We start from the raw sequence: 72,089 nt of genomic DNA, 5'->3' as shown, positions 1-72,089 counted from the left end.
CTCGGTCCTCTTCTGGATGTCTATCCGAGAGAGGAGCTGTTTCTTCCCGAGGTGCTGGAACCCTTCGCGTATGTGACGCGTGGATCCAGTTGGGCAGGCCTCCCACCTTCACAGCTGTGTTCGTGATCAGGATGACCTGGAAGGGCCCACGCCAACGAATATCCAAGCAGCTTCTTCTCACATGTTTTTTCACCAGGACCCAGTCCCCAGGGTACAGGTCATGGCACGGGCCCTGGCACGCTGGAACCTCGGCAGCCTGCACCTGAAGGGACACAGAACGCATGGCGTCAGACAGCCCCTTACAATAGTCCAGGATCATATCATCTGTGATATTTAACAGTGCAGTAGCTGGGACAGATGGCAGCCTCATTGCTCTCCCCATTAACACCTCATGTGGTGACAACCCTGTCCTTCTGTCTGGGGTACTACGAAGGCTCATGAGAACCAATGGCAGGGCATCAGGCCAACTCAGGGTCGTTGAGGAACAAACTTTTGCTATTCTGGCCTTGATAGTGCCATTGATCTGCTCCACAATTCCTGAGGCTTCTGGTCGGTAACTGCAATGCAACTTTTGATCAATATTTAGCGCTACACAAACCATCTTCACAAGCTCGCTGTTAAAATGTGTTCCCCTATCTGATTCCAAAAAGGCCGGCACCCCGAAGCGAGGAATGAGTTCCCTGAGCAGTAACTTGGCCACTGTGAGGGTGTCGCACCTACGTGTAGGGTATGCCTCAACCCATCTGGAGAACACACAAACAATCACCAGGACATAGCGGAGGCGGTTGCATCTTGGCATTTCAATGAAATCTATCTGCATTCGATTGAATGGACCTCCAGACCTTCCTATGTGACTTAGTGCAACTGGTGTTCTTTTCCCTACGTTCAGCTGCTGGCAGGTCACACAACGCTGGCACACTGCTTCTGCTGCTATTCTAAACTTAGGATTGTACCAAGTTTGCCTAAACACTCTCAGCATAGCATCTCTCCCTAAGTGTACGGGACCATGTATGAGTCTAGCCATTGGACTCACCATCTCATTGGGCAACACTGCTCTACCGTCTGCTGAGACCCAAAAATGGGTCTCACCCATTACACATCCTGCCTTTTCCCATGTTTCTTTTTCAGAATCAGGAGCATTTTCTTGCATGGTTGACAGTTCATCCCAAGTATCAACAGTTTCCAGTATCATGGCTAATTCAGTTCTTACATTTATTCCACCCACTTCCACCTCTGTGAAAGAGTAACCTTGTTCCGCGCAATACCGCGCAACTTCATCAGCATATCTATTGCCTTTCGAAACAAAGTCCTCATTTCTGGTATGTGCGGTGCACTTTACAACTGCGATACTTGCTGGGCATTGCAATGCCTCTAACAACAGGCGCACAAACTCTCCATTGCGAATGGGAGAGCCTGAAGAGGTCATGAACCCTCTTTGAGACCATAACTGCCCGTAATCATGAACTACCCCATACCCATATTGGCTGTCGGTGTATATGGTGACTCGAATTTGATTGCTTGCCAAGCAAGCACGTGTCAGGGCAATAATCTCGGCTACCTGAGCGGAGTGTACTCCTTCCAGGCACCCAGCTTCCACAACTCCAGTAATTGTACAAACAGCATAAGCTGCTCTCAACTGCCCAACTTCGTCTCTTACACATGAGCCATCGACAAAGAAAATTTCATCTGGGTCAGTCAGTGGCTCATCTACGATGTCGGGTCTGGGTTTGGTGCATAGTTCAGTCACATCGAGACAGTCATGGTCTGTATATTCATCATCATCCTCAATATCATTTGGAAGTGGCATCAAGGTAGCAGGGTTCAAAACAGAGCATCTCTTGAGGGTCACATTCTCTGCAGCAAGAATAACTTGCTCATAGCGCGTGAGCCTGCTATTGGTCAGATGCTGTGTTTTGGTCCTGGTCATCAACAGTTCAACAGAATGGGGCACGCACACCTCTAACGGGTGCCCCATGACGATATTTTCACATCTCTCAATGCTGACACCCGTTGCAGCAACGGATTTGAGACATCCGGGCAACGCTGCGGCTACTGGGTCTAAAGTAGCCGAGAAATAAGCAACTGGTCTACGGGCATTCCCATGGATTTGGACTAACACAGACAACGCGCACCCTTCTCTCTCACAACAGTAAAGAAAAAATTGTTTATTGTAATCAGGCATTCCCAATGCCGGAGCACGACACAGGTCCTCTCGCAGCTGTAAGAACGCCATCAAACAGTCTTTGTCCCATGGTACCGGATCACTCACCTCCTTGTGCGTCAGTTTTTGCAAGGGCTTTGCTTTCAGTGAAAAGTTCACAATCCACTGTCGGCAATAACCCACCATCCCTAGGAACATCCTGACCTCTCTCTGTGTCTTAGGCGCATTCATTTTCATGATCGCCTCTATCCTGTCTGGTGACACCTTTCGTTTGCCTTTCTCTATTCTGTGTCCCAAGTACTGCACTTCTGTCAGGCAGTACTGCAATTTTCCCGGGGACACCTTGTGCCCATTGGCAGCTAGATGATTTAACAAAGCAATGGAGTCTTCCCTGCAAGCTTCTTCTGTTTCTGACGCCACAAGGAGGTCGTCTATGTACTGGACCAGAACTGACTTCTGGGGCAGCACTAGACTTGCAAGATTTTTCTTCAAAAGCTGGTTAAAGATCGATGGGCTCTCTGTATACCCCTGAGGGATACGACACCATGTTAGGACGCGATTTTCCAGCTTAAATGCGAAAAGAAAATGGCTCTCTTCGTCCAGAGGGATCGAAAAGAAAGCCTGACAAAGATCGATCACAGTGAACCACTCAGCTTGGAATGGAATCTGAAACAGTATCACTGATGGATTCGGTACCACTGGACAACACGAAACGACTATGTTATTAATCTTTCGAAGGTCCTGCACTATCCGAAATTTCCCATTTGGTTTCTGGAGACCCATAATCGGGGAGTTGCATGGACTACCCACGATTTCTTTCAATATTCCCTGTTTAATCATGGACTCGATCACGGGTTTTATGCCTGCAATCGTTTCAGGAGTCAATTTATATTGGGGTGTTCTTGGGAACTCAGCATGCGGTTTCACTACAATTTTCACTGGGTCCACCCCTTTGACCAATCCAATCTCTTCCCCAGTGAAATCCCATACTTCTGGTGCCACTGTCTCTCTCAAGTCCCAGGGGAGCTCATCTACTGTTAAAGTAGGGTACAGCTCCACGCATATTCTTGAGTTTGCAACTTTGAAATCGGCGTCATCATCATTGGTCAATACCTCCACTCCCTGAGGTGTACAATATATAGTACAATTCAATTTACACAACAGGTCTCTCCCTAGCAGACACACAGGACTTGAATCGCAAACCACAAACTGGTGCTCATCGCTGTACTTCCCTATTTTCACCTGTACCGGTTCTGTCAATTGGCTGGTTATTCTCCTGTTTGCGACCCCTACCACCTGTATGGTCTCTCCAGACATGGGCAGGTCTGGAACTGCAGCTGATCTGATCGTGGACCTAGTGGCTCCTGTGTCCACCAGAAATGTCGTAGGGCACCCTGCTACTTCTGCTTCAACATAGGGTCCCCTCTGGTCCACCTCCAAGGCTGCCCCGAGGGTGCAGTCTTCTCTTTCCACTCTCTGTCCGGTTAATGGGTCCACATAATAGCACTCTTCCCCTTCCACAAACAGGGGCATTTGTCTATAGGTCTTACCCATACTCCCTACTCGAGGAGGTTGCGGGAACTGGGCTCGGGGAGGAGCCCCCCCCCCTTTGAGCACCTTTCCTTGGTATGGCGTCACCCCTCTTGTAGGTGCGCTTTGGACCTCTTCCTCCTCTTCCTCTTGCTCTCCTATCTCTACATTGTAGGGGCACTCGCGTTTCCAATGCCCCACCTCGTTACACTGGTGGCACCTAGTCGTTTTCTTCAAGGCAGCTATATCTATTCTGGGTCTAAAGGTGGAACTCTCCTCATTGCCCTTGTTCTGACTGTACTGCTTCTTTCCTCCTGTACCTGTTCCTTGCTGCTGTTGCTGTTGTCCCCCCTTTCCTGCTGCCTGCATCTGTACCACCATCAACTTTTCTTTTAGTTTCTTAGCCTTGGAATCTATCTCATCACAGCAGTACCTGGCATATCTCAGTATTTCGTCTAGAGGTTTAGTTTGCCAACAAATCGAGTGTTGCTGAATCATTAAACTAATATCCGGTCTCAGTCCCAAGACGAACTTGGACACAAATTGCCCTATGTCTTTTGGATCCATTACATCCAAGCCGCTATACTGTTTAAACGCCTTCAGCAATCTCTCGTAATATTCGTGAACTGTCTCTTTGGGTTCCTGTCTTGTTCGGTCTATTCTGACCCAATCTATGTCTTGCATTGGCACTTTCTCTTTCAGCCAAGTCATCACTCTCTCGAATTTTGCCATCACAATCTCGGACGGCCCATTAGTCTTGGCATCTCTCTCTGGCTCCGTTGTGGGCCACTCAGCGCTAACCTTGCATGCGGTCCACAGATCTCCTGGTACTACAATATCAAACAGCGTGTTCAGATCTATCCATAGGACCTTTGAGATTTTTACAAATCTCTCCACTTGCTTGTACCACTCCACTGGGCTTTCACGTAATTTGGGGAAAGAGGTGGTAAAAGCAGCTAAATCTCCCCTACTCCAAGGGACATGGACATAGTTCCCATTTGCAACTTCACGCAAAGGGTAAGCTTCTATTCCCTGCTGTCCTGGTGTCATACCAAGCGTGCTTCTCCTGCCGGTCCCTTTCTTGGACCACCTCTCTTCCCACTTATCTAGTGCCCTCCATGTCCTTATTCCAGCAATCAGTTCCCTTATGTGTGTTTTCAGCCCAATCGTTCTCCTCTCATCTAGATCTCGATCTGTATAATGTAGCCTGTGGTTACCCTGTAATGCTTTGGTTCTTGACAAGTCCACCATATATTTGCCTGCTAGTTCGACTAACTTCTCATGGACTGCTCTCGCTTTTCGAGTAATGTCCTTTGCCATATACAGTATTTCATCCTGTTCATACATTTCCATTCTTTCCAAAGGCAGGGTACCATCTACCATGTCATCCAGGTCTGACCTTAAACTGGTGACATCGAGTCTCTTGGCTTTTATCTCAGCTCGCAATATGTCTTTCGAAGGGGGCTCACTGGTCTCCCTACCATCCCAACTTCGAGCTCTACGTTTGGTCTCGGGAGAGTTAATGGGTGGTCTCCCTTGCTCCCATCTCTCCAGGTCCCATGCTCGGCCATCCGATCTTGGAAGGTGATGGAACACGGGCCTGTTACCCCTACTCTTGCTCTGCCCACTCTCTTCTTCTTCTCTCCTCTCACCGCACACCTCTCTGTTATCTTCCCTCTGGTCTCTACTCTCCCTTTGCCTAGTATCGCTTAGTATCCGATACGATCCTTCCTGGTTCCCCATATTCCCTGGGCTGCGCTCATTTCCGTCATCACAGGGACTATGGTGCGACCTCTCACAACTCCCATTCAGTTCTCTGGTGCCAGGTACACAGTGTGGACACTTAAAGCTGTTTCTGTACTCTTGCGCTCTCCTCTCCTCTTCACTGAGTATTGGGCGCGCCACCCCTCCACTCCCGGGGCCCCCGTTTTCCAGGTCTGTTCTATCTCCCCTCCGGGCCCAATGGGTGACTCCCCTACTCTCTCTCTCTCTACAGTCCCACTCCGGGCTGCTCTCCCCAGCCCCGCAGTGAGTCCGAGCTCGGCTGTCCTGACTTTCCCTTTCAGCTTCCGCAGCATTGATGCTCTTTTGAGCCTTCACTGCCTCATCCCACTGCTTCATGTACTCATTTAGCTCTTGAAAGGATTTTCGTCCAGATCCCCTCAGATCCATTGGCCATCTAGGGCCCCCAGGATCTCCTCCTGGGTCTCCTGCTGTGTGCATCGGGGTGCTCCACTCTCTCGGTATCGGCCTCTGACTTGTGGAATTGATCGTATCGTTCCTTCTTGCCTTCTCTGCTCTTTCTCTGTCCTTCCGTACCCGTTCTTCCCCTCTTGCTCTCTCTTGGTCATATATCGATATTATAGGACCTATGGTAACAGGTACCTGTAGTGCATCTGGTAATGGGTAGGATGTGGCGCTTTCCGTTTCCGGCGCTCTTTGTACCACAAACCTCCCGACTACCTGTTGCACCTGACTAGGCTGGGACAGCTCTTTCTTTGCCTCAGGATCCCACTCTGAACTGGGAAGCGGTCTATGCTCTCCTGCATTGCCCCCCTTATCTCCTTCACTATTCTCGACCTCTCCCCCTGCTCTATTATACGGGGGTGGCCTGTCTGTCAATAATCTGTTTATCAGGCTGTCCTCTGTTTCGCTCTCATCATCTTCTTCTAGGGGGCTTTTATTTACGGGCACCTCTAACACTGGGTACAGTTTATTTATTTCCATGTTATGCACTCTCCATCTTTTAGCATCCGCATCCCACCTGGCATCCTGCACTGCCCTTACCGATCGTTTCACCCTTTCTTGCCGTCTGTTCATATTCTTTTCATGCGCTGCCCTAATCCATGCTTCAAGAGCTTCAAACTGGGTCGGTCTAGGCAAGGGTCTCAGTGAGGTCATGACTGATTTTAATCGATGTAACACCTCTAATCTGAACGTCCCGTACTTCGGGAACGTCAGTTCCTCATTTCCTTCAGTAATCTTACTCCACTCTGATATCCAAAGGATCGTATGCAGCCCAACATTCACTGCCATATAACGAGCTGGCGTACCCTCCGGCGGGGCTTCTTCCCCTTCATACGATCCCCGCTTCTCTTTCTTAAACACCGCTTTCAGCCATTTAAAACACTTCATAATTATGCGCAAAATATCCAGCCTCGCTACTCTGTTTACTTCCTGATGACAATCTACCAATCCTGTCGCGGCTTTGCTAGCTTGGCCTATCGCAGCGCGGTCTTTCTCCGGTCGGCCAATCACGTCGCGACCCTGTCTGACGTTTTTGCTAGCTGGCCTATCACAGCGCGGTCTTTCTCCGGTCGGCCAATCTCGTCGCGACACTTTCTGACGTCACTTTTCTCCGCTTCGCAGCAGCACCCCTCCTTTCTCAACTCGTCTCCCGGTTATGCATGCGTCCCATTCATACACCGAAAAATGACTACTTCCGACCAAGCGGTCACTTCTCTCGACTGTACGTCCACAGTCTATCTGTAATTGTCAACAAAACTGACGAAATGTCTATCGTCTCTCTGATAGGTTGCTTACACACACAGTAACTTCCGACCAGCGTCCGTTACTCACGCACTCACTCTTACGGTCCCCCTATCTCGGTCTTTTCGGGTGATCAATGGTACCTCATGACCCCCTTCACACTAGTTGACAATTACTCTGGGTGTCCGATACACCCGAACCACTTAAGCTCTCCTTGAACTTAAGATTTCCACCGGTTGCGCGCGCTCACAACCTGTTCCACAGTCACTCTACAGACATTCAACTCCGCCAGACATTACAACATAGATACAATACAAAACACCGCAATCTAACACGCATAACCCTTTATACTCACTCTCAACCGATACTGCTGCTTTTTCTGTCTCACGTCATCCGGATCTTCTTCAGCGGGCTGTTCTTCCGATCATCGATCTCTAGGGGCCTTGGGGTAAGCTAACCTGGCCTAGGTCACCGTCCTCAAGAAGGCAACCATCCTCTATAGCTACCAACTGAAAGGGCGAGATTTTGATCGATACCTTATATCTATTGATCCAAACCTCGATCTGGTCGACTGAACCTTTGTTGCCTGTCTGTGAGGAAAGAAAGTGCACCTATTTCCAAATTAGTTCACCCAATAAAAGGACTCTGCTCCCAAAGATCACAAACAACTTCTAGCTTTCAAAAGTTTATTGTAAAGATATGATAAGCTGCAAATACAGGCATCTCAGAATGAGATTCACGAGATACACAGGTCCAATTACATACATGTGCTCTCGGAAAGCCCTCAGACGAGCAACAGAAATCACTAACACAAGTTCTAAGAATAATAAAGCTATCAGCATTGACGCATATCTCTCCTTCATTTAGGTTGGAGGAAAACGCACAGGTTAGGCTGTCCCTACCCTGCTCTAGATGGTATCCCTACTTAACCAAGCCCCAACCTAACAAAGGTGTCAGCAGTGAATGACCCCCAAGGGAAGTCACTCACTCTAAGTCTCTTGGTGAAAACCTATAGTTCTCCAGTCATGACCCCTCTCTGCCTACCCATCCGCTCTCTAAAGGGTCCTCAGGTATCTGCTCTAACTCCACCCAGGGGTGCTGTCCCTAATACAAAACAGTCAACAACATTTGAGACGCCCCTTGCGAGACGCCCCTCACGTGGTGTAGCTTCTGGCTTTTTCCATGATGCTTTGTATTGGGCCTCATACGTTAGAGTTGACCTTGCTTCTCAGACTCTTCTCCGGCCCGCTGATACCCCTCAAACATTCCGGAACCCTCCTCCATGTCTAGGCCGTCCACTGAACAGACCTCTATTCATTCATTTATAATTGGATCCCCCCTCTTCCTTTGCAGACAGATATCTGCAGCCAAGAACCCAACTCTCATAGACTTCTATAAAGAAAAAGCTTGCAACATTTCTCAGCCCAGACATGTACGTATAAATCAACGTTAAAACATTTCAGGCCTACAATATTTCTCATTATGACTATAGCATTCAACTTCTTCATTAATTAGCATGTTAATATTCTTATTCTATTATTCAGTAAACATTTCTATAAATCATGGCCCATTTAATGCAATGACCAAAACATTAATACAATCTGTGTCGTGAAAAGAAACATCTTCCCTTTTAGCTCTGGCCCTGAGGCCTACCACATTCTGCGTTTAACCACATACCATCTTATGTTTTAACAGCTACACGACATGGATTCAAAAATAATCACATCTACTAAATCATATAATGTCACACATTTCTGTATTAGTTCCACTTCTACTTAAATCTCTACATTAGCTATACATTTAAAATATAATTCCAGATACTATTAGCACTCATGGCATTTCTCCTCATGATTTGTGCTTACTACGGGTAAGTGTGATGTACTCATACATTTAAGTCAGTTTGCGCTCTCTCACAGTGAAATGAAATGGCAAATAAATGTATAAAGCGCAATATTTCAGTCAAGTCAGTCAAAATACACTTTATTCGATTTTTGTTAAAATCATAAAAGGCAAAATACAATACAAAGCAATTTTTTAAAAACATCAGTGAATTTGATTACCAATTATGACAATATTTCTTTATTTCTTTACCTAACTCCGATCAGCCATATGCCGGAGTTTACTCCCCACCCCCCTCTCCCGCCCTGCTTTACCACCTTGCAGCACTCCCTCCAGGAGCCGCTACTGAATGCGTTAGGCTGTCCACTGAAATTCCTCTGTGGGTGGGTTCAAAAGCAGTCCCCTAACTTCTTGCTCATTTTCATTTCTGTTAATTAGGACTGGCGCTAATGTCTTCGATATAGCCAACTGCATGCCCCTTTTAGTGGTATGTTTCTCTGTAAAACTATTAAGTCATACTATCTGGTACATTCTGAACGTTTTGGCTGTTTCCTGTGTAGCCAGAATATTTGTCTTTAGTTTTGGACCAAATATTGGAAAAAGATTCAATGGGCTTGGTCCCACATTGGCAGTAGACGTGTTGGGTGCCTCTAGAATCAGAGATCTCCTTTTTAACATATGTTGTTTCTGAATGTATGACGTTACAACGCATACATTTACAACGCATGCCTTTACAACACAGTTTTTACATCACAACATCCTTTACAACGTACTCCATTACATCGCATGACACTACATCTCATTTTTACAAACTACCTTTACAACGCATTCCATTAAATCGCATTATACCTTTACAACGCATACCATTACAATGCATACCATTACATTGCACTTAATGTATGTATTGGATAGTATAGGGGTAAAAATTACTATTCTAACTCCAGAAGGTGCAACAGTAGGATAAGTGTTGGATAGTGTAGGGGTAAAAATTACTATTCTAACTCCAGGGGGTGCAACAGTAGGGTAAGTTTTGGATAGTGTAGGGGTACTATGCGTTGTAATGGTAGGCGTTGTAATGGTATGCGTTGTAATGCCTGCGTTGTAGTGACATGCGATGTAGTGTCATGCGATGTAGTGTCATGAGTTGTAATGTCTGCATTGTAGTGACATGCGTTGTAAAAGATGATGCGATGTAATGACTGCGTTGTAAGTGTAGTGCGATGTAATGGCTGCGTTGTAAAGGATGTTTCCCGTTGTTTCTTAGTCTGCTTCTTGAATCTTTTTTTTGCTCTTATTGATAGATTAGAAACTGTCGGAGGGGCTGGTAAGGACAGACTAACGGGGATTGCCTATGATTCAACTTCGTCAGGTGGGTCAAGATGGTTTGAACTTGGATTGAGCCCTTCTTCAGCAGAATAATCAGAGGTTGTCAGAGGATTGTTTTTCACAACCGCCTGAACTTGTAGACAAGCTCTACCTGTTGTATACTTAAGAGTTGTGCAGGGCCCTTGAGTGTTAGGGTTGGCTTCATGGTAGTGTAATCCATCCCTTAGTGTGTTAACCTTTGCACTTTTCACTAAGGTGTTTAGCATTTCTGATAGGGTGCTTAATTTATCTATTATGGGAGAGAAAGGGCATGGCTTCTGCTCCCCCATTGCCCTTAATTTCCCCTCCAAGTTGCTTAGTTTGGTCCCAATGTCAGCCAGATGGGTAGTCAGTGATTTCATCAGGTCAATTTGAAGCTCCATCTAATTCGATGGTTAGAACAAAATCCTGGCGATTGTGCCCTACGAGGCAATGATGGAGACCAGTGAAGGAATGGGTGCTAAAGGTTGAATGTCCTGGGCAAGCCCAGCAGTTGTGTTCATTTGGCTTCTTCACAAAATTTGAGTTTCAGCGAGAGTCTCTTTTATTTGGGTCTCAATTGTGAAAAGGAAGGTTGCCCAGTTCTTGGTCCGTTATACTTTCCCTCCTGGAAAGCATTAGCATTAATACTGATAGGGAGGGTACTTCACTTCTGTCCTGCGTCTGTGAGTAAGGCCATCTCGAATTTGAATGAATTTGAGCTGCTATCATCAGCATGCTGTGCTTAGCTGCTACTACCGGTGCTCCGATGAGAGCCAGAGTACTCTCTGATGTGGTGCACTGAATGCTGGCCTGTAATTGTTTCTCCATTAAAAATTTCCTCTTATGGTTCCTATTTATTTTTGAGGACAGGTCAGGTTGAGATGGTATCTCCTTTGTAGGATGCTATAAGTTTAGCCTTGGGCATGAAAGTGACCTGCGAGCAGTGAATCTGATAGTTGGCTTAATCACTCGGTTTAGTGGTATAAGGGCTAGTGTGCGGGCTGGGTGTAGTAATTGTGGTGGTTGTGGCTGCTCCCAGAGGTACAGGGTCTATGATATTATGAAAAACTGCCTTATCAAACCATTTAATACATATATATTACCCCCTAGGGTTCTACTTGACCACCTTCTTTTCCCCTCCATTTCGTTGACCACTGATACTGGAGAAGTGAGGGGTGATGTCAGTAAAGATAGAGTGTCTGCCATTTCCTTTTTGTAAGATGGCTGTTTCCTCATGGGCATTATCACCAAATTTATTGGTAGATTGAATAGACCAGCTTTTTAGAGGGAATTCTCTGGACTCCAGATACCAGAAACAGGGTTGAATACCAGATTTGCCACCTACGATCCCTCTCCCTCTCCTCAGCACCTCTCACTTCAGCACCCCTCGCTGTTACAGACAAAATACCCTCTCGCCACTAACCTCCCTGCGCCTTCCCTCTCCTCGATTTAGCGGCACCACCACTGTGAGTCCAATAGAAGTGAGGCAAGCATAGGCTTAGCTAAAGTTGTACCTGGCAAGGGAGGCACAGCTAGGTTCAAACAGTGTTGGGCAGTTAACAGGGGATGTGAGCAGGAGCTCCCCGAGAAGCACCAACAAGCCACACCCAGTTAGAGCTGGGCCACCTCCACAGGGCCCCAGGCTGTCACTTGAGCTCACCAAAAACTGGCGACGTCCTCTGCATGCCTGTACCTCTTCCCACTTGCACCTCGCCTCTCTCATACTTCAAGAGTGCTCAAAGGTTAAAAAGGGTGGGTGTGGCCCTCCGAGGGCTCATGAACTTGCTGCTTGTCATAGCGGAGACAAGGGGCCAGGCAGAGGGTTAAAGACAAATGCTAGGGAGTGTGGCATGACCCAATTCTTCTCTGGATGTAGCACAACAAGAATAAAGAACTCCCTCCCTCTAGGCCTCCACCTTACCACGTCACAACACCTTTAAAAAAAGACCTCAAAGCACCCATCTTGGAACAACACTTGAGTCAACTCCCTATGCCTTGGTATGTCCTATTTAGGTCTGGCACAGCTTTACCTGGCATGATCTATTGAAAACCTTACAAGGTACAGTATCCGTCCCAATAGTTGTCTCCACCTGCTTTTCAGTGCTATGTTATGAGTAGGCTTTCCTGTTTCCAGTTGTTTCTATTTTTGGTTAATTCTGGTGGGGTTTTTCAGTGTTTTCAAGTGATTTTAATACTTTAAAAAAAACAGTAGTTATCAGTGGTTACACATTTCCGCGCCATTAAAACAACAGAAACAGTGTTTTTCCGGTGTTTATGGAACGTTTTGCTTTTATCATTGATTGCTTTCTACACTGATAGTGCTTGGTTTATAGACAGTGTACGTACAGTGTATATGAGGTAAGTATGGGCTGAAAATCTGTTAGGCTCGCGGAATTTGCGTATTTTTGACAATTTCGCCGTCTGCAAACCGCGCTAAATTGTCAAAGAATTCGCAATTGGCAAGTTGGCGGATTTTTTTTGCTTGGTCGCGCTTCAAAAATACAATCTCACGCTCGTGGCGTTGACTTACCGTGATTTTGAGTTCGCCGAGTTGTTTTCCTCCCGGTTTGCGTGCGCTGCGCCATTTTCGATCTTGCTGCGTGATCGCGCAAGACTTTTTGACCACGAGTGCGTCATAGCGTCCCGCCATCTTGCACTGCGAGACGCTCAAAACGCAAATACGTCATAAGGGCCCGCGATCACCATCGCGAGAGTAAACAATTGCGAACACGTAGGTGCGCCGCGCAGCTGACTTTCGGCGGGAGATTTGAACTTCTCGCTTATAGCAAAAATTGCAATTCTGCACAAGAAATCTATCACTGCCAGCATAAACCTTCTGAAATTGATGATTTGGATCAGAATAACTCCTCAGATTGACATTTGGCTGCACTTTTTTGTGCAAGGAGTGCATTTTTGGGGGTTTGGGGGGAAAGAAGTGCCCCAGAGTGTCCAACTTCCTGTTCCTGTCCAGCAGGCTCCTCCCAGTGCTTTGTCCATGTCCTGGTCACTTTTCATTTGGATCTGGAGCTGGAAGGATTACTCTTTGTGGCTGCTGCTGGATATTTTTATTTGAGGACTTTTTGTTTGGATCCGTTTTGGAGTTCAGATTTTACAAGTAAGTTGGTGTTGTTTGTTTGGGGCATTGCAGTTGCTGCAAATACAATTTATAAACTTTTTCACAACTTTTTAAAAAATCATTAAAATATATTGTGGGTAGCCACAGTATCTAGTAGGCCCAGAGTTAGTCATGGGTGCATGATACAACAGTTTTTGTGAGTTTTGTTGAACGTAAATATCATTGACGGCATGGATGGCATGGAATTGAATAGCTGACTGTTATTATATCTATGTGGATGTTTTTTGTAATTTTGGGGTGTGTTAAAGCCACACTAGCCAGTAGGCCCAGGGGTAGTCAGTGGTGCATGGGCCATGTCTTTCTGTGGGGTCTCTTGAATTTAAACATCATTTAGGGCATGGATGCCATTGGATTGGGGTGATTTTTTGTGTGTATTTCGATTTTTTTGGGTGTTGTTGGGGCCTGGTCCAGGGCCTGGCCATGTGGGTGGGGCCATTTTGAGGCCTGGTCCAAGGCCTGGCCATGTGGGTGGGGGTCTAGGGCCATTTTGAAGCCAGGTAGTGTGCTTTGTGCCATAGGCCTGCGCCCAGTCTGCCTTGCTTTCATCCATTATGCCCAAGGGTAGTCAGTAGTGCATGGGCCAAGTCTTTCTGTATGTTCTCTTGATTTTAAACATCATTTAGGGCATGGATGCCATTGGATTGTGGTGATTTCCGTGTGTATTTCGATTTTTTGGGTGTTGTTGGGGCCTGGTCCAGGGCCTGGCCATGTGGGTGGGGCCCTTTTTGAGGCCTGATCCAGGGCCTGGCTATGTGGGTGGGGGTCTAGGGGCCATTTTGAAGCAAGGAAGTGTGCTTTGTGCCATATGCCTGCCACCAGTCTGCCTTGCTTTTATCCATTATGCCAAGGGGTACTCAGTGGTGCATGGGCCAAGCCTTTCTGTGTGTTCTCTTGATTTTAAACATCATTTAGGGCATGGATGCCAATGGATTGGGGTAATGTTTTGTGTGTATTTCGATTTTTTTGGGTGTTGTTTGGGCCTGGTCCAGGGCCTGGCCTTGTGGGTGGGGGCCATTTTTGAGGCCTGGTCCATGGCCTGGCCATGTGGGTGGGGGCCCTTTTTGAGGCCTGGTCCAGGGCCTGGCTATGTGGGTGGGGGTCTAGGGGCCATTTTGAAGCAAGGAAGTGTGCATTGTGCCATATGCCTGCAACCAGTCTGCCTTGCTTTCATCCATTATGCCAAGGGGTACTCAGTGGTGCATGGGCCAAGTCTTTCTGTGTGTTCTCTTGATTTTAAACATCCTTTAGGGTATGGATGCCAATGGATTGGGGTAATGTTTTGTGTGTATTTAGATTTTTTGGGTGTTGTTTGGGCCTGGTCCAGGGCCTGGCCTTGTGGGTGGGGCCATTTTTGAGGCCTGGTCCATGGCCTGGCAATGTGGGTGGGGGTCTAGGGGCCATTTTGAAGCCAGGCAGTGTGCTTTGTGCCATAGGCCTGCAACAAGTCTGCGTTGCTTTCATCCATTATGCCCAGGGTTAGTCAGTGGTGCATGGGCCAAGTCTTTCTGTGTGTTCTATTGATTATAAAGATTAAGTGCTGTCAATTAAGAATTGATTGCATCCCATAGGGCACACTAATATCTGGGGGTCCTGTGCCTCCAATCTTGAAGAAACGAAGCTTAACTGTTTGTTTGAATTTCGAAGAATATCAATTTATTACACTACATTCATTGTGGTATGTTTCTCCACATACATAATGTCAATCATAATATCCATAATTATTCTCTCCAGCTCCGGAGCTGGAGAGAATAATTATGGATATTATGATTGACGTTATGTATGTGGAGAAACATACCACAATGAATGTATTGGAATAAAATGATATTCTTCGAAATTCAAACAAACTGTTAAGCTTCGTTTCTTCAAGATTGGAGGCACAGGACCCCCAGATATTAGTGTGCCCTATGGGATGCAATCAATTCTTAATTGACAGCATTTAATCTTTGTACTTCTACTCGTCCCCTCGGGGAGAGGACGATAGCTAGGAGCACCTACTTTAAAGACTGAAGTTTTTGCTTTACACATTTGATCTATCAGCTGTGCACTTGTCTACTAACTTATACTCTATTTCTATTGATTATAAACATCATTTAGGGCATGGATGCCATTGGATTGGGATGCTTTTGTGTTAATTTCGATTTTTTGGGTGTTGTTGGGGCCTGGTCCAGGGCCTGGCCATGTGGGTGGGGCCATTTTTGAGGCCTGATCCAGGGCCTGGCATGTGGGTGGGGTTCTAGGGGTCATTTTGAATCCAGGCAGTGTGCTTTGTGCCATAGGCCTGCAACCAGTCTGCCTTGCTTTCATCTATTATGCCCAGGGGTACTCTGTGGTGCATGAAACAACTCTCTCTGTGGGGTCTCTCTCTCTTCTATTAATTTAAAACATCGATTTTGGATTAGAATTGCAATTTTTATTTTGGGTCTTTCAGTTTTTGGGTGTGTTGTGTTAATAATAATAAATGCCTAGTTGCAAATATTAATGGAAGCACGACATATGCAACATTTATTTAACTGATGTTCCTTTGGCTTCCTTTGCTTTAGGTGCACAAAGACTGACAAAATCATCCTCATCATCATCACTTGCTGTAGTGCCAGGAAGAAGTCCTGCTGCGGTGTGTGCACAACGTCAAGTGACGTCACGTGTGATGGCCACAGACAACTCTGCAACTCGTGCAACAGCGTCCTGCTGTTCTGACATCTGAAGAAGATGGGCCCAAAGAAAGGTGGCCGTAGCTCCTCTACCACGAATGTTACCAGTGCCACTGCCAGCAAGAAGGAGCAGAAGAAGCAAGTGGCGCCACTTACTAAGGAGACTGGTGTGCCGACAGACACTTTTTTGGGGGAAAAAAACCTACGCCTGCAGCAGCGGTGTCCGCCGGGGACCAAGCGGGGAGCAGCGCCTCCGCTTCATTGGTCTCAGTGCCACCACGCCAAGTTAGGCCCAAGTCCATGAGTGCCGCAGAGGCAGCCTCTTTAATTGCTCTTTCACCATTCATCAGTGATGTTGGCGTTGACTCATCGCAAAGTAGCATCCAATCAACGCAGGATGTAACACATCTGACGAGTGTTCAACCACAGCCGCAACGACAACCACAGGTGCAACAAGGAGAGGCGAGGAACTGAAATCTGAATTAGGCTCTGTAAGTAGACTAAAGACACATAGTAGTAGTGAGAAATTAGCGTGATGTACCTATTAGTTCCGTGAGAGTGTTCTTAGCATTAATAAACTCACACACGTAGTAGTTTACTGATTGATGTACGCCTTATTTTAGTTTTCGTCTTTCTCCAAGCAATATAGATTAACCAGACCATCGCCATTTTGTGGCCTAGCCTGCTTGTAGCATTAGTGGAAACCTACCATTACACTTAGCGAGAGCCGCTTTCCCTCAAAACAGTCGGACACATGTAACAAACTGCTTCTTCTGCATGTTAGGCTGTCAAGGCTGTAGGTGGGGGTAGGCCAGATAAGCACATTCCAGGAGGCGCTGTGCGGACTCTCCTAGAGCTGGCAGAAAGGAGTCACCCTCACCGACCTTGCTATGAGCTGAGCTAAACTAAGGATGCTTTGTGTCCCATATATGGTCTTTCATTTGCACCAACCTGTACCAACTTGTATTTTTCCTTCTTAGGTAACGGTTTTGAAATGTAACAGTATACATATGATCTCTTGATAATGTGCCAGCAGTCTTCACAGCGGACCTCGAGGGGTTAGGTCGCGAGAGGCTCCTCTGGCAGAGTTGTTGTTTAATAAACGATTGAACTTTCTACACTGCCAACTGACTGATTATTGGTAATTGGTATTGGGGGCTATTAGTAAGTATAGCTCTATATGGTCTTATTTATTTTTCGGTACTTCAGTTGGCGACTCCGCCGGGACTCCGCGTTTGGGGTCGTCTCTCCGTAATCGGAAAAGAACGGGACATTGGGAAGGGTAATCTTGGTCGAGGGGGAGGACTGACCGAAGTTTGAGGGTTACTCCGCTCTCCCGATCAGGAGAGCCCCAGCTGCTAGTGACCCCACGCCGGAGTCCTACAGGCGTAACCCAGAAGCAGACCGTGTTGGTCTTCAGGAGTTGGCAGTGGAGAAACTTGCAATCGAACCTGAGTGCACCAGGTGAGTGAATCGTCTTATTTTATGTTGGTTATTCCTTTGATTTTGATTTGGAGTATTTGGTGGTTTGAGACCACGGAGAACTAAAAGGGGGACTGACGGGGCAGTATTGAGACTGCACGGGCAGGCGCTCCTGTTTTGGGCAGACTTGGTGATTAATAGAGATCTGAACCAGACGCCTAGGTGTGACTTGAGGAAGAAGTTCACATCTGCCTGGACTACTCTCGGGAATGCTGGCAGTCGCGATTGGGTAGTCCCTGGGCAGATCTGGAGCGACGCTTGAAAAAGCGGACTAAGCCAGAATAGCACAGGAGGTGAACCATGAAGGCTGCCAGATGGCCCGTAGGTCGGTCTGTGGTTTGAAAACCTGTGTGGCTATCTCTAGGTAGTCTAAGGACAAGACTACTTGATTTTGGGAAAATTTGGAAAGGTACACAACTTCTCCATAGGCAGGAGTAGACGGGCTCTGCCTTTCGCTTAGTACGGAATTGTTTCATCCTTTATGTTGTTCAAAAGATTGTTGTTTTTGTATTGTGTGTGCGTAATTGAAGATTGAGTTGAACATGGCCATGTGTATGAGAGTGTTGTAAATAATTTTTTCCTTTCCAGCTAGAGTAACTAGACTATAGGAAAGACAATGCCGTGCTTTAGTAAGCTATGTTTTGCCTGTATTAGCCGAAGGGTACGAGACTGGACAAAAGCCAGCCGGCCCCTCCGGAGAGGGAAGCCCCAGTCATGATATGTATTGTAAGCATGGGATTGCACCACTTTTGTTTAATACTTTATGGCATAAATACACCACAGATAATGTCGAATTACAGTGGCCGCTGACAGGGTCCTTTGACGAGAAAAAGATTCAGTATTTACAAGACCGCCTGTTTGCCAAACGCAGCCGGCAGGCCATGTTTGACTCCCTCAATACATGGCAGAAAGAAGCAAAGCGGAGACGGATTAGGGCACAGAAATTAATAAAGATAAAACAAGGACAGACTGTAACCCAGAAAGCCATTGCCTATGATAAAAATCAGACTGAACAGAATATTGACTGTTTGGATAGACAGTTTAGGTTGCAGGTAGACAAAAGTTATGTGACTCGAAATGAAGCCGAGGATGAAATAGAGGATTTATTAAATGTTCGACCTTCCCCACCATATGCGCCACAATGTATATACCCCGCTGTACCTCTTCACTCGGCCACTGCCCCTTTAGCCTCCGCCCCCAGAGGTAGATGTGTCTCTAGCCCCTGCAGGTACGTCTCATGCCACACCTACCTCATTGAGAGACACGGCTACCCTTATCCCTGATACACGACAATCCCTGGGAAATTCCCCTGTAATTTTGGCAACTCCAAGTCCCATATGGACATCCCAATCGGCTGGTGCGACCCCTGAAGTGAGGGAACACACTCCATTAGGGGATACAAGCGGGCAGAATGCTAGGCGATTATTTACAAGAGCATCGTTGGGCTATGGTGAAAAAGAAGCTGTAACAGAACAGGCCGTTAAATGGATGAGGAAAGATTTATATACAGTAGCGGATTTATGGAGTACCATAAGGGACCTTGAACCTGTTATGCAACAGCATGCTTTGCGCCAAATGTCTCGCTACCTTATTGAGGTTTGGGAAAAATGTTTTCGGGATGGGTTGGCTCCTCAGATACTGTATGACATTTTGGTTCGAACTCACAAGTTTGATTTAAGTCAGAAGTGTATAAGAACGTAGAGACGTTGGTAAAGTATCGAGGTAGAGTGTTTGTGAGATGTTCCAACTGGGATTCTCAACATCCTATGAGGGAAGTGCACCCCATTTTTCATCCTGAAATACCCGAAGCATGTAATAATCAAAATATAGTTACGAGGGATCGAGTAGAGGCACAGTTTCAGGAGCAATGGGTATGCACTCCATGGAAAAGGAGTGAAGTCCTAGCTTTAAAATCACAGCTTCCTGACCCTCGTAAGAATCCCACAGCTTACTATAAGGAATTAACTGAAGCCGCAGCCTCAGCTGTAATGACTTTGGCTGATGTTGAATTGTTTTTCGGGTTGTTGGTCCCTGTAGATATATGGCGACAGGTTCATGACACTGATCATGCAGTGGAGTTGGGGGGGACCTGGAACCAGTTGAAAGACTGGGATCAGGATCGCAAACCTGGGGACAAGCCAAGAGATGAAATTACTACTCTCCCAGCGAAAATAATTGCTTACATGCACACTTTGATTCCTCCACGAAAAGTTGACTGGGATAAACTGACCGCTTGCAAACAAAAGAAAGACGAAAGTGTATCCGATTTCTTTACTCGGTTTGAAGGTACATTCATTGATTTTAGCGGACAGGACCTTGCCACGGAGGGCGGGATCCGGTTGTTCGTAAATCGTTTTATAACCAACTTGTTACCAGAAGTCTCTACCCGGCTACAAGCCGCTGAGAGCACTTGGACTACCTCCACTCCTTCTGTGATATTGAGTATGGCCCAGTACTATGAGCATAGGGAGAGTGAGAGTAAGGATAAAATAGAAAAGAAGGCTAAGGACCTTAAGACTCGGGTGTTATTACAGCAAGTTGTTAGAGGAGGAGGAGGAGGAAGAGGAGCGCGAGGGCCAGTATCAAGAGGGGTGGGGATAGGAAGAGGTGGAGGCCCGGCCCTGTTATTGGGGTGTGCTTATTGTAAACAGGAAGGACTTTGGAGGGCTCAGTGTCCGTTACTGCTAGCACAGAACGGGGCTGTCCATGGACGGGGACGTGGCCGAGGTGGCCCAGACCACAGTGATATGCGTAGAGAAGAGGCAGCACAGGGCAAGTTCGAACGGAATCATTTTGACAACCCTCAAGGTAGGCAATACTTTAATGAGGACTATGCATTCGGAGATCAAGATGGGTATGTTTATACATAGGACAGCCAAGGACAAAGTAGGGGCCAAGTGTCGATACCAGTCAATCAACAAGGACCCTATGTGAAGGGGGAATTGATGGGGACTTCCAAGAATTTTCTAATTGACACAGGATCTATGAATAGTTCGGTTGCTCGATCATTGTTCCCAGGGGAAGCTCTGTCCGGGCAAAATAATGTTTCAGTGGGATTTTCAGGAGTTCCGGTGGTAAGCCCCATCTCTAAACCACTCCCATTCATTATTGGTCCAGCCACTATTGATTCTCCCTTCTTGTTGACTTCACATTGTGGTGAGAACCTGCTAGGTTTAGATATATTGAAGAAGTTGAATGCGAAAATGTACTGTTCCCCCGATGGTGTTCACTTAACGATACAACCTCCTAATGAAAATATGAAACAATGCTTTGCTAAAAATGAACCTCTTCCACCTTAGTTTGATGCCATCCCTACTACGTTGTGGGCAACAGGGGATGCGGATGTCAGTAAGTTAGACATCCCTCCCGTCCATATTACGCTGAAACCTGCTGTAAAATTGCCACGAATACCCCAGTATAAAATCTCGCCGGCTGGCGAGCGAGCCTTATTGTCTATTATACAGGATTTCATTGATAAAGGTGTGGTTGAGGAAACAGCTGCTACTATTTGTAACAGCCCTATTCTCCCGATTTTGAAAAAGACTTCTGATTCTGGGACTTCTGGGAATTGTTGATACATATCTTTTTGTGATTGACCTGCGGGAGCTTAATAAGATTGTAGTGCCTCAGTACCCTTTGGTGTCTGATATCACTACTATCCTAAGCATTGGGGAGCACTGGCAGAAACTCACCTAGCCAGGAAGCCTATTTGACCACCGGACACCGCGCCTGCACCCTGCCGCTCTCCCCCGCCACCGCCGATTTCACCGCGGCTGCCGAGAGGGGGGAGCAAGACAAAACTACATCCCCCAGCATCCCTTGCTGGGACGCCCACAGCAGCGCCACTTTCCCGCGCCCGGAGGCGCATTAAAACGCGGCGCATCTGCAGAGGAGCGGGGGACCTAAGCATTGGGGAGCACTGGCAGAAACTCACCTAGCCAGGAAGCCTATTTGACCACCGGACACCGCGCCTGCACCCTGCCGCTCTCCCCCGCCGCCGCCGATTTCACCGTGGCTGCCGAGAGGGGGGAGCGAGACAAAACTACATCCCCCAGCATCCCTTGCTGGGACGCCCACAGCAGCGCCACTTTCCCACGCCCGGAGGCGCATTAAAACGCGGCGCATCTGCAGAGGAGCGGGGGACCTAAGCATTGGGGAGCACTGGCAGAAACTCACCTAGCCAGGAAGCCTATTTGACCACCGGACACCGCGCCTGCACCCTGCCGCTCTCCCCCGCCGCCGCTGATTTCACCGTGGCTGCCGAGAGGGGGGAGCGAGACAAAACTACATCCCCCAGCATCCCTTGCTGGGACACCCACAGCAGCGCCACTTTCCCGCGCCCGGAGGCGCATTAAAATGCGGTGCTTCTCCCGCGTCGCGGGCGAAGCCCGGGCAAAGGGCGGGCCCTCTACGGCCCTCAGCGGTCAAAGGAGGACGGGACGGGTGTAGCCCTCTAACGTTTTTATTTTAAGGCATCTGACTATTTTGACTCTGTGTTTGGGTAATTGCACTGAGGACTGAGGACTATGGAGTAAATCGTTTAACATCTGGATTGGGAGAAAGAACATATTAATTATTAGCTACCTGTTGTGATTTGATTTACAGATCGCGTGGCCACGTATAATATGCTCTAGGTACCTGGGTATTTGTATAATTGCATATTGAAGTGCCCAACAGGCTCCTAATTTGTGATCCCACTACGTGATAGCTTTAGTTCATCACTACCTATCATCAACATGTCTCCAAGGGGGAGTCGTAGTAGAACAGCAGCTGCTGGGGGTAGTTCCAAAACTGGCCCTATTGACAACTTTATAATTAAGGCCAATGATGCTATAAACCAGGGTATATCTCTTCTAGAACGTAGGGTCTCACAAGATCTTGCCCATGCCAAACGTTCTTCCCTGGGACTTATTGCTTCTGCCACTACACCTATCCAGGTCTTGCCTACTAACATTAGACCTTTATTAAATGTGTGTGCCGATATTCATACCATCCCAAACGAAGTAAATCTATCTGCCTCTATTCCCCTGATAGACTCCGATACAGACATGAGTATGGATTTAGAGAAGACCCCTGACTTACATATGACCCCTACCCCTGAAATTATATCAGCAGAAAATACTAGGGAATTAAGGGGCAGACGTGAGGGTGCTATTCAAAAATTACAACAAAAAGAATATGCACCTAAGTCTCAACCTCCAAAGGTCAGTAAACATGCCCTGCCCCAAATTCAAACGGGGAAAGATGCAAATTCTAATTCCAATCCAAATATAAGCAGGACTAAGGAGACTACTAAGGATGACGAGGATGAAGAAAGAGAGGAGGAGCAGCAGGGTGGGAGAGTAGTAAAGGATGGTAAAACAAATGACCACACTGAAACAGCAAATGATTATATGCTGGCAAAATTGGGTGAACTTCTTAGTATTTATCTATCCCCCATCGAAAGCAGGCTCACCCGGATAGAAAAGCAAATAGCTGAACTAATTACCCCCATCAAGAGTCTATCTAAAATAAATGTTGCAAACGATGTAACTAAACCTATTTCCACCAAAACAGTAGGTCCTGAACCTAATACCTCTCAAGCACTAACTACAAATGTAGTTATTATACCCAAACCACCCCTAGTTCCATCGAAGGGGATAAGTGTTAGCCAACCAACAGCTAATTGTAACAATGTAGCCTCAGTTATAAGGAAGGATCAGAATACCAAACAGACAAGTGTGCCTATGGCGGGCCAGCTTTCGAATCTCGTAGGTGGTTCCATCTTGGTCCAACCGCCACAAAAAACAACTAGACAGGCCCCCTCCCGCATTAATCTACCACCAGAATGCGGGGCTTATGTCCTTGTTCTAGTTAATGTTTCTAAATTAAGGAAGGACCAAGAGGAAACTCCTACATCCCTTAAAAACAAAACCTTACACTGGTTAATTGCAAACTGCAATTTCCCTATAGAAGGTGCAAGGGAGATTATTAATACTCAGAGAGTGGGTTGGATAGGCCCACTTAGAAAAAAGTTTGAGGGTGATTGTGTTACAATTAATTTTAAGAACCCACAATGGGCAGAGAAAACACTAGCAAGTGCCCCATTACCCTCAACTTGGGAATTCAACACCACACTCCTTCCACTAGGCTATTTTTATAGACACTTGATACCCCCTAAACAAGTTATGGTGAACCACCCCACCACCTCTTATCAAGATTCGAATTTTGGTGCAAGGATCAAATCACCGCTCTTTTTACAAAATCAGGATTTCGGCCATTTGAATGGCCATAATTGGCGGAACCAGATCCCAATGTCAGTACCCCCTTCTCATTCTCCGCATCATTTTCAATTCTCAAACATGCACCAATATAACTATAGAGATAAGTCTTATCCTGCCCCCGACCTCCATCAGTTTCAACCGATAACTGAAGTAAGGTCAACATTTAACATTCCCACGCACAATCGATTTGAATATTTCTCTAATCTAGATGAGCAGGATTGACTGGATATAATGCCTAATACAGACATTCACAGCCAAGCTACAGTCAGTATACAAGAGGGACATTCAGCATTAGCCGTAGACTGTCAGGTTTTGAATGGCACATTGGAAACTATGGAATCGATGCCCGCTAATAGTAATCTCCCTGTTGTTGTTAATACCACTCTTGAGGAAGCAGGGAGCACTAGGGTAAGGCCAGGTAACTGTTGCAATATCCATGGGTTATCAATCTTAAGCTGGAATGTTGCAGGATTGGAATCTAAGCTATCGGATCCTGCATGGATCGAGATAATTATTGATGCAGATATTCTTATGTTTCAAGAAACATGGGCTGTTGGTAATTTGTATATAGAGGGCTATCACTGTTTCAGCCTAACATCACCTAAACCGAGTTTTGGCCGAGCAGTGGGTGGCCTCTTTGTTGGGATTAAGATTCTTGCAGGCGGTACAATTAGAAACCTGCAGAACGATGGTCCTGGTAATTCCAATATCCAGATTCTTGAATATAAGTTGAAGTCAAAGACCACAGTTTATTTTAAAGCATGATGGATGGCGGAACCTTGAAATTAATGCACCTGATACAAAAATATACCACTTATATAAGAAGATTCCCCTTGTTTTAACCCTTAGGTGGGGATCATGTGCACACTGATATGACACCCGCCAACACAGTGCCAGTTCAAACAGAACTAAAACAGGAGATAATCAAAAGCACAGGTGCACCATAAAACAAACAGTTTTTCAATAGTCACTAGATAAATATGAATGTCCAGCAAGTCCGTTTTGTTCAAGATGATTTATTTTTCAACAAAGTGAAAATAGAACAGCCGACGCGTTTCGTCCCAGCCGGGACTTCTTCAGGGCAATGGAAAATTCAATGTCCAGAAAGTGATGACAAAAACCAGCAAAAGTAGCGGATATCCTGCCATCAAACGAAATTACTTCGTGGTTCCACCTCCGTAGTTCTCGGAGAAGAGAAATGTAGCGGAAAATAACCGCCCAACCGAAAGGTCCCCTCAGTGTGAATAACGCCATCAGGATATCCGCTATAAGGGGCACTTGGTCAACTAAAGATTTTAGTGCACATCGTATGTATGGTGCACTGGATATTTATTTACATATGAAGAATTGGACACGTATTCTTTTTATTCTCTAGACCTGGATAGTAGGTTTATAGTAGGTTTATAGTTTGTGTTACCAAGACCCCGTGCATACATGACCGCGCATGATTGAATCGTCTCTTGAACATCCATATGGACACTGACCATTCTTACTGTAAATAGGGATTGACGGAGCGGTCTGCCACACAGCTGGTTCCAACAACTTTTGCTGGTTTTTGTCATCATTTATCTAGTGACTATTGAAAAACTGTTTGTTTTATGGTGCACCTGTGCTTTTGATTATAACCACAGTTTATTTAATTAACTTTTATAATAATGATTTTTATCATGTACCGAATAAGAACTTTTTTGGCATTATCCAAGGTTTTAAGTAAATTGGAATGTTCCCTTTCAGTAGACAATAAGTCAGGTATTTTAATAGGGGGTGATTTCAATGCAAAATTAGCAGTGAGTGTTGGATCTGTTAATCAGACCTATTCTGATCCAGCAGAGCGCAGGGGTTCGGAATTGTCCAAATTACTCACTGAATTTGACCTAGCTGATGCTCTGAGAATAGGAAATAACCCTGATTCCCCTTATGCTCCAACGTTTATTGGTAGGTACAGTAGCTCTACCATTGATTATGTATTTACGTCACCACTGTTAACAGATTGTATAGTAAAAACTTCTGTGGTACAAACACCCCTCAGTGACCATAATCCATTGGTTGTAATTTTGGATCTTGCTCCAAGCCCGATTTTTGCGAATTTAAATGGTGCAAGGGACATCACTCCATCAATTGATGGACTTCGGTTAAAATGGAGGGGAGTGGATTGTGGGGCTATTTTAGACAGTGTACAAACGCTTTATCCACATCTGATTAACTCTTGTTTGTCTCCAAGCGATAATCATGACCAATTAATTGCCGATTTTGAAGTTTTGTGTTCAACCATCAAAACCCTTTTGTCTGTTCCATTACCTAAGGAAGGTAAAGAGCCAAGGTGGTTCGATTCATCATGTTCCTTGGCAAATAGAGAATTAAGAAAGGCTTTCTCTATTAAACCAAGGTGTAAAGCCACCGTTCAACTAGCCAGGAAAAACTACAAAGCTAAAATATCTGAACGGAAGGCCAATTTACTTTCTGACCAATGGGACTCTTTGGTAATCAGTGCAAATTTGGGTGGCAGCGGTCCATTTTGGTCAGCTGTCAGAAAAACAAGGGAAATGGGAAAGAAGCTTACCCAAATCAGTTGCAATATAACAAGTGCAGCATGGGAGACCCATTTTTCTAGTATTTATCCAGCCCCCTCAGAGGAGCATCCTCCTCCTACTTTTGGACAGTCAGGTGGTTTATTAATTCTAGATCATGAAGTCAAAACAGCTATAAAAGAGAGTCTGGGAAATAAGGCACCCGGACCCGATGGTCTTCCCATTGATATTATTAAATATGACGCTGACTTGTGGACACCCATATTTCTCAATATCTTTAACAGTCTCCCAAAAACAGCCATGCCGACTACATGGGCAACTAGCATTATTGTCCCAATCTATAAAAAGGGAGACAGGTCTGACCCTGCGAATTATCGCCCTATCTCCCTTTTGGACAACACTTTAAAAGTATTGGGTCGTATAATTTTCCATAGAATACTGGAATGGGCAACTGACACTGACTTTTTAGATCGGTGTCAGATGGGGTTTCGTAGTGGGGTAGGAACAGTGGAGCAATGCCTAAATTTAAAATTGATAATTGACAAATATAGTGTTGCCCGCTCCTCCCCCACCTATCTCGCGTTTATGGATCTCTCATCCGCTTTTGATCTTGTTAATAGATTGAAGCTCTGGTCCATCCTTTCAACCAATGGCCTTGATAATACTCTTGTAAGTTTTTTAGCCTATCTCCATACTGACCTGAAAGCACGGGTACGTATTGGGATGGGTGGAGAGGTATCAGGAGCCATTGACATAGGGAGGGGGGTGAGACAGGGGTGCGTTTTAGCACCCCTGCTGTTCATCATCTATATTAACGGTTTATCCACCTGTCTGAAAAAAGTCACCACAGATGTCCCAGTCATTTTAGGGAAACCACTTCCAGTGCTTTTATACGCAGACGATGCGGTGCTTATGGCCCGCACTCCTAACGCTCTCCGTCTGCTTGTACATAGTTTTGTTAATTTTATGGAGGATCTGGACTTGAGGGTAAATTTAAAAAAATCTTTTATCATGTCCTGTGGCCCTGGCAAAAGGAAACTCAATACTATACAGTTAGGTACAGACAAATTGGAATCTGTCCCTAAGTTCCCATATTTAGGGTTGGTTTTCGCTGCGAACGGCTCGTGGAGTGGGCATTTGGCCCACGCCACGAGCAAGTTCTCGAAAGCCAACAACTCTGTTTTGAGTCTCCCCCGCCCAAAGAAAATAGGTGCCACTAAGGCTATTTTAAAGATTTTTAAACTACAGTGCTCACCTGTTGCCACGTATGGAGCAGAGGTATGGGGATCGGGAAACAGCCTCTGTATTCAAAGGGAGGAAAATCGCTTTTGCAGGAAAGTGTTGGGCGCACCGATCTCCTCACCTAATTTTATCTGTCACAGTGAATTAAATCTTCCACACATAAGTGATTTTATTAGAGCAAGACCTGCACTTTTCTGGATTAGAATCTGGAGGAATGATGCTGCTGCTCTTACTCAAAATATTATAAAGGATTGTTTAAGTAGTGATCACGGAATGAGGATCCCATGGTTCTCCGAAGTTTTTAAATCACTTAATGAAGTTGACAGAGGCATTTTGTTCACCGATCCCACGATTATAGAATCAAAGGATAAAGTTGAGATCAAAAATGCACTATATGCACTTTACAATAGTGAAAGGCTAAGAAGCGAATCACAAAAATCAACTGTTATGAAATATATAGGAAATGGATTGTGTAGTTACACTCTGCCGCCCTACCTCTCCCTGCCCATGACCAGCTGAGAGCGATCATTACTGTTTCGTTTAAGGGCAGGCACTGTAAAATTTATGTTGTCCTTTCCATTGGGGTATTGTCATAGCGCTGATTCTACTTTATGTCCCTGTGATGGTGTGAGTATTCAGGATGATTTGCACTTTTTATTTTTCTGTAAATTTTATCTTAAACTTATCAAATGGTTTTTAACTCCGTATTTTAAAAAATCCAGACCACTGACACTTAAAGATTCATATAGTATGTTGATTGCTCTGGACAGTGATGAATTAACTTTCCGCATCAGTTCCTTTTTAAGATCGGCCATACGAGCACGCAAGACGATGGAAAATCCCTGAATATAGTAATTAGTTTTATTTGTGTCATTATGGAATGTAACATATTGATCTGAAACATATTGCATTGTCACTGTATGGAATGGAATGTCATATGTTCTATTTATTATTTGCATGTATATATTTTATCATGGTTTGTTGTTGTTATGATCGGTACTTTTATGGATTTTAAGAAATTCGAATAAAGGTCTTTTGAACTTGAACTTGAACACTACTATCCTTATGATGATCCCACCAACTGCTAAGTATTTTTCGGTCATTGACCTGAAGAATGCTTTCTTCAGCATCCCGATCGACCCTGATAGCCGTCAGATCTTCGGCTTCTCGTTATCTGGCCGAAGCTTTAGATTCTGTTGTGCACCCCAAGACTATACTGAGAGTCTGAGCATCTATAGCCAAGCCCTTAAAGCGATTTTGGATGATTTGGTTTTGCTCTTGCAATACGTGGATGACTTGTTGATTGCGTCGAACACCGAGGAAGGATGTCGAGACGCCACTGTCAAGTTATTGTTTCATCTGGCTGCCAAGGGTAATAAGGTGTCCCTGTCCAAGTTCCAATATTGTCGACAGGAGGTGACCTACTGAGGTCATCTGCTGTCAAAGGAGGGAAGGCGCTTGACTCTGGAACGTATTACCACTATTTCTAACATGTCTGTGCCTTGCACCCAGCGTGAAGTTCGTGCTTTCCTTGGCATTACCTCCTACTGTCGCCAATGGATTCCAAATTTTTCTCGTCTTGCTAAACCTTTGTTACATTTAACCACTAAAGACGTGCATGAACCTCTTCCGTGGACTGATGAATGTCAGCATTCTTTTGACTCATTGAAATCTGCTCTTTGTTCTGCACCCGTCTTGGGTACTCCCGATTACCGTAAACCTTTTGTACTTTATGTGCATGAGGTCGACGGTTGCTTGCTTTCAGTGTTAACGCACGGATTTGGTGGTAAGCAAAGACCTTGCGCTTATTTCTCGGCCACATTGGACAATGTTGCCAGAGCGCTTCCTAGCTGTCTGAGGGCCACTGCAGCTGTAGCGGTGGCCATCTGGCAGTCGGAGGGGCTCGTTCTAAATTCTAGTCTAACGGTGATGGTGCCTCATGCTGTTGATGCATTACTAAATAAAACAAAACACATCATCTCACAAGTGCACGCCTTACCGGTTACAAATTGAGTCTGTTTGCCCCACAAATTACAATTAAGCGATGTGCCACTTTAAATCCTGCCACATTGTTACCTCTCCCTTTGAGTGAAACTAAAAATTATGTCCCTGATTGCATATTTCGGACCGAAGAAGAAACGAAGGGGTGGATTGACCTCACCAACATTCCTCTATCTGACCCCCAAGGGGAATTTATGTGGATGGGTCTTGTTTCAAGTTAACAGATGGCACAACAACAGCTGCATATGCAATCACCACGCTAAAAACGGTAGTTGAGAATTCTCGAGTTCCCTATCGATCAGGTCAGGCTGCTGAACTGGTGGCACTATTACGAGCCTGTGAGTTGAGCGAGGGACTCGAGGTCAACATCTATACAGACAGCCAATACGCCTTCGGCGTGGCCCATAGCTTTGGGCGGCTGTGGAGAGAACGAGGTTTCCTCACCTCTCATGGTCAGAAAATACAGAATGGTCCCTTGGTGTTGCAATTACTTGCTGCCCTAACTTTACTAAAGAAACTAGCCATAATAAAATGCAGTGCCCATAAAACAGTGGTGTATGAAGTGGGAGAGGGGAATGCTTTTGCTGATAAAGTCGCTAAGCAGACAGCCCAGTCCACGCTGTTGGCTATGTTTGTGACCTCTTCTGCAAGATGGGTGGAAGAATCTGATTTGTTTAATAATACCATAGAGAGCGTGCAAGAAATACAGAAAGAGGCTACTCCAGTTGAGTTGGTACGATGGGAGCAGGAGGTGGGAAGGGTGGATGAAAATAACTGTTGGGTTGATTTGACGGAAAAACAAAGATGGTTGCTGCCCAATGCTCTGATACAGGCCGTTGTAAATATGGCCCATTGCCCAGCTCATATTGGAGCTAAAGGTATTTGTGCTTTGCTGGATCCACTATGGAATAACCCCAATATCCAAAGGACGGCTGTCCACTTAGTCCAATATTGTTAGGTTTGTTTACAACATAATCCAGGAAAAGGGGAAAATGTTTTGAGTGGGAACTTTGCACCCCAGACCTTGCCGTTTGAGGTACTCCAGATGGATTACATCCACATGGAGCGTGTCACAATTTGAAATATGTTTTGGTGGTGGTTTGTGCCTTTAGCAAATGGGTTGAGGCTTACCCAACTAAGGAGAACACTGCTTTGGCTACAGCAAAAGCTCTCATCATGGAATTTATCCCTAGATACGGATTGCCCCGTTTGATTTGGTCGGACAATGGGGGGCATTTCCATGGGGCCCTTGTTAGACATATCTGTAATGGTCTGCAAATACGAAAGAAATTCCATGCAGCTCGACACCCCCAGTCAGCAGGACTAGTGGAAAAATATAATGGAATTTTGAAACTTTAGATGGATAAGATTCAAGAGAGTACTGGCTTAAAGTGGCCTGATACCCTACCTTTGGCCCTCATGTCATTACGAGTTACCCCCATTCACGCTCTGGACTCTCACCTTATGAAGTAATCTTTGGGCGGCCTGCTAATGTATGGGGAGTACCCCGACCAAGGTCCTTTACTGATGTTGAATATCCTATATTGATAGATTATCTATATACTTTGACTAAAGATCTCCGTTCTATTCACCAGCAAGTAGCATCTGTATTGCAGCCCCTGCCAGAGGACTCCGGACATCGATTGGAACCTGGCCAATGGGTACTGGTTAAGAAATACGAGCGAGACGCCAGCCTGGCTCCAAGGTGGTCTAAACCATATCAGATCCTTCTGGCCATGCGGACGGCTGTAAAGGTGGACAGAAAGAAACACTGGATACACGTGTCTCATCTGAAAAAATTACCACTCCCGCTTCCTTATGATCAGCAGCATCTTGATGGAATTCTGACACAGGAAAGTGAGAGAGCCACTGCATTTGTCCCTTTTTCCGATGCCTGTGAAATAGAGCAAAGGCAAGAAGAAGGAGTGACGGGATCGGGCGAGACAGCCACAGTAGAATCCGCAATTGCCCTTAACCCTGTCACTGATACTCCAGTTGGCAGGGGCTCTGATGAAGGAAACATACCTTCCCCTGTGTTATTTTCTGATCAGGAAGTTCCGGGTCATGTGCGCTACAACCTACGGCCAAGAAAACATCACGGTACCTCAGACGATACAGTTAGGAGATAAGGAAAGACTTGAATAAATAGGGTTTGCTAGATTCTTGTCTGAGGTACTGAGCGAGACACTGGACTGAACTCGTTCAGAGCTGGAACTTTGGTATTGTGCTCTGTTCAGAAAAAAGACTGTCACCTATAAAAGGCCAGGTTGTACATCTGATTTCCGCAAAGGCATTTTGTTTTCTTGAGATGAACGATAGGAGTCTGCCTGTAAGACTCTAGACGGACACAGGAAAGAAGAACCCTCTGGCAGGATGGTCTGCTTTGACCCAGTATAGTTTTGGACTTTTAGCTAGGAATGTACCCTTTTGGTCATATTGTTCCTGAAGAAGAACGCCCTTTTGCTCCACAATATTTACCCTTTTATGAGCCAATATTTTCTGCTTGGACCATGCGTGTAAAAATAGCTTTTGTAGTGGTGATAACGGTAATATTAGCAATTTTTATGAGTATATTCATATATTTAGAGTATAAACATCCAATGCAAGCAATGATGACATCTACTGTTGCCCCTCCAGAGCATTTGATGTTTTCCTTGGCCCCCCATAAGGAAAGGCATCGCCAGACTTATGTTAAAAATGTATTTGTAGAGATGCTTCACCAAACGCATAGTACTACTAATATGACAGATTGTTGGGTTTGCGGGCTTCTGCCATCAGTTATGCATAAACATGATTTATTCCTATCCCTGACTTTATCATATTTAGGAAGCTGTGAAGCATGGTTCCAAATGTTATCAGCTATGTATAACCATTATGTGGAGTACCCCAAACAGTGCTCGGAGAAAGATTCTAACATGATTTTAGCCTATATTGAAACTCACCAGGGTTTTGACCCAGCAGGAAATGAAGGGGAGTGATCATTGGACCCGAATGCTTGTATGAATTTATACACTACTAATGAAAATAGTACTTGGTTGAAAAATGAACTTTATGATTTCACTAACTTCAATCATTCACAGTAATTCCAGCAGTTCATCACTAGGAACGTCACTAGTGAACGCATTATGCCCAACCCTATTTTGAATACCTCCTCTGCTTTTTGTGTACAAGGAATGGGGCATGTGCAGGTAGGGAATAGTATCTGTAATTATACATATAGAATGAGAATTTTCAGCAGCCCCCCACTGTTAACTCCTCCAAATGTGTATTTTGTATTTGGGGAAAATGCTTACAGCTGGTTACTGCGAGGATGGGCAGGCCAATGTTATTTGTCTTTCTTGTACCCCCCTGTATATATAGCACCTTCAGACTATCACAAAACTCATCAGCTTTATAACACAAAAGTGGTTTCCAATAGGCGACGGAGACAGCTCGGGATGAATGAGGTCGATCAGACTGATACCTCCTTATAACAGTTTACTGATTTTACCAAGGGATTGGTCCCATTCTGGGGTCCGATATTCACAAGTCGAGAAGTTAGACGATTTGTCCAGGGTGGTGGAAAATGTCATTAATATCACCACTGATATCATGACAAATATAACGGAAGAGCTTCAGGCCACAAGACTCGTTTCTGTCCAAAATAGAATGGTTTTAGATGTTATCTTAGCTGATCGAGGAGGAGCATGCCGGATGATCGGCAGATCCTGTTGTGTTTACATTCCAGACTCCGCCCCCACAGGTCATTTAGCTATTCAGAAGCTACATCGCATTGCTGCGGAAATGCATACTGACAATGGGTCTTGGTCACTCTCTAGCTGGTTCTGGGGACTTCTATCTACCTGGGGATGGAAACTATTGATGATAGTAGCTGGAGCTGCGGGCATTCTCTTCACCTGTTGCCTTTGTATGCAATGTGGTCCAGCCTGTTGCTCTTATTGTGCTATCAAAATGACGGCTATGATCGTCCCTTCTCCTACCCCTTCCAAGTCTCAGATGCTTAAACAGGAGATTTGTGGGGTAATGGCCATTAATGAGGAAGTTTTCCAGGATTAGTCCTTGATTAGTTAGCTACATCACGCTAAAAGGAGGGTTTGAGGAACTGAAATCTGAATTAGGCCCTGTAAGTAGACTAAAGACACATAGTAGTAGTGAGAAATTAGCGTGATGTACCTATTAGTTCCATGAGGGTGTTCTTAGCATTAATAAACTCACACACGTAGTAGCTTAGTGATTGATGTACGCCTTATTTTAGTTTTCGTCTTTCTACAAGCAATATAGATTAACCAGACCATCGCCATTTTGTGGCCTAGCCTGCTTGTAGCATTAGTGGAAACCTACCATTACACTTAGCGAGAGCCGTTTTCCCTCAAAACAGTCGGACACATGTAACAAACTGCTGCTTCTGCATGTTAGGCCTGTCAAGGCTGTAGGTGGGGGTCGGCCAGATAAGCACATTCCTGGAGGCGCTGTGCGGCATCTCCTAGTGCTGGCAGAAGGGTGTCACCCTCACCGACCTTGCTATAACGGGCTGAGCTAAACTAAGGATGCTTTGTGTCCCATATATGGTCTTTCCTTTGCACCAACCTGAAATGTAACAGTATATATATGATCTCTTGATAATGTGCCAGCAGTCTTTTCGGCGGACCTCGAGGGGTTAGGTCGCGAGAGGCTCCTCTGGCAGAGTTGTTGTTTAATAAACGATTGAACTTTCTACACTGCCAACTGACTGATTATTTGTAATTGGTATTGGGGGCTATTAGTAAGTATAGCTCTATATGGTCTTATTTATTTTTCAGTACTTCAGAGGCGCAAGGAGTAGCGCAAGGAGTGGCGCAAGGAGTGGCGCAAGGAGTGGCACAAGGAGTGGCGCAAGGAGAGGTGCATGGAGAGGCGCATAGAGAGGCATAACTGCCCACAATGCTTGTTCCTCCAGAAGTAGAGGCATATCAGGAAGTTCCAGCGGAGGTATCATCCGAGCAAGCCACTCCTCCTGATGATCCATTGTCTTCCAGATCCCCAGCTAGAAAAAGGTCAAGGAGGGCTAGTACAAGTTCTTCTTCAAGCCCCCTTCCTTCTGATGATCTAGATCTTGATTGGAACCCACCAATGCAGTCTGAGAGGAAGGCAATCCATGAGCCGACAAGTGTAGCTAAAAGGAAGGTTCCCGCAAGGCTTTCACTTATGGGTGATGAAGACGAACAAGAAGTAGAAGTGGTGTATTCTGCTGCTGATGAACAGTCTGACGATGACGACCCAGTCATCACAGTCGTCACTCCAGCCCCAGCGTACATGCAGCAGACAGACATTTCTACCCTATCCCGAATTGCTGATGAGCGGGATCTGGGTGGTGTGGCACTGGTACCACCACCAACACAGGTAACTACAACACCAACACGACCTACAGCTGCCATATTTTCTTTTCAGAAGGGCCGGCAGGGACCTCCATCCAGCTCTACCTCAGTTACCTCAAGTAGTGGTCCTGTAACTGTAAGGGCACAACAGAGTCAAATTCGGCCACGCCCATCCTCCACTTCATCTGGCATTGAAAGTAGCACCTCCACCACCACCACCAGAAATCCCAACTCCCCAGTTTGGGACTTCTTTAGTATTAGCAAAAAAGGCGGAAAACCTAGTTATTTGTTCGATTTGTAAAACTGTATTTAGTCGGGGTAAGCTTGGTACCAACTATGGTACCGGAGGCGAGAGAGGTCATCTCCAAAAACACCACACTATCCAGTGGGAGGCACATGTAAGTAGGATCCGGGATGCCAAAAGTACAACAAATCCAAATGTATCCATTGATATTGCATCTGATGATGACGAGGGGCTGATCGTGCAGGGGGGAGGTGAGGAAGCAACAGACATTTTTTCTGGTACACACGGTACCGCTGGCAGCAGCACTGCAGTGGTAGCGCCACACCCTCTCCCCAGCAACATCTATGAGGCACACTAAGAATCTGGTAGAGACACCAATGCGAAAAAGTACATCAATGAGCCTAACTGGGTTGAACAAGTTTGGATCATCATCATCACGTACAAAAACGGTCCAGACCACCATTAAAAGCATGTATTGGTCGGAGGCGCCATTTGAACGCAACCACCCAACGGCACGTCTTTATAATGCAATGCTGGCTAAAATGTTAGTGCTGGACCTTCTCCCTTTTTCTTTCGTGGAAGGGGTGAGTTTTTTTGAATTTGTGGCAACGGTCTGCCCTAAATGGAAGGTGCCTAGCCAGTCCTATTTTGCCAGAGTTGCGGTTCCAGCACTACATCAAGATGTGCTGGAGGTGACTGGGGCAGCTTTGCAGAAGAGTGCTGTTCACACTATCCAGTATAACAGACATGTGGACCAGTTGCCAAGCCCTTGATTACATGTGCATCACTGCACACTGGGTCTCTTTTGCAGGGGTTAGAGACAAGATATCTGCAGGTGTTGACAGTGCCACAATTTTTCAAGCTAGTCGGAAACATGCAACAGTAGCCATGTTTGCCATGGAGAAATCTCATACTGCATTAAACATTTTGCAGGAGTTTAACAGTAAGGTCTTTAAATGGCTGCATCCAAGAAAGCGCATGATTGGTTATGTTTCCACGGATAATGGCAGTAATATAGTTAGGGCCATGAAAGATGGTGGCTATTTCAGAGTGCCGTGTTGGGCGCACATTATTAACATTGTTGTTCAAGATTTCTTGAAAAGAGAAAACAAATTCAGAAAGTTACTGACCACCTGCCGAAGAATCTGCACACATTTCATCCATTCTTTTAAGGCCCGGAAGCATCTGAGGATCATTCAACGTGTGCGTAGCGTGCCAGTCAGAGGACTCATCCAGGATGTGGCAACACGTTGGAACTCAACCTTCTACATGCTTGAGCGTCTGTTTGAGCAGTGCTTGGTAATCAATGAGTATGTCTTTGCACGGGGTTCGTCTATGAAAGACATGAGGCTAGAGGTGGAGGAATGGGACCTAGTTAAAAGCCTGACAGACATGCTTCGCCCTTTTGAGGTCTTCACGTGTGAAGTCAGCAGGGAGGACTGTACTTAGGGCACAGCTATCCCATTGTTGCGCATGCTAGAGCACCAACTGAAGGCGGTGTCTTCAACATTCAAAGATGCAAGACGCATATCAGTTGGCGGAGAACTTATTAACCCGCCTAGTTGACAATGAAAGGCTTAACAAAAATACATACAGAACAACATTACATTTGTGCCACTATTCTGGATCCATGGTACAAAAAGGCACTGGCCAGCAATACATTCATTCCTTTTACTGAAGCAGATGTTTCAAAGTACAAACATTGGCTAGCTCTGTCAGCCACTCGGTTCGAAAAAGTGCGGCAGGAAATTGAAGGAACCACCTCAAGTACTACTGAATCAGCAGGCCATCCGGCATCAAGGTCCACTTCTGTGGCCGAAGGCAGTCACTTTCCCTCAGAGCTGTTACCGACACCAGCAACCATATCATCATCATCCTCACCTGCACCAGGCCCAGTCATAATATTGTCGGAAGCGGATTGGATAACTCATCAAGGGTTTGCTCATTCCAGGGTTGATGCAAAGGCCACAGATGGTACGCAAAGTGGAGCACCCCTGCATGACCTTGAGTGGATGGTGCAGGCCTATCTGGATGACCCAACAGAGATCTTCATTGATCACAACCCATTGCAGTATTAGTATGGGAAAAGGGGTCAATGGCCACTGATCACCAAGCTGGCTCTAAATTATTTGTTTTGCCTACTCGCAAGCGTGTCTTCTGAACGTGTTTTCAGTGCTGCTGGTGCCATTGTAACTTCAAAAAGGACCCGCCTCTCGCCCAAAAATGTGGAGAGGTTAACAATGATCAAGATAAATTAGCACTTCATACCACCAGATTACAAAATACGTGAATCCACGCAGGAAGAAGAGGACACCGACTTAGGCGATGGAAGTTCTTCTCTGTTAGCTGATCTACTCCCGTCTCAATTCACAGACTTTGAGGACGAGCTCTACTTCCCTGAAGCCTAGGCCTGAAACGGACTTCCTTTTTTTTCGTCCTTATTCATTTTTATTCCTGTGTGTCTTTCTTTGTTTTGCAACTTTTAGCACAACAAAACTCTAATCACAACAAATCCATCAGCAGCACTGTCTTCGTCTTATTTCCTTATTGAAGGTGCCGCTGTCTGCATTCCTGAAGTTCACAAGTTCACAACTCAGTCATGTTCCTCTATCCTCCTCCTCCAGACTCCCCCATCCATTTCCCTCAAGGTAGATGGCTGGATAACGCAGAATCAATAAACTGTTGCTTCGTAGACGAGTCTCCTCAAACGAAGTGGGACTGGAATTACTGACTATATGCTGATTGCTGACAGTTACTTCTGAAATTGACACCAGAGTCTGCCCCCCTGTGGGCCTCCACTTTAAGAACAAGATGCCAACAAAAAGTTGAACAGGTAATGACTAATGAGATGGCATGCAGTGGACAACACTGGCTGTCTGGCTCTGATGAAAGCAATCGCTGTTTGTTTGTTGTGCATGAAATGAATCATATGTCTTCTGTTATTATTTAATCTTTTACACACTAAATGTGACTCAAGTCTGTTCTGTTTTTACCTTTTTAAATTCAAATTGTACTTCTACTGCAGGGGCCACTACATTGCATTTTTTGATATGCAAAATGTCCTTGGACTCACTGTGTGTGTAGACTGTGGCTGCTGCATGAATAACATTGAGTTTGCCAATATACCATGTTGAGGATGAGTCTTGATGATCAAAGTTACACAATATCTTTTTTCTTTACAGTGACTCACTGGGATGGATGGATCATCATCGTCGGTTTGCGGAAGAACTATGACCATTTCGTGAGTGGCAAACAGGTAAACAAGTCAACAACAACTACAGCAGAACTACATGTCTGTCTAGTCGTGGTATGGAGTGGTCGAGCCAGTGTAGTGTTGTTATCTTAGAGTCCAGACAGAAGTTCATGTAAAATTGCGGCTATTTGGCTTGCTGCATACAATTATGCTTTGTCTGTCTGTGTCAAAGAGGTATGCTACATCAGGTTGCTTCACTCAGTGGTGCCTGCCTTGACCGTCTGCATGGCCCCTGCCTGCTGTGTGCTAATTACTATCCTTGAAAAGGAGAATCAGAGTACGCCCTTTAGAAATGATGCTTGTATGTAATACTGTCGCCTCTGAAACTGAAAGTGTTATTTTTGCACTACACACCGTACCTTATATTTTTTCGCCGTGGTGTTTTAATATCACTTCCTGTTTTTCCATCAACAATTACGGGCTGGCTTTTACCCTGTGCGATGGGAAAAACGATTAACTCAGGCTTACCATTAGCGATCCGCAATTCCGCATCCGCCAGGCAGGCAGTGGACAGTGTGTCTGGTCACCAAGATTGATCGACGGAGCGTCAGATGGAATGGAGGAGTACCGCGAATAAGAGGAATGGCTGGATGCATGCAACGTCCCAAATTGAACAGGACAACTACAACATACAGTTACAGTATCCTCTTCACTTCTCCTTATCTTTTAAATAATGTTATTGTTGTGAACTTCAATGAGTGTGACTCAATGCGTTTGTTTGCTCGCTGCTTCAAATTCATCACTCCAGCTATTTGATAAGTTTCTTTGCTATTTTTAAAACTAATTTAATGTACTAATAAGTGTTTCTTCTCTCTGAGGGCAGATAGGCAAGTGAAATTGCGTAATTACTGCAGCCCTGTACTGTCAATTTGTTTCTTCATAATTAGTAAGTTGTAGTAAGTAGTACTTTTCAGTAACCTAACCATCCATTTAGCAAACAACTTCATGCATGCAGTAGTGCACTTCCTTTATGTCCCTTAAAAGATTTATGGATATCTTCGTATCCAAATATTTGTTTTTCTTCATTTGTTGTTTGTCCATGCTGTGTTTTTTTCCCTCTCTCCACAAAACTTTCCCAAAACCCCCCATTCCCATCCAATTTTCAAACCCTAACCCTCTTCCCCCGGGCTGTGTGGTTTTCATTGAGGTGTGACTAAATGACAACAATAATTCCACACACTTGCTGGGGAGGATAAGGTCAAAGCTACAGAAAATAAATTTCAAGGCTGGTGAAGGAATCCGAGGATATATTCTTATTCTTATTCTGCTTGACACACACCCATGAGTATTTGCAAATCAATCAGAATTTCCTATGCACCATCAAGTGGATTGATCATGAACAACATCCTCCTCCTACACGTGACGAATCGAATGCTTACGCTGCTGTGTACTTCACCTTCAGTGCTATTTCTTGTAGTAGCCATACTCCACGCAACTAGTACTTATATTTTGAATACTTTAGCATTGCTTAGGCTACAATTTATTGCACTGTTCTTGTGTACTGTACTATCTATCGCACTGTTCTAATGCTGCGCTCAGGCCACTCAATGTTTCATTTCCTTTTTTTTTATATGCTGCTACTGCCAGTGTGTACCACTACTACTACCACCACAACGATGACATTTCATCCATCCAGGATTCCATAGCCAACCTTAATTGCCATTTGCCATGCAGCAAGCCCTGTTCCTAGCCCTATTCTCAAACACGAATCACAGGTAAGATAAGCATTTTGGGGAGGAAGAATAATGGAGTAGGAGGAGAGGAGAGACTGACGGTAGTACAAGTAAAGTAGTAGGACAATTGAATTCACTAACTCTGTCAGTGGCACTTTTGTACAAATTTGGGTGATTAGACAATTTGAATCAACCAGCCAGTTAAGTTTCAGGAAAACAAATGTACAGTTAACCCACCCCTGCCTCCCCCACAAAATAGTAACAAAACGCGGATGCTATGTTTAAGTTGAAATAAATAATTATTTGAACCCTAACAAAAATAAACTATCCCACAAGAAGACCCGACCCACCCCACTCCCTAACCCCAACCTATGTCCATGAAATCAATGTCCCCAGTCCAAAAACCCCAATGCCCAATTCCCCCCCCCCCCAAAAAGTCTTTAAAAAAGGGGCAAGGGACAGTCTCTCTACTTCCGCCAGCGGTGTCCTTTGGCCAGGTGGTCACAGTGCTCTCTCCGGAGGTCCTTGAGCAGGGCTTTCAGCCTCGCCACCTCCTGCTCAAGGTTGGAAACTCTCAGGGTCAAGCGGTGCACATGACCCTTGCACTTGCAGGTACTGTAGGGGGCAGCTGTTGTTTTTGCTGCTCAGCGGTGGCGGGTGGCTGCCAGACCGCGGCTCCGTACCGCTGGAGGATTGCGCTGACCATATGACCCAGGGGCAGCGGAGGACGATGCAGCTGTTGTCGATGTGGACTGCGATTCCTCCTCCTCCTGGGCCACCAGCCACCGATATTCGGCGACAATTGCCTCCAGCTTCTGTTGCCGGTCCCGTCTAGCCAACTCCTTCCTTGTTAGTTTGGAAGGAGTATCTATATGAAGAAAGAAAAACATACTGCAACTAATGCTCTTTAAGATTAACACAAAAAAAATCAGAAGAAAGTTGTGTCACAGTAGCACTAGCAACTTGCAAGCACAGTACATAACATTTGTGGCACATATCTGTCTAACCTCCCACTTCGTCGCCCTCTGCTCTAACATTAGTGGGAGTTTCAGGAATTCTACTAGCACTATATGGACTCACTACATTAGACTCAGACAGTACACCAGTCTTCTTCTTCTCTCTTGTTTAACGAAATTGGTATGTAAACTTGTGGAAGCCGGCATAATGCCAGTGCAGTCAACTTGCACCCGAAAAAAACCAGACGCAAACCATGATGACACAGACTTGCGTTACTGTTACCAGTCCAGTACATGCAGGTGGTGAAGCTCTTACTTTTATATTACAGGTGGCACTGGCCATACTCTGTTACAAGGGCTACTGCTTAATTAATTTAACATTCACCCTGCCCTGCCCCTGACTACTACAAAAGGAAAATGAAGAAGATAAATAATATGATCATCTATCCCTTCACAGGATATTTGCTTACATATGGGATGACATTTAGGTGCTTTGTTTTTGATTGAGTGATCACGGATAGGACACACATGAATGACAGAGTTGTAAAAAAAATGTTAACAGAGGTAGTGAGTGAGTGGTCACCGTAATCGCCGGATATATGCAAACTACTGTTACTAGTCATGGTAGTATTCTGAGAAATTACAACTTCTACTTTCCTCGGCTTTGCTACTCTGGCACGGACGTGCGGTGTTATATGCTCTTCAAAGTAACACTCTTCATCCAGTGACCGTCTACTCTGTCTACATACACCTACGCTAACTATGAGGAAGATACCATCCAGGCATCCATCCATTCAAAGTAAATGTCAATCATTCTTCTTAATGTCTGACTCTCAACTGGACAAACCTTACTTTTTCTCACCGAAAAACAACCTTTTTATTTTATTTTGTTAAACGCCAGCCATGCAACCATGCTTGACTTGCATTTGAATTTGAATCAAAGGATATATTGCACACACATACAGTTTCTGTTTCACCCACCCAGGCAGTCCTCTTTTCTTTCTCCTTCCACCCATCCTTGCTTCAGCCTTCAACCGGCCATGCATCAGATTCCCAGCCACTTCGGGCTGCATTCAAAAACAAGTATCATTCTTTGCCAGTCATTAATTTTCACTCGCTCGTCCTTCCTTACACCCTTCTTTCCCTTTTCATTCATCCCATCCATCAAGTTCATCTCTAATCTGACTTGGCTTCTCGATAAAACTTTCACAGCTGAGTTGAAGTCAAATTTAGAGGAGGCCATTGGTTACTCGTCAACTCCCGCCGCTATTGCTAATGAGAAGTCAAGGGTGACTGTCTTCTACCTGGTTGACAAAAACTTTGTTCTAAATTTGTAAGCCTTAACAGTAAAGTGTACTTTTACTGTACAACATATACACCCCTGCAGAGAGCCCACTCTGCAATCTCAATAAGTAAGGAATATAATAGCTTACCACTGCCCGCCACTACCGTGGCATCCCCCACAGCAGTTCCTGCTGGCTATGGCACTGCATTCGACCCTGGAGTGCCCACCTCCGCGCTGGCCCCGGCACTGGTGGTTGGATGTGCCGATGGTGTTACGCCTAGAAAAAACATTTGATATTTTTAGATGCCATATACACCACTCCCTATTTTGTCTAGGAATGAAAAAAAGTTACTAGTACTACATAAACACATTTAATAATTTGTGACTCTCTAGTCTAAACTAAAAAAGTCCCTTTCTTCAGGAAAGGGTGTTTTTTATTTACGCTTAGCCATAACATGTGATGCTACACTTTTTGACACAACTGATGAATGCTTGCTTTTTAACACGCACCATTTTTCTCACAACAGACAAAAGCTTTCCTTCTACGAACAAGAGCAAGATCATCATCATATGTTAGTCGGAGTCGTCAACGATTCATCCCCACCAAGACTTTAAGTTCCAAGCAGGTGAGGGCTCTCCCACAATTAATATGTGAAATCAGCCACTTTTCAGTCGTTCACCGTTTGTTATATGACATTGATTTTAATAAATGTTTTTATATACTGCACAATTTAAATTTTTACAGAGTACACACAGAGCTAGTTGTTTTACTTTTAATAAAGCTTTAAAAATTACATAGACTCTGTGGTTTTTGGTAATGAGTGAGTGAGCGAAAGGGTTTGCAATTTGCAAGCATGAGTCCGTGACTCTGAGAGGTCGGGACTCTGACTCCATAGTCTTATGTTCTGGGTTGTATAATCATTGGGGATCATCGCTGCATTCAGGAGCTAAATAATGACTCTGACACGCTAGCCAGTCAGTAAGGAGATTGGGGGTTCAACTTCTGTTATGACTGAGGTATGTGGAAAGTCTAACTGCGCCTATTATAATTTATAACCAATGCCCTATTTCTTGTCCTTAGTTCTGTATGTGCAGAATAGTCCCTGCAACAGTAGTATTATGTCCTTCTATCCAATCAAAAAGTAAACTAGTATCTTATTCTTGGTGGCCATTGACATTTTATTGTTGGGAATTGTCAGAGCATAAACATTTAGAAGACTTCAATAGACATTATGGACAACCCAGAGGACTGCACTCAGTGCCTGAAGCTATTGCTGAATAGGAGTTTTGTTTCACAGTACACCTTTTGCCAACGGTACAAGCTTAGCATGCTACACAGACAGACTAATAATACTCTGGTAGTAGCACAGAGAGTCATAGTAGAGGCAGGATAAGAATTTAGAAACAGTCTACAAGAAGATCAAAGACGATTTAGGAAAAAATAGAATTGTGAGGAACGTTTGGAATAAATAGGTGCTGTAAAAGATAGGGAAGTATAATTAATAATATTAACAGGAAAACTCACTGGGGCCAGCAGAGGAGCCCTCGGCGGACCTATCCTGGCCTTCCTGTTGTTCCTGCTCCGCCGGCGCTGCTACCTCCTCCACTGTCCTCTTGCCCCTGGGGGGAGCTGATGTACAATATGAAAGAAAGACACAAACATGGATGATTGTTGTCAACCAAATCAAACATTTCAAAATATTAATAACAAATTATTTCGGGGAAATAGACAACAATTGCACTAAATTTATTGACCTATCTGATGTGCTCTACTAGGATATTAGTATTGCTGGATTCGCGGACCGTCTACTTGGAAAGTTTTGTAACTCACTAAACCAACTACAAAAAGGTTCTACTAGGACTGGCAGGGAGCACTCCGCAGCACGCGAAGTGACAGACACAGTCCGTCATGATTGCAGACCACTAAAATGTTTCCTTCTAAATAACCAGTCATAATATACTCAAACTATCAATCCACCACCACTATCTCTTCTTAGTGGCAGGAGTACAAAGAAAGTACTGGACTTGAGTCTCTAGTGTCTAGCATTACGAAGTTCTGTAAAGTACAACTCATACATAATCACTCAGGCCAAATGAGCACAAAATTGAAAACAAGTAAGCATAGTAGCACCGCCAGTGAGCAGGCGAGCAACTGCAATCACAGAAGCTTTTGAAACATAATTTACCTGCAATGTTATGTAATCTCTAGGGTCTAGCATTACGCACTTCTGTAAAGTACTCTCATGCATAATTAATCACCCAGGCCAAATGAGCACAAAATTGAAAACAAGTAAGCATAGTAGCACCGCCAGTGAGCAGGGGAGCACCGGTAATCACAGAAGCTTTTAAAACATAATTTACCTGCAATGTAATCGGCAGCATTCTTGCTCTTCGAAAAAAGAAATATTTGCAATATCATAACACAGAGCAGGAGAAAACAAAGTAGTGATTAAATAGCTACTAGTACTCACCAAGCCCAGGGATCTCGATGCCAAGCAGGTCGAGCAGGTCTTGTTCCCGGTCCAGGATGTCGGACCACAGGTGTGTCGCCTGATTGTAGGTGTGCCGGACCCAGACTCCCGATACATGTCCCGGCACACCTTCCCCCATAGCTGGCGACTCTCCTGGAGCCCATACCAGGTACCGGGCCTGCCGCGACGGTCTTGGGGAGGTGGCACTGGACAAAGAAAACCAGTGCGGCCACCTCCACCGCGCTGAAGATCTCCCGGGCAGTTACTGCCTCCCCCCTTAAGTGCCCGCAAGGGAGCCGGGTACGGGACCCTTACCCTTCAGGTTCTTCCCGGCTCCCTTTGCCATGGTCCTGGACAGGAAAGGAAAATAAAATAGGAAAGAATAGGGAAAAAGTAAATAAAATAAAAGAGTTAAAAAAAGTAGTTTTAAAGTAACCAAATGTAGAAAAAAACACAAAATATAGATGTAGAAAAATAGAGATAGATAATGAGTAAAAATGTTTTTTAAAAAGTTCAAAGAAACAAAGGATTGCAAAGATTAAGAGAGGATTGAAAAAGCATGCCCAGACCATAGCAATGAATACAAAACAAGATGGCCGCCCCCATTGCGACCTCGTGGGTAAGTACGAGCGATATTTCCCCCGCGAACACGCAAAAACGGACGTGAACACGCAATTGTGGACCGCACGTAGGAAATGCACAACGCCCGGAAACGGAAATACGCAACGCGAACACTGAAAACAAGATGGCCGCGCCCATGTACGACTGCATGGGTAACTTCGCGGTCGCCGCGCTGAAAAAAAAACCCACGAACACGCAAAGCACCCCGCGAACACTCAAAAATAAAAACATCCACAAATTTGCACAAATTAACGGATTTTGCGGACCGCGAATTCGCTTTCGCGTGAATTCGCATACCGCAAATACGCAAATTTCACCCATACTTAATATGAGGTCCAAATATATTTTTGCAAATAAAACTTATTGCAGTACACCGTACAATACTTCTTCAGTGAGTCTTTGGTCATGTGCACTCTCTTTTTCCTTCCCATGTAAACTTTTTTGTGTAAAAAGGGTCTCTTAACATTGACACTTGAGTCGGGCAACGCCAAAACAGCCACTAAACAATTTGCTAACTCTGGCCACTGACATAACTTTCCATGCCAAGACTGGTGCACCTGCAGATTGCAATTCTCTGGGAGGTTCTGCAACATTTGCGTTAAACTGGGCGCTTATACCCTTAGTTATTGAAACGGTCAAAAATGAAGCAGCACTTATGAAACTATGGAGAAAATTCCCCTTTACGGAAGGGATCTAGAACTTGTACAGAGTACCACAGTGAGGTTTCATTCACTTCAAAAGCCATGGTTGGTGAAGGGAAATTTCTATGCATAATTGCAAGCCATTCTCATACATTGTAAAATAAACGCTGCTGAATTGCTTTTCAACATTGCTTTGCTTACCAAGTGGCAAGCACTCTAACATGGAACATGCTGCAGTGCCAAAGTGACTAAAGGTGTCACCCAGCCTACTCTCAAGGAGATGTTTCACATCTACACCAATTATGCTGAACATTTGGCAGACAAGAGTGTTGGCAGACTCTAGTTTTTTTTATTATGTCCACTTCAGCAGTTATATTTTCTTGTAAAATTCTAACCATGCAGTAGCGTTTACTTTTTTTCATATCACAATCAATATGCGACCAAATATCCTCACATGTTTTGCCTTTGGCATCATCACTCAGCAAAATTCTGTAAACGGTTGCCACATGGATAATATTGTATTCACAGCCCCTTGTACTGAGAACCATCAGCTAAGTGACACGGTTGGGATGACTCTTGCTTTGATGCCACACAAAGCACAAAATGAGAAATATTTCTTGCGCATAACAAAACCGTGCACCAGAATGGACTAAAAAGTCGATAGCATTCCTCAATAACTCTGACGACTTTAATTATGCTTTCAGCATACCATCTAACAAGTGACAAGTATCTCTTACAGGAAGCACTTCTGCTCAGTTATCGATTTTGACAGGCCATCACACAACTTTTTCATATACGCAGCTGAATCACTGCAAATACAAACAATATCATTCCAATCTTTGTTGAACTTGGAAAGAACCTTTTTGCAGCAGCATGTCAAGTGGCATTGCGTTCCATGTTTTCCAAAAGTTTTTGTCATGTTTTCACTATTATCCCAGATGCTTTGTGAAAGCACTCTTTTCACATATACTTTTCACTATACTTTGCATTGAATTTTTAAAGCCTGAGGTGTTGGAAATTCACCGTCTATCAATACTGACGCACTAGAAACTGGGGGCTGATGTATGAAGGGTTTTACCCATTCTCTGTGGGTAACTGTGATGACATATATTAGGAACGATTCTTATGAAACCAGCCATTTTACCTATCAGCGAAAGATTCAGAAGCAGCCAAAATATCAAATATAATTTTGATGTTTCCTGATTCTCTACAGTTTATAAAATCATTAAACAAGACCTAAAACATGCTTCTAAACCCTGCATCTTTAGACCAAAGACCATAAAATTGAAAAAAGAAAAAGGAAGAAGAAACCATATTTTTGTGACATCCATAAACAACAAAACTTAAGCAGAATAATGTTAGCCCAATCTTTCTTGCTGCTAGCTTGCACAGTAAAGTTACATTGTATTGGCCCCTTCAGGAAGAAAAAAAATGACCCCTTCCCTCTCCTTTAGCTTTCTTTGAATGACATTTAGTTTGTGGTTGTGCGGGTGTTTTTCAATGTTTATATGTTTACACTGGAGAGGGCAATTTCCCTTTCGGTGGGGTTTTATCAGTTATTATAGGTTTAAACCTAAAACCGGACAGCCTAGTTATGAGTATGTGTAAATTCCCCATCATGAGGGGTACGCTGACGCTCATTCCTCCTAGGGTAGTTCTTTGTATTATCCAGTTATTTACTTATCAGTTTCAAACCTATTGTAAAGTGTTCTGATGCCTCCGAAACAAGTCAGTGCTATAAAAATTCACAAGATAAATAAATACATAATTAAATATGAGTTAGTGATGTGTAATGGTTGTTGAGAGGTATTTGGTTGTATGCTGGTCTGAAAATTATAACTATATACTTTATGCCAATCTGGTTCACCATTGGTCTTGTTGCAGTTCTAATTAAGTAAATTAGTGTCCTCTCATTGTTTATTCACTTTATGGTGGTAATTGACCCAATGTAGCCATTTCTTGCATTTATTGTCATGGTGAAGAACATTTCATTATCTTTGGTGTAGGTTAAGATTCCATGCTGATTGTACAAAGCAGCTTCTTCTAAAGCATTAGCCATTCATTTAACAGAATAGTGGGAAAAGAGAAGCCCTATTGAAATCTCTTTCCCTGTAGCTAAAATATATAACTGCAGTGCAGATAAAATGTATAGTTCTCATGTCGTAATCCTTTTGCAATGGCTTGATCTATTTCTTTGTGATCCAGATATTGCAACAATCTCCTTGGGTCTTGTGTACTCAACTGTGTGTTATTTGTATACTGGATAGCATTAAAGGTAGCAGACAAATGGAGCATGATATGCATTGCTGCCTTTTGAGTATTCACAAGTGAATCAGTCTCACATGAACCTGAAGCAAAAGTGTTACAGTGTATTACATGAGTCTAAAATAAAAATATGAATTATCAAGTAAGTTGTTCACCACTTAACGTACTATACCTTGTGAGGGTTGGCTTTAGTCTGAAACTGTGTTGCATGCCATCATATAACTCTGACACAGATGTTGTGCCAGCATCTTATATTAGAACATTGGAATGTTGAGAGCTCTATTGAAGACAATAGAGCAGCAGCAGCCTATATTAACTGGTATAGGCCCGCTGCTCTCAACAATTCAATGTCCCAATATACAGCCTCTGCCTTTCTCGTTCACCTGCATCTCAAAAATATATTAATTAGGCAGAGGAAAAAGAAAGGCAGAGGCCATGCAGGAGGACACACACAGCCTTCACCCGTCCCTCCCCCTGTAGCTCATGGTGCTAGGGCTTTAGATGGAGGGAAGGATGAATGCTGCTCAGCTGCTGGGTCTCCCTGGCTTGGCTGAACTACAAAAACAGTTTAACCAAGCTGGGGAGACTTCAGCCCCTTTTCACAGGCCTTGCTATGAATGTTCAAAAGCTAACAGCTGGGGCTCCGCACATGGCTATTAGCTGTAGAACATTCTCAGCCACAGCTGTGAACAAAAACGTTGTTGCCGAGGGGATTTCAACTCCCTCAGGCTCTTTGAGGCCTTTATTTTACTAATTAGAACTTTCTGCCCTGATGGGTGAAATGCTTCAATAGCTTTATAGACCATCATATCTGGGCTATACCAATTAAAGGCCCACTCCCTTGTTAAAGGCCCGGGCCTTTGAATCGGGCCTTTAACCCTGGAGGGCCTTTAATGGTCGGTATAGCCCGCTATGGTGGGCTGTAAAGCTATATTAGAAAACTAAAATGTTGAGAACTCCATTGAAGACAATAAAATAGGCTGCTAATGGCTAGTATAAGCATTCCAATGTTTGTAATTCTGTTTCTCCCTTTTTAGTTTAGAACTGTTGCAGCGCAAGCATGGTAACATTTTATTATACACTTACTCTCCTTACCATTCTAACCGTAATGGGTCCTTTATGATCAGACAATCTGCAACATTGCCATTTGCCACAGAGGCAATCAAAAGAACAACCTCCTGGTGAATCAGGAGAAGACCAGGATAATAAACTTTGGGAAGTACCATCAAAGATGACAGCTCTATGGCGCCTAGGTGAGTTGCAAATAAGAACTTGCAAAAGCTATACTTATTTGGGTATCAGGAAATCGGAAAGGGCCAATCCCTCAGCCCATTTGAAATATTTGAGAAGTAAGGGGTCCAGCATTATCTGTATATTGAGAAATCTCAATCAAAGACTACACAGCCCAAATGCAGAACCTATTTTGAAAGTCTTAAAAGCAAAAGTAGTGCCCTCCCCCAATTACGGCCACCTAGTCTTTCCTGGTGCTTTTACTAAATTCCTTACGAGCCACCAAATATCTGCATACAAGAAGGTATTAGGCATCCCGCGACAGGCAAGGAAAGCCAGAGCAAGGTTGGAGCTTTGACTTACCCGTCCGGACATTACCTGCTTAGGGGACCCAGTAAAATATTACATTAGCACCTTGCGAGCTCCAGTAACATCCTTAAAAACGCAAATTAAAACAATTTTTAAAGAAGGTGGATCCCCATGGCAGGTGCAGTTGACAGCAGCCACAAAATTGTTGGAAATAGATGTGCAAAATTTGCACAACTCAAACATCCCAGGTGCCGCATGAAAAAGATCACTGAATAGACAAGCCGAGAAAATATCATATGAAAGAGATTTGGATAGCTTACACCATCAATCCAATCTCCTAGCACTGGACACCTCCTATAAAGTGGGCAAATCACAGCCTTATTGCGAGCAAGTACTGTCAGTGATGGCCCGGAAAAAAATTACTTACAAGAGACTTCTGGCACTGCCTATTGTGGACTTTAACCAAGCCTGGGCCAGGCAGGACAATTTAGTCACATATCGACTTTGTAATTACCACCGTGAATCCTGGCTCCATCTGCTGTGCTGCTGCCCTAAGTTAGCCAGTGAGAGGCACCGACTAGTTCTTCCAATCTGCAGAGCCCATGGTCTTGCTCGGTGCAGTGAAGTCTCTGATTTGTGTTTCTCTGCGAAAACAGCTCAAACAGCAGCGCGGCTGGGGAAAGTTATAGATTTAATCCGAGCCGCCTTGCTGCAGTATATAGAGACACAGAAAGAAACCATTTAGCTAACAAGCAAGAGAGACTTTGACAAAATGTTCTTTTTAACTCTAATGCATTTGCACTTTACAGTCAGTGACGCTACTAATTTTAATGTTTTATGTTCTACCAGTTTGTAATAACATTCACAGGATTTTAACTTGGTTCTTCTTTTATAATCATATCAATAAACATCAAGATCCACCTCTAAGAGGTTATCTGTGAGCCAAGGTGTAAGAGGCATGCACAGTATTTGTTAAAATACCCGTCACACACCAAAAGGGCCCTTGGTGTCATGCTTCATCATCGGGGTCTTCCCGCCCCTCTGCGTGACGCGGCGTGCTGCAACTGGCGACTACCCTGGAGCACTTGAATATTGTAAGTGCTATGTGAGGTGTATTTGAGTGAGTGCAAGTAAGGTCAGGGGTGAATGAAAAAGTGAGATTAAAAAATACCTGGCCTTGTGATAACAAAAACTTTTTATTGGTCATAGGCTGGTATTGTTAAGAGGATGTGCGTCGGAGAAACCAAAGCTATTAATGAGCTAGTTCTCCTGGTGATGACAACATGTTTCGAGGCCTTGCATGCCTCTTCGTCAGGACGGAGTTAGATCCCTCTGTCACTCACTATGGTTGCCATCAAAATGTGCAAAGTGTATATACAAGTGAAAGTAAAAGTACAATACCTATGTGGTATGGAAATAATTCTAGTTATAGCCCTGTCACTATTTCTGAATCATGAGCCTCTAAGATAAAATGAGAGCATACAGTTGCATCCACCAGAGTGCTTTCTAGCACTACCTCTTCACTCCCCCTTTTTATTTCTGTTTTTTCTTCTTTTATAATGACAGTATATTGTAACGATTTTAAGTAATTGAACAATAAAACTATATCATTCATTCATTCACAGAGGCAATGATCCTCTGATTATTCTTTTTCTACGGATAGGAGGGGTGGGAATTAGGTTGGCCAAAACACCATGTTGGCTGTCCATGAAGGCAATTAATTGATAGCTAACTTACAAATTTGATATCAGATTTAGGTGCACCACTCATAAGGCCATGCTATAGAGATAAAGACTAGCAACGGAAAGACCCGACCTCCCAAAAAGTTACGTCGGACTAGAACTATGTAGACAAAAAAGTTCTACTATGGCTACACAGAACAAAAGAAGTAATACTTAATGTTGGGTAAAAGCTTGCTGAGTCTCCCTAGAAAACATTTAAATCATTTGTACAATAGCACAGTATCAGTGGAAGAACAAACAAGACTCAATAATAGACTCAGACAGGTATTAGATTAATTTGGTCATTGTATTAAAGATAACAATAAGCAAACTTTTGAGAATTTCTGTTAAGAATATCACAGCTTGCATTAAAGCGCCAAACATTTAGGCAAGTGGTGAGTTTACAACGGGGTATACCCTAAGAACTCCCTGACCTGGGTCAGTTAAGATAGGTATGTATGCAATGGTCAGTGTCTATTGATTATAACAAAGAATTCATCATAGAGACCTTTACATAAATGAGTTATTTAGAAATGACTTCTGTGTAGTACAGGAAATTTATTCAAACATTTCAATAATCAATATGCATGATAATGTTTTCAAATGAATACCACAAGTTATACATGATGCAAGATATCAATTTCTTCATTGAGTCAAGCAAAACCTAGCGGACATAAGTCTCAATAGGGTTGGTGTGGAAAAATCCTTGTGGGTTCAATTCACAAATGATATCAATTCACAAATAATATTACAATATTTCAATGCGCTCAAAGTGACAAGGAAAGGAGACAGTTAGGAGGGATGGGTGTGGTTGGGTAACGGTGAGGACTGGGTAAAGGATGTTGTGACCATACTACAATCACAGTGATAATGCAACCTTTACAGACTAATTTTGTTCATTAGTTCCATATAACTCTTTAGCATAGGATCTGTACGTATCAATGGGTTGCTTCCTATGTTAAGAGAGTAAGTGCAATCCGGTCTACGTTTCGACCCCTGGATTAAGGGTTGATTGAAGCCTCATGCTGGGGTCTTCTTCAGGACTTGAGAGTGCAGGAGCGCTTAAAGTTGGGCCGTCCAGTGGCCTGTTAGGGTTGGACCTTGATCGGTTCCTCAGTGGTAACAAATAATTGGGGCATCCGGGGCTTTCCAGTCTGTCAGTGCATAATTTCATATCTGTTTGATTAGCTCCTCCAGATGCATAGTTTCATCAGAGTTACATCAGCGCGAGTGTATCCAGCAACGCTGCCCAGCCGTTCACTCGCGGCTGGGCAGCGTTGCTGGATACACTCGCGCTGATGTAACTCTGATGAAACTATGCATCTGGAGGAGCTAATCAAACAGATATGAAATTATGCACTGACAGACTGGAAAGCCCCGGATGCCCCAATTATTTGTTACCACTGAGGAACCGATCAAGGTCCAACCCTAACAGGCCACTGGACGGCCCAACTTTAAGCGCTCCTGCACTCTCAAGTCCTGAAGAAGACCCCAGCATGAGGCTTCAATCAACCCTTAATCCAGGGGTCGAAACGTAGACCGGATTGCACTTACTCTCTTAACATAGGAAGCAACCCTTTGATACGTACAGATCCTATGCTAAAGAGTTATATGGAACTAATGAACAAAATTAGTCTGTAAAGGTTGCATTATCACTGTGATTGTAGTATGGTCACAACATCCTTTACCCAGTCCTCACCGTTACCCAACCACACCCATCCCTCCTAACTGTCTCCTTTCCTTGTCACTTTGAGCGCATTGAAATATTGTAATATTATTTGTGAATTGATATCATTTGTGAATTGAACCCACAAGGATTTTTCCACACCAACCCTATTGAGACTTATGTCCGCTAGGTTTTGCTTGACTCAATGAAGAAATTGATATCTTGCATCATGTATAACTTGTGGTATTCATTTGAAAACATTATCATGCATATTGATTATTGAAATGTTTGAATAAATTTCCTGTACTACACAGAAGTAATTTCTAAATAACTCATTTATGTAAAGGTCTATATGATGAATTCTTTGTTATAATCAATAGACACTGACCATTGCATACATACCTATCTAAACATTTAGGCAAGGCTTTATCGGATGGTTATTATAAAAATCGGTTTACAGAGATACTGAGTCCCACTACCTTTAATGGTAGAAGGATAGTTTATTTGTCTAACAGCTTAAATCCTACAAAGAATGGAAAGGGTTCAGATTTAAAGTCCATTAAGGGCGAATTCATTAGCATAGAACAAAAGAAATAATGGAAAATGAAAATTAAATGGTGTGGCAAAGAATGTTTCAGTCCTTCAGCTACTTACTGTAGCATTTGCAAAGTAGTCCAAAAGTAAGCTGATAGTTCTTAGTAATCATCAAATATTGAATCAGCATAGCGTTCTGGTCTCAGAGTAGGAAAAATCAGAATGGTGGTGCCCCTCATTTGGGGTTTCTTCCTTTATAAAGTCTCTTACAAAGTCCCAGGGTTGTACCATCACACCCCCCTCGAAAAACTGTGATAGCCTCAAATTCACATGTCACTTAGGACACTCGCAACAGTAAGATGCTTTCCCATGCTAGTCATGACAAACAAAAGATTTGGAAGTCCACATAGGCCTACCATCGGTGAAATAAGAAAATAACAAAGTATCAGTCTATAGTAGCAGCTGAAATCAAGTTCCCATAGGAATATTTCACTGAGAATATTGAAGAAAAAGTTAGGAATGTCGAAAGTTACACATATAATGAACAAATAAAGCAACATTTCACTAGTTCTAAAAGGACTATTGTATTTGGTTGAGTACAGGGCAGCATTAGAGAAAAAAGCATTTTCGAAAGAGCCTTTAAATTGGCATTACACCTTTCAAATAATAAACTCTAAATTCATATCAAATATAGTGTAATAAAATCAATTCAAATAGGGAATATGTAAAACTTTCACCAGACATAATTACATGGTAATAGGTTAAAAATACCAGACTACCACAATTTTTCTCAATATTCAAATAAGTATTTAATGTTCTAAATTCAGACCACAAAATTCGTTTTTCAATTTTCATAAACTATAGGAACTCTAGTATTATTATATGAAATTTGAAGATCGTACCTAATTTCTGCACATTTTTGCACCGACTTTTCTAAATGGTGCATTCTAAAAGAAGGCATTAGAAACACTTAGCCACTTTATTAATAGCCCAGTTTTCATCAGTAAATGCTAATAAACAACATATTCTGAAGTAATTCTCATTAGTGCAACTCGTTTATATTTATTTGTATTGCTTTGTATGTATGTTTTCTTCATCTTACATTTGAAAGCACACTTTTACAGTGCTTCTACTACACTTGCCTCAGTTTCATGTGTCACTGTGTTTAAAGTGTGCAAAGTGTACTGTCAGCTTTTAGTCAGAGCCTTTAACAACAGGTATAGCCTTTGGCCGTGGGCTATAAGGCACATTGGAATGTTGCTCCATTGAAGACAATGGAGTAGCTCTGGACTTTTATTGGCTGGTATAAGCCTGGAGCTCCAACATTCCAATGTTTGTCTTTATGTTTCTCCCTTTTTGATTTACAATATTCTACCCTTAGTGGGAGGAAGGTTCTAATAGCCCTAAACCCGTTTTGCCTCGGGCTATACCGATAGTTAAATGCCCTCTCCCTCATTATGGGCCCTCGCCTGTGATTTTGGTCTTTCACAACTGTTGTATCCCTCAGCAGCAGGCTATAATGCCATATTATCCATTCTTTGACATTGTCCGATTGCAGTTTATAGAAGCAAGTTTCATTCTGAGATGAGTTTGTCGCTGCTCATCCCTAACCTCTCCAGCTCCTCACACTTTCCCCTGCACCCCACACTCACCTTGAAACACCCCCTGGATTCCTTACATTTCCTTGCCCCCTTATTTTAGCCACATATATTGCCCCCACATTCATGGTAAAATCTGACTCTCACCCCCACCTTCACATAAGACTTCCCAATCTGCACATTGGAAATCATAACTAATATTGATAAACTGACAAGTAATTGCCAAATTTCGTAGAGACTTATCATCTTTTTTAGATTCAGCAGCGTTCATAGGACATGCCTTCCCCATCCCATCATGTCTTCACAATACTCGTAACAGCCAGAAGACTTACAACATTATTTAATGACCCCTGTAAATCAGCCTAATCAAATGTATTTGGGAATAGGCCCACAATAAAGAAAGTGGATGCCAAAAAATAACTTTCTTAGAAATGTTACAGGCACTGACGCCCATTTCGAATATTTAAGGGTGCCACATCTCACCACCAGGCCACAGAGTGCTGTGAAGCAGAGGTGTGCCAGTAAAGCCAGGCCTATATATTATTCTTTTTAAGGAAGAGACATTCAAAACGTAATAAGGCGAAAGAACGACAGCGAGCAGAACGTGAAAACAGAACAGGTTCTGAGAAAAAACAAATGCCCCCTACATGTTTTATTTGACTGGTAGTTCCACAAATTCAGTTGTCTCTCCTGTTCGTTTGCAAGGAGTAGGTTGACCTGACGTTGTAGTTATTGCGCGCTTCTAAATCATATACACAACGCTGAAACAATAACAAGGCGCATCAAGAAGTAAACATCAGACGAGTTCTTTTCTTCGAGAGGCGCGAGTGTGAGAGGAATTATGATGAAAAGTTTGTTTGTGCTCTTCTGGTTATCATGTGCATCTAGTTCCAGGGACCGAGAGAGGGCAGAGCACGAACACTTTTAATAAGTGGCGAAAACAAAAGAAAAGAGGCTGAAAAGCAGCAGCTCCCAGGTATCTCATTTCCCAGAAGGGACTGGAAGATCTTCTTTTCAAGTGCCTCATTGCCAGCTACCCATGAGCTCAGTTAGTGCCTGACTGGGCACACAAAGAGTATAGCAGCATGATCTGCCCTACTAAAGAAAGTGCTTGTCTTGGCAGCCTCGCTGGCAGACAGCCTGGCATTAGCAGGGCCGGGTACTGCAGTGTTCCGGGTAACACAAAACCAGTAGCGGTCGGCAGTAGGTGTTTCTGTAGGGCGGTGACGTGGGCAGGGGGAGGGGTAGGGTGGGGGGTTGTAATGTATGGATTACGGACTTTAACAGGTAAGTAAACATGTAAATAAATAAAACGAATTTCGTTGCGCGCACTACATCGCATTTGGCGATGCAGTGCACACAACGAAATTCGTTTTATTTATTTAAATGTTTACTTACCTGTTAAGGTCTGTAATCCATACATTACTACCCCCCACCCTGCCCCTCCCCCTGCCCACGTCACCGCCCTACAGAAACACCTACTTGCAACCGCTACTGCACAAAACAACAACTCACTTTATACACATGTAACCTCCTGCCAAATGCCCGAAGCCAGATTTGCTCGCCTGCTTTTCTGTTACTGTGCTGAGGTTTATTTTCGTGCAAGAGGTTGTTTGGGGTGGTTTCGCTGCCCATGCAGGTGGTGGCCCTGACCCTCATCCAGGACAGTAGTGGTGGGACTGGGGAGGGAAGTGACCTCGTTACTGTTAATGATTTTGCCTGTGGCGTGCACAACAAGCCTGCTCAAAGGTTTCCTCTCTGAAATTACCGTTGTTACTAATCGAATCAATTTACTTTCTAATGCATGCCTGGCATCAGAGAGGGAGCTATGGTAATGCCATGATGTATGCTTCCTGGTCTGTGATTCTCCTACAGAATCCATGCTCTGTGCTGCACATTTCTTTTGTGTTTAAAAGACTTTATTCAATACCCAAAGTACAGTAAAGGAATAGAGATTATTGCTATAAAAAAGAAGTGCAAATATACTGCATAAGGACTTCCAAATATCTCAATATAGTCTATGGGGCATATTATCAAGGGTGGGGATATGGAATTTTCGCAGCTTTAATTCTATCGCCCTATTAGCAAGCTGTCGCTAACAGCACTTTTAGGTGATAGCGAGCGGTTTGGGGCCCGCTTTGCATGTTAGCGATATTTATCGCTAATGACATGAAAAGTGGGCGTACCCAAACTGTTAGCGAATGAAAACAGTCGCTAACATCGCTATCGCCTATTAGCAAGGCAGGCGTAGCGATGTATATATTCACGCTAAGCGCGAATATCTCCAAATACTAACACCTGCCCAGACCAGTTCTTAGCCATGTTATCCAATGGGAGGTGGATAACATGGCTAAGAGCATTTTGTCGCTAATGAGTGAATATCGCTGTATTCCCAGCGATATTTACGCATTTTGCCGCTATCGCTGGACAATGTATCGCTTTGGAGATAAAAGTTGCTAATAGCACGTTATCTCAGCGATAAATTCCGGCGATGCTCAGCGATAAAAAAATCGTCGCTAACCCTATTTAGCGATAAATATCGCTACTTGTTGGTAATATGCCCCTATATTTTATAAGGTGGGAGGGAATGGAAGGGAGGGAGAAAGATTGGATAAAAGAGGAACACATCATGTATGTAAATAAAGAATAAAAGAAAAGGAGACAATAGAATTGAAGAGAATAATGTTCTCAAACACTATCATACTATACAAAATAGTAACTATGTAATCTAAAATATAGTAAAAAATGCAAGAAAGTAATTAGAAAGAAAGTTAAAATATTCGTGGAGGTTGGAAATGTTCAGACAGGGTAGCATTAGTATTTGAAACACTATTGTCAGTGCGATTCAGAAACATAGTAGCTGATTACTATGCCGGTTGTACCATCTTCCGCGTTTCTGACGGGGGCAGTCGGACCACTGCAGTCTCGTCGGAAGCAGTTGCTGACTGCTGAAAGACCACTGACTCCAGCAGCTGTTTTCCGACCGCTGAGATGGCTTTCAGACAAAAACAGCATCCATAGGGCAGTACGGGGATCTCTGATCGCTGTTCGGAATATGATGAGGCTTTCCAATGACCCGACCGTGATGGTCCGACTGCTTGCCTTGAGTCATCGGAAACAAAGGATTTTGGGTGCATAATCACACAAATCTGCTCTGCTTCAGAAGTGTCCACCGTGAATCCCTCCCTCCAGGTCCCCCATTCACCTGGGCAGCTGAACCCCTGATAACTACGATCCTGGGGACGCTGGAATGCAGGTAAGTCCTTATTGGTATGTATCCACATGGACTGGACTGTGCACATTCTGCCACACCTCCAGCAATGCGGTACATGGTGCACAAGGCGTACCTCCACATATGTCATGCATATTTGTACAATTCACATCTTTCTTCTGAGTTTTGTGCAGAAATGCAGTGATATATTTGGGGATATGTGCTCCGCAGTAGATGTGACCACCACAGTAACAGCCGTTGCATCGTAATAGGCGGGGGAATCTTCCTGGACTCAGCAGTCAAAAAGGGCTTGTGAGGTTGGCAATCAAACGGTTTGTCTGACCGCCATCATAATGAGGTTCATAGTTAATGGTAACCATAACAGTTGAACATTAGAAGAAGATAAGCAACAACTAGGATATATAGCATCTAATTTATGGTGTGACGAAAGCAATCCCACCAAAAGTAATTTGCTGAAATGCAATTGCTAATAGAATCTCTAGTAAATTAACCTTTGGGAAATGGCAGGATAAAGTGATTGATTAATGTACCCAAAAAAACGTAGAATTTTGAAAGAGTGTTGTCATTCAAAATCTTTTTAATCTTGGACCAAACCCTATGTATTAGGATAACAAAACAGCATGTGCATAAGGTCACTCGTAGGAAAATCACGAGACCATTATTTAGAGCGCGGCGTCTGATGAAAATTTGGAGCATTGCACAGGGGTAAAATACAATCTATGAGAAAGGATAAACAAGGATTGAGGATTACTAGATGACCTAGAAGTTTTAATAAATACATGACCAAGCCTTATTCCAGAAGGAGATATTCCAATCCACACCTAAGTCTTTTTCCCATGAAATGTAATCCTTGGATTTGTTTCAAGAAGGATCTGGAAAGGAGATAAGTTTATAAATAGAAGAAGCCCCAGGGCATGTTTTAATGAAATTGGTTACATCAGATGGAAGGGGAACAGGAAAAGGAGAGTGTTGTAAAGAGAAGTAGATATCTAAAACTGCATTCAGAAGCAACAGGAAATTACTATAAAAAGATTGGGGACAATGATAGATGTGTCTGAATTGGGGAAAAGAAATGGGTGCATCATTATGAAATAATTGAATAATCCACATGGGACGCTTATTCTTCCAGGTACGCTGAAAGAATGGTCTATTATTAATTTTAATGAATTTGTTATACCATCTTGGCATAATAAGGAATAGGAAAGGGATTAAAATAATTGGAAGGAACATAGATTTAACCAAAGAAAAATATGGTGAAAAATGGGAGAATTATGGAATTAAGTTTTAGAGGAGAATGATAATGTTTCTGTGGAAGAGAAGGAATGAACAAAAGCTTTTTCCACATCCAGCCATAATGGAGAAAAAGGCAAGGCTAAGTTCGAAGTCCAAAAGGCAGCTTGACATAAACAAAAGCCTTATGTTAATCATAAAAATCTGGAAAGTTTACTCCTCCGGATAATTCAGACTTTTGTAGGAGAGCTAAAGAAATTCTTGTTTTCATAATATCCATTGGAATTTAGAAAGCATGGAATTGATTTTTTTGAAAAATAATTTTGGGATATGCACTGGGAGCATGGGGAGGAGGTAAATGAAGAAAGGAGCTAACATCATTTTAGTAGACTCTAAGGACACCCACCAAGAAAGAAATGAGGGATTCCAAGAAGAAAGAACATTTTCAATTTTAGTAAAGAGTTCCTTGTAATTAATTTTAATGGAGTCTGCAATCGAATTTGTAAAGTAAATACCTAAGTATTTGATTTTCGATTAAGTAGCCTATTGAAATCCTGTAATCTTAGAGGGTGACTTATTGTATATTTGGTATGTGGGAGAAGTTCCATCTTGCCTTTAAGAATCTAATAACCTGAAACATTTGAAAAAAGGCCTATTTTTTTGTAGCAGATCTGGAAAAGAGGTTTCTGGGGAGGAAATAAACACTAAAATATCATGTGTATAAGCTGCACGTGTTAGTTGTCGATCACCGTAAGAAAATCCAGAAATAGATGAAATAAGACGAATAGGGGAGAGAAAGGGATCTAATCATGAGACAAAAAGTAAAGGAGAAAGCAGACAACCTTGCCTTACTCTCCATTGAAGAGGAAAATAAGATGAAACTTTACAGTTAACTAATACTGATGCATGAGAAGACAGTTATAAAAGTGAAATGCGAGCTCTAAATTTAGGGCCAAAACCATGGCAGGTTAACAAATTGAGAATAAAATCCCAATTGATTCTATCAGATGCTTTTTCTGCATCAATTTTTTTATCGCCACAAGGGGAGATTTAAGAAAGGAGATTAACTGAGAATATTAAGAAATAATCATGTGTTTTTCCTAATTTCAAACTTTTTAATGCAAGAGAGATTTCCTTAGATGTAAGATTTACTCCTAGAGATTCAGAGAAAATAGTATGGGGTATGACGTAAATATTCCTCAATGTCGAACGGATGAGCTGGAGTTTCTGGTGTGTATAAAGATTAGAAGAATGTAACAAATTCTTTCAGGCCATTCTTGATGATTTCTAATCGTGTGCCCGTGTGGAGATAATAATGAATCAACCGTACATGTTTGTTTTCTTACTTTCAAATAATTAGCTGATAATTTACCTACTTTGTTTTCCCCCCAATAATAAACTGCATTATTTCTAAGTAAAATGGAATTGACTTCATTAGTAGAAATAGTGTTAAGACACATTTTAAAATCTAATATAGCCTTAAGTAATTGCTGAAGATCAGCACATAGTTATAATGAAACCAATCTTTTCTTCCTTCCATTTCACATTTATATCTATGCTATCAATTTATTTACCCCGTCAAACAGTCTTGACGGGGTAAATAAAATAAATGACATCCACCATTTCTTTATCCCGCTGAAATAAATAATTTAAAAAAAGAAAAAAACGAGAAGCTTAGCACATCTGTTTGATAATATGCCATAACAGACTGCGGTGGTGGGTAAGATTCCACTATAATAAATAGCATAGATATAAATGTGAAATGGAAGGAAGAAAAGATTGGTTTCATTGTAACTATGTGCTTGATTTACCCTACACATAGCGCATTGTTAGCATAGACACCACTAAAAGATGGCGCCCATGACTGTAGGCAGTCACTCTTGAAGTAAAACCATTGTTCATGTTTACAAAACGCGGAAGCCACGTGGATGCTGTCAAGCAGACGGCAAACCGGCAACTCCCTTTAAAAAGAGCTCGGAAAAGGGTTCCGACCTCTTGATAATCAGAAGAAGGAATACATCGGGGGTGAGCCATCGAACTAGCGAAAAGGTGAGCAGCAAACTGTTTGAATGGCATGTAGTGGTTGGACACTCGTAATTTAATAGGCATAGCGTGCAGACGACATAAAGAAGCTGTAAGCAAACACAGAGGTAGCCGCCCGCTGAGGGGGTAAAGAAAACTTGGAGCGGATGTAAAAAGAATGTAGTAAAAATAGAGTGAAAATAATGTAACAAAAAAGAATGCGCGCATTTAAAACGATGAGTAAGCGCCTATTTGCCAACCCGCGTGGTAACATGAACAGCCAACGCTAATGCGGGAACGTGTGGAGAGACACTTAAGCCCAGTATGTAAACAGGCTTGGGAAAAGCGTAAAATTAATATTTTAAACACACGAGGGGAATTGAGTCGGGGGCGTGGCTACAGCGCCGACCGGGATGGCTGCGTGAGCGAGTTGCTCCGCGCCATGCCCCGTCTTTTCTCCTGATTGACCGTCGCCCCGAGCTGCCTGGCGGCGGAATTCGTGGTCCGAGGGGCTGGTGAACGGAGGAGGAGCGTTTGGCTCCGTCGGGACCCTGGCCGGTGGCAGCGGGCGGACCTGGTGCTCGGCGCGCCTGCCGAGCGGACGAAGCCAAGATGGCGGCGCCGACTCCCTGAGGGCTCCGGGAGCGGTGCGGTGTGGCGCACTGGGGCGGTCACAGGCTCCGGCGGAGCATTTGAGCAGCTGTGTGCGGAGCGGGGGCTCATCGGAGCGGACCCTGCGCCGCGGGGGGGCCCGGCGGTGCTTTGCCGGTGTATGCGGCGTGTGTGGCGCCCCTCCCCCACCTACTACTGGGACGGCAGCGGAGCGGAGCCTGCCCTTGTGCTGGGCCAACGAGGGCACTGCTGACCTGGGAAGCCATCCACACACCGGCCGCCACACCGTAGGGCCGACGGATCACAGGAGTGGACTACTGGCCGGCGGAGAGCTGGGGGGGGCGGCCGCCCACGGCGCCTAGACATCCCGGGGCCTGGTGGATTGGAGGTGGCTGTCCGCCCGATCAGAGGCGGGGGTCCTGCCCGCTGGGCGGTGAGGACGCGCCGAGCTGGTGGCATAGTGTTGGGCCCTACAGCGCGTAGTGTCACGAAGGGGCCAGTGTAGCCCGGGGCCTCGCCGGATTCGCGGTCCGCCCCTTTCGTGGACTCTGCTCCCACTGGCCCTGGTGGGCTGCGGGTGTTTCCTGAGTGGCTGCGGGACACCGTGGAGCGCACTTCCACCCGGGAGCTGATCGGAGGACTGTGCGTGGGGTGCAGTTGGCGCCGCGAACACCCGCTTATCCTGAAGATTGGTGCGCTGTGCTCAGCTGGGTGCTTCTGGTGGGCCTCGCCTTTGTTTGGAGGGGCTGCTCGTGTGGCCGAGTAATTGCATCCAAGATGGCCGCACAGGGGATTGGCGGCGCCGAGCCAGCTGGACTGGGGAGCCAGAGGCAGGAGGATGTGGCTGGCGGCTCCCAGACGGAGTCCTCGCCGCAAGAACAGAGGCTCAACCTCCGCCTTGACGCAATCTTGGCCGCGATAACCGCCACGAAGGAGGAGCTGCGCCAGGATATTGCGCAGGTGGCGTCCGGGCTCGGCCTGTTGCGGGCGGACCACACCAAGCTTTCGGACCGGGTGAAATCCAATGAACAACTGCTCCAGGAACTGAAACCGGCGGTGGTCACGGCGGAGCATAAACTCGATGACGTTGCCCGTCGACTGGCGACCTTGGAGCGTAGGGTGGAGGACGCGGAAGGCCGCAACCGCCGGAACAACGTGAGGGTGGTGGGGCTTCCGGAGAAGATTGAGAAGGATGATGCAGTGGCCTATTTGGAAGACTGGTTCCGCACTGTGGTGGCGCCTGAGGGCCTTTCCCCCTTCTTCTCCCTGGAAAGAGCGCATAGGGTACCCGCAAAGCCTCCCTTGGAGGGCCGACCGCCTCGGCCGATGGTGGTCAGTCTGCTGCACTATAAGGATCGGGATCTGCTGATCCAGAAGGCGAGGGATCGTGGGCCCTTCCAGGTGGACAACAGCAAGGTGACCATCTTTCCGGACTACACGCAAGAGGTGCAGCGGAACAGGGCTTCTTTCCTGTCTGTGAAAAAGGAGCTGAGAGAGGAGGGGATTCAATATTCCTTGCTTTTTCCAGCCAAGCTGCGGATTGTCGTTGATGGCAAGACTCAATTTTTCCACGCGCCCGATGAAGCTTGGTCCTGGCTGGAACTGTATCGAGCGGGGACGGATCGGGCGCACAGGCCAACCAGAGATCGGGAACAGCCGGTCAGGGTCAGGAAGTCGCAACGCATCCGCTCCCGGAATCGACGCCAACGGGCCGAGCGAGAGGCGCAAATGCTGGCCGATAGACGGAGTGCGTTGGAGGCCACAGCGAGTATAACGGGGTCGCAGCAAGAGGACGCCTCCAGGGGTTCGGCGTCGGAGAGTGAAGGTTTGAAGACTGGTGATGAGGACTCGGAGGTGGGGGGAGCGCTGGGGCCGGAGGTTACTCCACAGACATCCGATGGTATCTTTAATGGATGAGGCTTCTGGCGGATGGACTTTGGCATGGCCTGGACGCTCCTGATCTCTCATGGACTGCCAGGTATGGGGCTGCATTAGCAGCACGGGGCTGTGGGCGCGGGGTGGTTGCTCTGTCGTCCTGGTTCGGGGCTCCATAGTCCCCATCAGACCCCTAAGGTCTTCTGTGGTGTCGACCACAGTTTAGTGTGATGTGTGGGGTGTTTGAGGTTTGGAACGGGGCTGAAGCTGGGTTACTAGGCCCTGTCCTGGGGAAGGGGAGGGTGGGTGTTGTAGGGGATGTTTTGAGGGGGTTGTACAATTGCTGCGATGCGGGTTACATTTCTTGGCGTGTGCTACTGTTGGGTTTGATGCTCTATGGGGACGTTACCTAATCTGAAATGTGTCACATGGAATGTCCGGGGTCTCCGTACTATGGTCAAGCGCCACAAGGTGCATGCCTACTTGGTGAGGCGGGGCGTCCAGATAGCGATGCTTCAGGAGACTCACTTGACGCAGCAGGAATGCGGGGCTTTGCAGAGGAGGTGGCGGGGCCAGGTGTTTGGCACGACTTACTCGGCGTTTGCCAGGGGAGTGTTGATCTGGGTCAGAGCAGGCACGCCATTCCAGGTTACGAGTCAGAAAATAGATCCGGAGGGTCGTTATGTAGTGGTGGAGGGACGGCTGTATGGAAGGGAAGTAGTGCTGTGTACCATTTATGCCCCCAACGCTGAGCAGGCCCACTTTTTCGAGAGCTTGTCGCGCTCACTGGCGTGCTACTTGGCAGGCCCTATCCTCCTGGCAGGGGATTTTAACTCTATTACGGATGTGCAGTTGGACAGGTCTCACCCGCCTTTGGTGGACTCCCCGGTGCGCAGACTTGCAACTCGTAGGCGGGACTGGCAGGAAAGATGGGGTTTGGTGGATGTATGGAGGGCGCAGCACCCCGACACTCGGGATTACTCCTATTTCTCGGCGCTGCATGATCTGCATGTTCGTTTGGATTCGGTGCTGTGTTGTGAGTCTTTGGCGAGGGTGGTGCGGCACACTGAGTACTTGTCTAGAACCATCTCGGACCATAACCCGCTGCTGATTTCGGTGCAGTGGCAGTTGGCGAGATCGGCGGTCCCCACATGGCGACTCCGTCCAGAGACGTTGGAGGACCCGGCGTTCTGCGATACGGTCCGTCAAGGCGTTGACGACTATTTCGCGGTCAATGCTGGGTCGACGGCGACCAGAGCGAATGAATGGGATGCGATGAAAGTGGTGGTGAGGGGGGTATGTATGGGCCGGTTTCTGACTGTGAGGGGTACCGTGCTGTCTGATCTCGCGAAGGCGGAGACGGTGCTGAGAGAGGTGGAACGGCAGCGTCCGGAGAAGCCTGAGCTGCAGGACAGCCTGTTACGTGCTAAGGAGGCGGTGGCGAATGAGACTGAGAGACTGCGGTGCTATGACTATAAGTTGTATGCGGTGAAAGTGCACGAGGAACGTGATAAGGTGGGCACGCTCCTTGCGAAGTTGGCTGATCCGACCCCTAGGGGTTGTTCGGTGCTGAGTATACGAAGGGGAGATGGGGTGGTGGTTTGCTCGCAGTCCGCGGTCCTGGAGCGCTTTCAATCCTACTACACGGGCCTCTATACCAGCCACCTTGAAGTGGAGGCCGCGGACATTGGCGATTATTTAGATCCGATTCCTCTGCCGGTATTGGATGAGGAGGAAGCCCAGGATATAGGGGGCCCTGTCACCCTGGCCGAAATTAGAGGGGCGATTAGCCATATGGTGCGGAATAAGACCCCAGGGGTGGATGGGCTGCCGATCGAGTTCTATGCCAAATTTATCGACGTACTGGCGCCCAGGCTGCAGGCTGTATATGCGGAGGCGAAAGAGCTGGGGCGACTGCCTGATTCTATGACGGAGGCGCTGGTTGTGCCCCTGCTGAAACCGGGCAGGGATGCTTTGGATGTCGCCTCTTTTCGTCCGTTGTCTATGTTGACGGTGGATTATAAGATTCTGAGCCGTATCCTGGCCACCCGTCTCTTGCCATTGATGACCTCTTTGGTACATAGGGATCAGGCGGGATTCATCCCCTCCAGGAGTACCTCGATGAATATCCGTCGGCTGATCGGGGTCATTGATAGTGCTGCCTTGTCGGATCCGGGCCCGGTGGTGCTGGCGGTTGATATTGAAAAAGCGTTTGATAGTCTGGAGTGGGATTTTTTAGATGGTGTGCTGTTGAAGTTCGGGATCGGGGACGGGTTCCGAGGCTGGACAAGAGTGCTCTATTCATCGGCCAAGGCACGGGTGCGGCTAGGGACACTGGTCTCCTCGGTTTATCCGGTATGTAGGGGCACGAGGCAGGGCTGCTCGCTATCCCCTTTGCTCTTTGCTCTGGCGATGGAACCCCTAGCTGCACAGGCAAGGCTGGGAGTTGTTTACGACGGGATTGCGCAGGGACTTGACTCGCATTATATATCGTTGTACGCTGACGACCTATTGCTGTACCTCGCGGACGCTGGAAAGGCTCTGGAAGGCGCGGTGGATATGCTGAGCAGGTTTGGGAGGCTGTCAGGCCTCAGGGTGAACTGGACTAAAACTTGTGTGTTTCCGCTGCGGAAGGCCACGCTCTGCCCACAGCTCCTGGGGCCTGTGAAGTGGGAACCATCTTGTTTTCTGTACCTGGGGGTACGCATCTACCATGCCACAGCGGACCTCCTTGAGGGGAATGTGGGACGCTGCATTAGGGCGTTGAGAGGTAGTATGGACTTCTGGGCCTCCCTCCCGTTATCTGTATTGGGCCGAGTGGCGCTGTTGAAAATGGTAGCACTCCCGAGACTGCTCTACTATTTTAGAACGTTGCCGGTGTGGATCCCGCAGGGCATCTTTAGGGAGCTGAGGACGATAGTGACTGGTTTTCTCTGGGGCCACGGTCGCAGACGGGTAGCACTGACCACCCTGCTGAGACCCAAGTGTGAGGGAGGGATGGCCGTCCCCGACTACGAGTTATACTATTTGGCGGCGCAGCTCCAGGTCCTGACGCAGAATGTGGCCAGAGAATTCAGGGGGCCCGAGGTTGGCCGGGGGGTCGGCGTTCAGCGGCAGGTCTTGTCGTCCATCGTGATGCAACAGAGACTGGCCAGTAGGGAAGTCACGATGGAGGAGTGGACCCTCAGATTGTGTTGGAATAGATATTTGAAAAGGGCTGGGAAGCGCCGGCCGTACGCCCCGGAGATCCCGCTAGGTATGCTCACTATCTTGCCGCACGGGGGTGATTGGTCCAGATTGTTGGAGTGGGAGGACCTGGGCTTGCAGATGGTAGGTGACCTGTATGTGGATGGGACGTTGGCCCCGTTCCAGACATTGCAGGGGCAGTTCGGCCTGCCGAATGGTTCCTTCTTGCTGCATGCGGCGGTGGTCGCGGCTCTGCGGAGGCACTGGGGGGGCGGATTGGCTGAACCAGAGGTGTCGGAGGTGTGCCAATATGTGGTGATGGCTGCGGGCACCGTCAAGGCGGTGACCTGCCTTCACAATAGGATGCTGAACGAGGGTCTAGCTCCGTTGATCGAGTTGAAGTCGCGTTGGGAAGCCAGCATCGGTAAGCCTCTTCCGGACTCTGTTTGGGGTCAGGTGCTACACAGGGCCTGGAAAGAGACAAGGAATGCGAGATTCCAACAGGTGCATTATTTTGTGCTCCATAGGGCGTATTTGACCCCGGAGAGATTACGTCGCCACTTCCAGGTGCATGACGCCATGTGCCCGAGATGTTTGGAGCCTGGGGCAGATTTTGACCACATGCTGTGGGGCTGCCCGAGGTTAGGAGACTACTGGGCCGAGGTAGGGGACCTCTTGAATGCTGTCACGGATCGGGAGGTGGACTTTGACATGGCCACGTGCCTGCTTCTGTGGTTCCCGCATACCAAAAAGACCAAGGTGACGAGTAAATTCATTGGGTTGGGTCTGATATTGGCGCAGCGAGAACTCACTTGGCATTGGAAGTCTAAAGAGGGGCCGTCTGTACGGAGGTGGAGGAACGAGTTGGTGAAGTGGTCGGGCTGTGAGAGTGTGTCACGGATGCGCCAGGCGACTAGAACGGGTAATGAGAGGAGCTTGGATTTGGCACGGTCATGGGAGATGGTGGTGCAGGCATTGAGGGACCACTTAACTGACAGCGACGAGACTGATCAGTTATGAACAAGGATTCCATGTGACCGCTTGTTCGTTACAACTTCCTGATAGCTGTCACCCTAGAGCAGGAGGGGCCTGGAGATACCCGCGTTAGCAGCAGTTGGGGGGGGGGGGCTTAGAGTAGGAGTTGTGGGGTGGGGTGGGTTGCCAGCGACTTCCCGGAACCGGATGGCCCAGGAACATAGTCGGGTTGATTTTGTGATGTGACATTGAAGTGACCTGGGATTGGGTGGGGAGAAGGTGGTTGGTTGTTTTGGGATAAAAGCAGGAACGAAGTGCTGCACTTGACCCGTGTCCTGCATTGGGCATGTACCAAGGTGCCTCCAGCGAACTGCTTCATTGACGCGCCGCCCAGCCTCCGGGATGTGGGCTAATCGGCTGTGTATTACGTTGCTATACTGCTGCATGATGGGACCCGCTGGTACTTGGGTTGGTTTGTTGGCTGTGTTTATTCCTGATTCTGCAATAAAAATATATTTAAAAAAAAAAAACAAGGGGAATTGAGTCACAGGGTTTAACACAGAGAGACTCACCCGACTATATTTTAAAAGGTTGCATTATGTGGGCGTAAAAGAATCCCACGCTCAACAGTGCGCGTTTTTGCAATATCCAAGAGGAAGCGCCTAATGAGCAACATACACTGAGACGCTTAAGAATACGGGGATAGTATCGATAGTCGTGGAAGCAGAAGACTTTTAAAAGATGAGACTCCCTCCCCGTTCGACTCTAAAGCGAAGGCATAACTCTGAATATGTGAATGAGCGCTTAGGCTGAATATGATAGGAAGGTAACATCTTGACATATATATATATATATATTTCTTACAGAGGCATACTCAAGAAGGACAATTGAAGGAAGTCCTTACAACAAGAGAATCAACGAGGGTTTAACCGAGCGGTGGACCTTGAACTAATATCACAAGGTGAGAATTGGAGAAAAATTAATACAAAAAATCTGCAAAAGAGGGTAGCTGACTAATGTGAATATCCCTCTCTTTAAAAGATTTGGAAAGCAGGAAACAAACCGAAAGAAAAGCAACGGTTGAACTGGGAATAACCACGCCAGAAAAACTTTTAAGAAAGGAGGTGAGCGAGGCCCTAGAGAGCAATCTGGTCAGATTAATTGATGAAAATGAGTGATTAAAACAAATTATTCTGGTTTCTAGAAATTACACAAACCGATACCAGCAGAAAAGGCGTGAAGACGTTTTTCACCGATGAAAACACCTGATTATCTTGACTAAGGTGTGTAGTTACATATACCAATTTAGATAATAACTTACTATTAATGGAGAATGGGGAATTAAATCTGCGACTAAATGCATCCTAACAGGGCAACTCTGAACATAGCTGCCAGGAAAACGAATAAGACAGAACATCGCAAGCAAAATCAAGTATCTTGCGCATAAACTCAAGGTAGGGTAGTCCCTGATTAAATTATGCTCAATTTGGTATCCAAAGTAAATATTGGATACAATCATGGAGCTAATATGATGAATATCTTTGTCTACAGAGCGTGACTACAGTGAGCCGCTACAAAGTTTTACTTTGAACCTATATCCAAATTAGAAAAAGGATATTTTTAAAGGTATGCTATCTCTATAATGTATGAAGACAATGAAGAGGGAAATGTGTGAATGCATGGTCAAGTGAGTCAGTACGCCCAAGCCCATATTTAACATTAAGGGGGATGGCGGTCCCAAAGGGTCACAATACTGGTTTTAATGCATAGTGGGACCACAAACTGTGTAAGACACAAGGGTGACAAAGAAAGAAAAAAAACTGTAAATGTACTGTGTATGAACTTTGACATTGGTATCTTTTATTCACAGATAATTGTGTACATCAAAATTGTCCTGAGGAAGGTGGGGCATAGCGCCACAACCACCGAAACGCGTCGACTACCCCGTTGGGGATGTATTGATTGTATAATTCTATTAGTATAATTTTATGAATATTGATGTTGGAATTGATGTCTTTGAAAGTGTGTTGATCCCTTGATTTCTGTGTCTATAAAAACTGACAAACACTAGGATCTAGGTACCACTTGATTGACGGAAATTGGTTTTTAACAAATTGTAATGAATTCATGTTTTACAATGTATTCAAACTTTTTTTAAAGATTTTTTATAATAAAATTTTGATGTTTTGTACACTGAATAACTTATGTTTTGTGGTTTCACTATAGCATACAACACAAATAGGCTGAAGGGTATGAGATAGTATGTTGTGAAGAGTGAATGATTGATTTCCCCAGAGAAATCAAAACCCAGGGAACACCTAAACTTTTTTCTGATCTTTAATTCATTACACGGCCAGTGCCCCAAATGTATTAGCAGCCTCCTCTAAAGGTACTCTTCCCTACTTGACTTACGCTCGGCCCACCTTCATCTTCTGGCAACTCCTGCCTTCAAACTGAAGCGACCAGGGGGCTGCAGGTGTGCCACTCTGGCACACAGACTCTGGAATTTCTTTCCCTTGGAAATCAGATCTTGTACTGACCTGCTGAGCTTCAGAAAATCACTCAAAATGTGGCTGTTTACCCAAGCATATGAATAAACTCCACTGGGTCCAGCAAGCCCTAGTAATAGCGCCATGAAACCAACCAATGTACGTGCGCTTCACAAGAACGTTATAACATAACATAACGTAAAAGAGTGTTATTAAATCCCCGTCTATTCAAACTAGAACAGAGGGGGACTAATCCATGTTAGTAATGACTATAGCATGATCAGAGAGTACAATGGGACCTATGTGGAACTGTATGATCAGCTGTGATAAGGATTTAGAGATAAATATGTGATCTAGCCTTGATAGTGAGCCATGTGATGACAAATAAAATGTGCATTCTCTGGATGCAGGATTCGATAATCTCCCAGAGTCAACCAAGGACCTTTTGAGATAGTGGATGGAAATTGTTTGTGCATTTTATGACTAGTGAAGTGAACTGTAGATTGGCTATCTAGGAATGGATCCATAACTTGGTTGCAATTACCTCCCAGAATGAAGTATGAATCATGATATTGTGTACACATTCTTGCTATTGAATGCCAAAAAGTATTATCCGGTTGTGTGGGAGCATAAACGTTCATAACAGTTAGGAGAATATTATCTATGAGAATATTAACAATTACCCATCAACCCATATCGTCCTTTTCTTGTGAAAGTACAGTAATATTAAGAGATTTCTTACATAAAACAATAACTCAGTTCTTTTTGTTAGGTGATAGGGAGACAAATACAGAACCCACCCAACTCTGTTTAAGCTTTAGAGCTTCAGATTTAGTAAAGTGAGTCTCCTGGAGAAGGACTAAGTGGCTGATTACGATGGCGAGGTATCGGAAACAGGACCGCCCGACAGTCTGTCGGTGGTCCCAACATAGCCATTACAATGTAACCGCCACCACGGTGGTCACAATGACTATATTTTTT

Source organism: Lissotriton helveticus, chromosome 2_1 (assembly GCF_964261635.1).
Source record: "Lissotriton helveticus chromosome 2_1, aLisHel1.1, whole genome shotgun sequence".
Taxonomy (NCBI): domain Eukaryota; kingdom Metazoa; phylum Chordata; class Amphibia; order Caudata; family Salamandridae; genus Lissotriton; species Lissotriton helveticus.
Note: the sequence above shows the minus strand (reverse complement) of the source record.